The sequence below is a fragment of the Telopea speciosissima genome, chromosome 9 (assembly GCF_018873765.1).
Source record: "Telopea speciosissima isolate NSW1024214 ecotype Mountain lineage chromosome 9, Tspe_v1, whole genome shotgun sequence".
In the NCBI taxonomy this organism is placed as follows: Eukaryota; Viridiplantae; Streptophyta; class Magnoliopsida; order Proteales; family Proteaceae; genus Telopea; species Telopea speciosissima.
In genome coordinates, this window is record NC_057924.1 from 47,041,260 (window position 1) to 47,113,348 (window position 72,089).

Sequence of the window (72,089 nt, forward strand, 5' to 3'; positions counted from 1 at the left end):
TTGGTACAAATCCCACATTAATATATTTTTGTTGTTGGGTTTTGGGAATGAGATTCACAAATTCCTAATGCTAATGTATGATCTAAATTAAAGCTTCTGTATGATGATCCAATCCCTCTCTTGGCATGATATTTTCTGTTTTGCTCCAATGAGTCTCACGGCTTTAAAACGTGTCATATCCAATAAATTAAGGAGGTTACTCTTTATCTCTTCCTAACTCGTTGTAAGACTACATATAGTCCCAACAACCTACTCAAGTGATGCAACCCACCTGCACCTCATGAGCCTACTCATGGAACATTCCAAATGGATAATTCCATATGGAACAGAACAGTAGGGTGGATTAATACAACATAAGAAAGAAAGGGGTGGGAGAGTGTGAGTGTGTGAGTGTGTGTACGGGCAGCAAGAGGTGGGTGAGTTAGCCATAGCGAATGATCCATGAATTAAAAAAAAATTCTCAATATGTAAGGAACAAGGGAGAGTTTAAAGGACTTGGAATATTGAACTCTGGTTTGGAGATCCATGTACCTCTCATTTGGAAGCTTGTGACAAAGACATAAAATCCTGAAATGATTTCATATGTGCCCCAAATTCAGCCAGCATTTGTTCCTGCTTAGCCAACCTTGCATCCTGTTCAGCTGCTCTCTCTTTCCACTGAGATATTTCCTCTCCCTGTTGAGAGACAATCTCTTTCAACTGATCATTTTGCTTTCTTAGGTCTGCAATCTGAGATGCATTATGTTGGGTGCGCATTGCCTCTTTGCCTCACATCTTTGTTGGGGTTACTCCAGCACCCATCAAGCGGACTCTCGCATGAGAATCCTGTCCAGCAGCACCTTTGAAGATTTCTTCCCGGACTTCAGGGTTTTGTTGATCTTCTTCACTTCTCTTACTAAGCTCTATGTTTATGCTGTTCTGCAAGTTATAATGAACAAGAACACTTTAATTTAGGGAATATAGAAGAGGTCAACTGAAATAGCTAAGTTGGAATGCAAACCATTATCCTTTCTGATTCAGGGTCTATGAAATTTCCAGTCTTCGTCGATCTATGTGTCAAATCAAACATCTCAATACGAGAAGGAGATAAACGTTCTGGATGCTCATTTTTCTTAAAAAAAAAAAAGAATAGAAAGAAATATCGAGAAAATGTTGGGACTAAGAGATAGCCAACTTCAATAAAAGAAATGTTAATGTAAAACAAATCACTTACCTTCCTTTCACGTAATCTCGCAAAGGAAGTACTTCTGTCGTATGGCGCATTATTTGTTTGGCCTTAATATCTTTATTTATGTGAAAGTTCCTACCAAGAATATTGCATTCAATTAAAACTGCAAAGACAGTAAACGTAGTAAAAAGTATTTAAACTACATTCAGTTCTATAGAAAAGTATATTTACCAAATGGTTATTGTCCCCCCACATCTTGAACATAGCTTCCCATTATTCTTTAGACATACATTTTAGATCAATGTTTGCCATACGTTCTGAATCCGTCTCATACTTATTGAAATGTTCAGATTTCAGTAGAGATTTGTAATCCCTCCATCGAGCACAAAGTTTCTCTAGGATCCAACTCCGGCTAGATTCCGATATGTCAAATTTCTCCTAAAAGAAAAAAAAAGAAGATATTAGTGATCATATTATTATTATGTAAGCCATACAAATTATGGATCTGATATTAATAATACCATGACTTTGGCGCATGCATCATCTTTGTACACTTGCGGCACTTTTCGCCAATCAGGGTACGTTAATGGTAACAAGTCGGTGTTTTTTGCTAACAACCCAATCCAAGTAGCTATTTTGGCTGTCCTTGTAGAGTTTGCTTGGCCATACTTGTTTACACCAATACAAATTTTTTCCCCACTAGGCATGTTTACAATGTCTTTTGCCATTGTTTTGCCCCTCTTGCCTCTTCCCCTACGAACTGTAAATGGCCCAACATAAGAAGAAATTAATCATCTGTAACAATAATACTTGACATCAAATTTAAAGAGTAACATTACAATTGACTAACCCGGAGTAGTAGCGTCACTATCCTCCTGGGTCCAATCCTCCGACCCAGGAGGCTGGGTCGAATCATCCTGACTCATGATTCTTCCCTGTTTCACTCCAACAAAATCAATAAACTCAAATCATATATCAGATAAATTTTCTATATGACAATATCAATAGTGTAAACTGATGAAAGTAATTAATCCATAATTACATGACTTTTGGTGTGAAGTATACATTAATGTAAGCAACGGATATGACCCACTATCAAGTAAAAAAATCTGAAGTCTTTCTATGTCACTACAAGACTAAAAATCGATATAGAATTGGGAGATGATGATCCAATTGCTCAATCTATCTTTCCCTAATATAGAGAAATAAGACCTTTAAATTTCTCTCTAATTTGATGTCTCTCTACTGTAAAATTGTGTGGTTGCATTTGCTGAAGCCTGAAACATAAAATGTTGTGGCTGAGTGTTATGGTGATGTATCTACACATTCTCAGACCAGTTTGTTCTCAACTGAGCATGGTTTATAATTCAACCTGTATTCATTTTCTTTGGATGATTTGATTCCTTGCATTCCATAAAAATAAACAAGTAATAGAAAAAATAGAAAGAACGACTTATCCAAGTTGGAGAAAGAGGAACTTATGGTTGTGTTTATCAAATCAAAAAGAGAATAAGCTTAATCTATGTCACTAAAAGACTAAAAATCGATATAGAATTTATTGGATATTGGACTTTGAATGTTAGTGAAGGAATAAAGAACGCATTGCATTTAAGTCAATACATTTCCATTTATTTCTCAAAGGATATGCGACTTACTTGATTTTAATGTTCAATCAATTTGATATATCATCATCTGAACTTTCCATTGAATTGATCAATCCGATGGGGGTGTCAATTATAATACCTTCCACATCAGATCTTACCCAACTAAGACTGGCATCACCATCATCCCCTGAATGTTCTACATATTGTCTATATTGTAATGTACTCTGTGTATATGTCTGATCTAAATCATCACGATCCGGATCCTGCTGTCCCATATCAAAAATATCCCTACTTTTAGGCCTCATGGTAACTTGCCATTCAGGCCTATGAGAATCTATAATGTAAAACACTTGCTCTGCTTGTGATGGAAGTACAAATGGTTCGGCAAGCTGATCTCGGCTACTATACAATAAATGGTTAAAATTGACAAGTACAAACCCCAACTCATCTTCCTCTACTCCCTTTCTGTTATCAACCCAATCACAATGAAATAATATTACTTTGAGATCCTCTGCATATTCCAATTCAACTACTTTTTTCAACAAACCATAATACGTGATAATTCCTTCAATAGGATGTCTATCTCTTGAACTGGAGTAATCTTCTGAAATTGCCGTAATAAGGACCCCGCTATTTTGAGTTTTCCTATGCTTCTCATGTGACTTACTACGAAACTTGATGCCATTATAAATGCATTCATTATAACTTCTCACATCCAAATTAGGACCTCGAGCAAGCCATCTGATATGATGAGGCACCTCCTCCCCATTCTGGCGTAGATGCAAGATCTGATGACACAATATTAAGCCACATATAAGAAGATATAGGCTCTAACCTAGCTCCCAAACAATTGAAATGTGTTACACTTACATGCTCATTGAACCAAGTTGGAAACTCCTTAGCATGTCTTGTCGAAATAAGATGTGGGCGAGATTTACGACCCATTAATCTTTGCAACTTCTCTTTGTGGAGCCTAGAAGTATGTACATAATTTTCTTAAGAACTATTACTTTCTCATAAACATATAAAATATAAAGTTCAATCAAATATAAATATATTGTAAATAGAACATTGATATGTAATACTTACTTTCGGTATTCATTTAATCTATCATAGTTCTTTAGCACGTACCGATGAGCCTGGTCCCTTTCTTGAATGTCTAGTCGTAATATCTCACACTTCCCTACAGGCCTACCTGTTCTTGAGAAAATAGAGATTGGATGTTCTAGTTCTATTGAACCTGCATTTCTGATCGCTCTATTCGGCCTTGTTTCCACACCTTCAAAGTATCTAGAGCAGAAAGTCAAACACTCATCCCCTATGTATCCTTCTGCTATTGATCCCTCTGGCCGACTAAGATTGCGCACGTAGCCCTTAAGTTGTTTAAGGAACCTAAACACAAATAAATTTATGACATTATTTAATGATCATAATATGAAACCTACACTAGTAGCTTCACTTTTTAAGCCAAAAATTTCAAACTAACCTCTCTATTGGATACATCCAACGGTATTGTACTGGACCAGCCAAGCTAGCTTCATGGGCTAAATGAATAATCAAGTGAACCATAATATCAAAGAATGAAGGTGGGAAAAGCTTTTCCATATTGCTAAGTGTTATGCCAACACTTTCACCAAGCCTCTTAAAGTCCTCCTCTTTCCCAACTTTACTACACAAATCCCGAAAAAATGCACATAATTGTATTAATATAATGGTAACATTCTTAGGCAACACACCACGCAATGCTACCGGAAGAAGTTGTTGCATCATGATATGACAATCATGGCTCTTCATTTCTAATATGTTACGTTCTTGCACACACCGTGAGATATTACTGCAAAGGCCATCTGGAACTTTTACACCCCTTAAAACGGAACAAAACAAATCTTTGTCAGCAGTAGACATTGTGTAGCATGCTGGAGGTATGAATATTTTATCCTTCCCTTCAATAAACTTTGGGTGAAGAACTGATCGTATTTCGATCTCTCTCAGATCTAAACGTGCCTTCACGTTATCCTTTGTCTTTTTTTTAAGATCCAACAATGTGTCAATGATACTATCACATACGTTCTTCTCAATATGCATCACGTCTAAATTGTGACGGATTAGATTAGATCTCCAGTATGGCAATTCAAAGAATATACTCTTCTTCTTCCAATTAAATGGAAGCTTTGGCTGTTTTAACTTCCTTCGCCTCTTCTTCTTCTTCCCATGCTTGTCAATAATATCTTTCCCAAATAAAGGAAACTGAACACCTTCCAGCTCCTCCAAAATACCGTAACCCGATAGTGGCTTTGGTTGTAGTTCATGTTCCTCATAGCCATCAAAGCTCTTTTTATCACGTCGAAATCTATGTCCTTGGGGAAGGAATCGACGATGACCTAAATAACAGTGTTTCCTCCCATATTTAAGCCAACGAGAAGTAGTATTCTTGTTGCAGCATGGACAAGCGAAAACACCTTTAGTACTCCAACCCGATAATACCGCATAAGCCGGGAAATCATTAATGGTCCATAACAAACATGCATTTAGCTTAAACTTCTACTTCTTATATGCATTGTAAGTTACAACCCCAGTGTTCCATAATTCTTTCAACTCTTCTATCAATGGCTGTAAATATATATCTTTATCATTGCCAGGTTGTCGTGGTCCAGGAATAAGCAAAGTAAGCATGAGATACTCTGGCTTCATGCACATCCATGGTGGCAAATTGTAAGGCATCACAACAACAGGCCATATGCTATACTTTACGCTCATTGACTTGAACGGGTTGAATCCATCACTAGCTAATCCAAGTCTGATATTACGAGGCTCCTCACTAAAAGTAGGATGCAACTTATCAAACTCTTTCCACGCTTGCCCATCAGCTGGGTGTCGTAACCTTTGATCATTTGTACGACCCTCGTAGTGCCACCTCATGTTAAATGAGGTTTTAGACGACATGTATAACCTTTGCAACCTTGGGATCAATGGAAAATGGCGTAATGTCTTAGCGGGGATTTTCTTATCTACTGATGTATATCTTGAAGTACCACATTTGGAGCAAGTCGTGGCTTTCTCTTGTCCCTTCTAATACAACATACAATCATTTGGGCACGCATCAATCTTGTTGTAATTAAGCCCCAAGTCCTTGATGATCTTCTTTGTTTCGTACATATTTTTTGGTAAAGTATTCGGCTCGGGAAGTGCCTCTTGCAACAACTCTAACAGCATTGTGAATACTTTGTCGGTCATTTTGCAAAGGCATTTTATGTGATATATACGAAGAATGAAGGACAGTCTGGTAAACTTCACGCATCCTGGATACAACTCCTTCTTTGCATCTTCCATCAATCGATCAAATTTATCGCCGACGGTACTCCCACCCTCTGTACACTCACCGGTGACACCATCCTCTATTTCTTCATTTGTATTTATTCCACGCATCTCATTTAACATAGTATGTGTAACATCATATGTTTCACCTTCCTCATGTACCACTGTGTTAACATGGTGAATTGTATGTGAAGATGAACTTTCCCCATGGTAACTCCATTTCGTATAATTCCATACGATTCCATCAACTACCAAATGTTCTAACACTGTATCTCTAGTCATGCGTAGTTGATTTACGCAATTTACACATGGGCATAGTATCCGATTTCCTACTGCAATACTAGAAAATGCATACTCTATGAATTTATTGACTTCTAATTTATATTGTGAAGACAGTCGGAAATTTGGATCCCTTGACTTTCCAATCCAACTCCTGGGCATGGTTTATCAGTGGTCTGCAATCAAACTTGAGATAAGAAAACCAAAAACAAAGACTTAGATCGAAATCAATAGCTTTTTTGTAGGTTTAAAACAGATCTAAGATGAGGATAAGAACCAAGGTACACAGAATAGAAATAAAGGTAAAGTAAGGCTGAAACTGATTAGCAGAAAAGTATGATTTTTTTTTTGGATGAATGAAAAGTATGAAATTAAAGCAAGTAGAATCAAGATAAAAGGGAGAATTAACTTGCGCAATGTAGAGAAAATTTAAAGAAAACTAACTTGATCTACTTGATCAACGGAGAAAAAAGGATGAAGGCTATGAAACAGGAATCCCACCTGATCCTATCATAGCTGTCATGGGGGTTAGGGGACCCAAGGCGGTGGAGAGGGCCAAAGTTGAAGGTGACACCAAGTAGGCGAACAAGGCGTCCAAGGCGCCCGCCTAGGCGACCAAATCGCCTGGACACCTAGGCGATGCCTTCACAACTATGGATCCTATGCCAAATCCATAGCAGAACTATTATGCTGTTACATGTTACTTCATTCAGATATATTAGCAGTTGACCACCTTAATTAATCACCCTTTTATTAGCGAGGACCTAGCTTGATGGTTGAACCAAAGCTCTTCACAATGGCTCATTTATGTTGGATAATAATTTGGTAATTAAGACTGTCTCTATTATTCAGAAAAATAGATATCTTATTGATCTAGTAAATATGTTAATAATAGTAAGGGCCACATCTACTAGGACTGCAACTATATTTTGGACATCATCGTGAAACCAAGCTTATTAGCCTTTTCCGGTGACAGCAAAATCTTGTGTGAGCATCTGAATAAGATATCCATGAAAGGCCAATTAGCTAGATCTTCCATCTTGGTTTGTCTCAGACCTTCCTTCTTCACAGTCTCTTCCCATATACTTCCCTTATCAGTCATGAATTCCGAAAACCGTAAATCCGATGAAAACATTTCTTCTTCAATCAATTTCACTCCAAATTTTATTCCAAATGCAGGCCAGATATCCTTCCAAGTGAAGCTTGGACCATTCGTGACATTAAATGCTTGACCTTTAGTAGATGAGATATTTTCATTTGTTTATGCCCAAATATGTTGTTCAGCAACAAGCCTTGCATCTGCACCATCAATATAAACTTCTTCCCAACACTCTTTTGAACCTCCAAATAAGAAGGGAAGGTTAAGATATTTACATATTGAAGCATAGACACAAAGCCCACCTATGAAGTTATAATAAGTTCTATTACAAATCCCAATAAGCAATCCGGTCGTGGAACCGACCAAGCCACCTTCCCTTCTAGTTTCTCCATCAACAAATCCTCAAGAATGTAGTTGAAGATGTGACCTTCATCAACTCTTGGGCTATCTTCATAGTAAAGAATTGGTTTACTATTAGAAGGGCTAGGGCTAGTAAGAGAGAGATAGTGCTTACCTCCAGTTTGAAGAGAGACATGTTTTAATGCTTTGGCTTTAGGGAGAATAGCATTCAAAGCATTGGACATCATAGCTTTGTTCTGTTCACAACACTCAGGGGAATCCAATGGGTATTGGCTTGCCCAAGTGATCCAATACACATGAGTTACATCTTCAAGCAAAGAGACCTTCTCTGTAGTTTGAATTGGGTCTAAGAGGTCACATGAGATGAACTGATAGTTAGAACTTGGAATTTGGAGTTCACCAGCTTTACGAGCTGTGCCATACACCTTCCATCCAACTCTAATTCTCTCAAACACATCCTTAGAAATGGCAAAAGGGATCGACAGCAGGCCCCCCACCTAGAATCGATTTTTTAGAATAGAAACATTGCCATACAGAGCCTTATTGGCTTCGTTTCTAATTCTGTCCAGCTACTTTCTATTTACTATACTAATTTGTTCCTTAATTTCTATTTTAAGGCTTGCTATTTTTTCAGTTAAGTTGGTGTTTGCTACTGATTCTAACCTTATATTTCTAATTTTAGTCATCACAACCTCTTGATTTTTCCCAATCTAACTGTCGGATTCACTTGTAATTTTAGCAACCCATTCCTCACACGTAATATGCATTGTGATGAGAGTTGCAAACAGATCTTCTGATATTGCTCTTTTGGAGGGTTATTGAGACTGCTGTTCTAGACCATAGCAGGCTATTGGTTCACGACTTTGGGTGCATTTCTCAAGATTTTTTGACACGATTCTTATGGACTTGATTCTGGTCCTTTCGGTAATGTTGACTATGCAAATTTCAGGTAACATTGGAAACAAATTATTGGTGATGTAAGTAATTGGAAGTCAGATTTTTCCCCCTCTTGTAAGTATTCTTATTCTTCTCTTTCTTTTCTCTTTTTTATTTGTGGCTAGTCATTCCTGTACCACCATATCCTAGGTACTGAACCAAACCAACCCTGTCACCACTAAATTACAAACAAAAACTCATCACTGCCCCAATCCATCTCAATATAGGGTGTGGTGAGGCAAAGCGGGATCCTATAAAACCCCAACCATACATGAAGTACTAAATGTTTCTAATTTATATCAATTTTGAAATACTGAAAGAAATAATAGTTACTACATTCAATAAGACTATAGGAGTCTAATGAGACAACATGCATAGTTGGTATAACAAGGTAGACAAATTACATAGCCGTTTTTGTTAGGAAGCAATTAAGAGGTTCTTCAGAAAACATTCTAAAAGGGAGATATACATGAAATAAACATACTATGGTATCCGTCGTTGAAAATTATATTTGGCTACGGAACATATTTCTTACCGTCGTGAAAAATCATATTTCTTGTAGTGATGCTTAATCCCTACAACTGTTCCTTAACCTACTGGAGTTGTGTTGCTGATATATTGTGAGTTCTGACCTTTTCTTGGAGTTCTATTGCTGAAACTTCTCCTTCCTTATATTTCTCAATCTGCCCAGCAGATCTTTGAGATTATTTGGATAGTTCCTCCACCACTAGTATTCTTCCATTGACCAGAAGTTGAACCACATCCACTAGTTAGTTCTATTGAAAATTAGTCAGTTACTAATTCTGAACTTACTTACTAATTTCAGAACTATGTTTATATTTCCTAATTTAACCATTGGATCTCAATCACACTTAAAGGAGTTATTCATCCATCTTAGAGGCCTGTTCGACCTTGTTCCCCACCCCATCTGAGTTCTGATTTATCAGATATCAATAGTTTCCAATTCTGGTCCTGCAGTCCTACCTTGTGGGTGATTCTGTACTTTGTTGTTTTTGAACCTAGATTAAAAAGAATTATATTAAATAAATGAACCTGGAGATTTGACTTGTTTGGAGTTTTTTATGACTGAAGGAAGAGAGGAGATTTTGTGACTTGTTCAAAAGAGAAAAATTCTGAACTTTTCTATGGAGTTTTAGGTGGACTAGGGCAGTTTGGTATTATCGTAAGATTAAGGATCATATTAGAGATTGCACCTCCTATGGCGGGTGATCAGATATATATGATTAATACAAACTATATTGATATATTATTGTCCATTAATTGAATGCTTGTTACTTTGATCTCTATCTGCAGGTAAAACATATAAGATTGTACTACAATGATTTCAGTTTCTTTATTAGAGATCAGGAAATAGTGAACCCTTGGCTCATTTACTACTAAGTAACTAGCCTTCAAGCATCAATGATGCCGCTGCCGATTATATTATTGAAGTGGCACTGTTCTATAATGAGGCAACAGTTGTTCAAGAGGTTCTAAACAAGTTACAGTTAATTTCAGGGCTAAGGAAGAACAAATTTTCATTTAATTATTAGTAATATTATTTTTCAGGTTATGGATCAAGTATTTTCACAATTAAGCCTACTGCCATAATCAAGTATTGCACAGATTAATGATACCTCCTACTTTGATTTAACAACCGGGTGGAGCAAGAGGACAAAAAACTTAGAAATAGAGGACTTTGGGAAGTGCCTCATCCATGGCTTAATGTTTTTAAACCAAAATCACAAATAAAACCATGTAAAGACCTTCTGCTCAAAACCATCTCTGCCATTCCCCCTAATGGACCAATGCTAATCTACTCAATTCTTAGACACTAGTAAGAATTAAACCCAGAAATGCTTATAGCTTTAAACGATATACAAATGCTTTAAACCCAGAAAAAATTAAGCTGTACAAATACTTATATCTTTAAACATATACAGAGCTTTAAACCCCAAAAAAAAAAAAAAAAAAAATGCTCAACAAAACCGTGAAATGGAAACATTGCACTCAACCTTAAATAGAGAGAGAGAGAGAGAGAAAGAGACAAACCTTGCAGAGAGAACTCTGTTGCCACCGTAGGCAACTGCTCAGAGGGGGGGAGGCAGACAGTAGAGAAGGGAGTGGGAAGGTTGCAGAGATGGGGGAGGCGATAGTAGAGAAGGGGTTGCGGCTAGGGAATCAAAGAGGTGTGAGTCCGATTGGGGGTTTATGAGAGATGTGAGTCCGATTGGAGGTTAGGGTTTCACGATGAGAGAGGCTTTTGAAACACTGAAATTGTTGGTGGCAGGTTTGAGATCGGAAAATGTAAAACTCATCGGAAAAAGGAGGTACTCCAGCAGTAATGACAGCAGGCTAGAAATCAACAGAGGGAGGCCTTTCACTTCGATTTCGTGATGACGGTGAGGAATAGAACTCCGAGGAGCTAGTGCTTGACCGCTGATCTCTTCTCCGTAGTGCGAGAATGGGGTAGAGATGGTTGGCTAGAGAGAGAGAGAGAGAGAGAGAGAGATGTTTCATGAGGGAATGGGATAGAAGAACGCGGGAAGCTGGAAACTCAGGAGCCCGCTAAAAATTTAAGGCAATTGGGCGACGGTATCTTTAGTACTGTCGTTAAACATATCAGAAAATTGCGACGATAAGACTTATACCGTCGTTATACATGTGTAATCCATGACGAACTTTACATACCGTCATTATACATGTATAATCCACGACGGAAAAATATACACCGTCGCCTAATTTGAGTTTCTATGACAGATAATTTAGAGCCGTCGAGGAAAATAATATTTTGCTACGATATTTGGCTATGGACCATGTTTCTAACTGTCGAAAAAAATACAATTCCACGGGGGAAAATACACACAGTTGCCCAATTAGAGTTTCCACGACGGATAGTCACAAACCGTCGCGGAAAATAATATTCTGCTACGCTACTATATTAACCGTCGTAGAAAATTATATTTGGCTACGGACCATATTTCTTACCGTCGGAAAAAATAGGATTTCTTGTAGTGGGTTCTCTTGATTACTCACCTTAGGCGTTGAATGTATCGAACACACCAAGATTAATGCTTTTGGTTTTCCATAGGTCTTAACCTAAAATTGTTCATGACTAGAGACATAATTGAGCATTTCAGTTCATATAGTCATTACACTGTGTATTCGCAGAAATGTTGATTTTGATACATTAGTGTGATATACATACATGTGTACATTGAACTCGACCACATAGGATGTTGTCAGTTGTTTGTGGAACAAGATTCTCATTTAATCCATTTTCCTTGGTAGTGCAACCATCAGCCTCCCCCGTATGAATCGATTTCTTCTTGGAGCAAGATCACAAATTCTTCTAGCCAAGATCCGAGGAGTCCAGGTATGAACAGTCTCACCTATATGATAAAAGGAGGCGCCACTGCCCTCCACAAGCACCTTCAAAAGTTCAACATCCATAGGATAGCTAGAAATATTAGGAACATTTAATGGATTTAGAGCTATAGCCTCCGCCTGCATCAGTTGAGAGCTCGGAAACAAGGAAAGATTAGAAACATTAGTAGCTGAACCAGATGAGAAAAACCTACTAGGAGCCCTGCATGAAACTGGAATGTGAGGAATGGAAAGAGATTTATTGGCAGTTGTAATAATCTCAGGATACAGAGGCTAGCTTGTACATTTCTGGACCTAGTACTTCTAAGCCGGCGATGGTAGGGCTTCAAGGGTGCATGGAGGAAGACGAACCTTGAATCCACAAGTAGAGAAAATTGGAAGACTTCTTCTGTTCAAAATGTAGGCTGCTTACAATTGGAAAATTCGAAGTCCAGAGGCTTGCTTAAAGAAGAAGGAAACAAAAGTTCAAAATTTAAAAGGGGAAATTGCCTAGATCTACTAGATAAAAATATTAATTACAACCTAAGTATGTTTAAAATATATTTTACATCCATTAGTTTTGATTTTGAAAATATTTACTTAATCCCCAAGATTATTAATTGTTCATGAGTCCATGAAGAAAAAAAAATTGAACTTCCCAAAATACCCCACTATTTTTATATTCTCTATTTTATTTTTCAATTCTTTCATTTTTAATCACATGTGAGACTCACCCCCTCCTCTTCCTTCTTCCTCCTCCTCCTCCGCCGTAGAAGGCCGCACCATCCTCGCTGCTGCAACCTCGCACTCCAATCAGACCTGCAACACCCCACCTCTTGCTCTCACACTTCCCTCCCCTGCAACCCCGCCCAACTCTGATCTCATCAACCCAACTTGCAGACTATTGTAGAAGAAGTGGAGAAACCTTGTCTCCAGTCGCCTCTACCACCACCGAGGATTTGAAAACATCCAGTAATTTGGAATGTGATGTTTTGGGGATTTACTCTATTCTATTTTATCCTTCATCTCCTTGTTGAAGCAGTCTTTAAGATTCGTAGCTTTAAGATGAAACTAGGTTTTCTCAACTACACATGCAACCTAGAAACTCACAATGGGGATTTACAATCGAAGATTACCTCTTGTAGAGTAATCCAACAATCATGAAGCCTCTGACGCATAAAAATCGAGTCTGTGTATGCTCCACTACTCAAACCATCTTAAATACGGAGTCATCGAGCATAAACTACTGATATCGTCGATTTTCTGTGCTCAAACGATGCTGCAACTCCCAGAAATGCCATTAAACCTTCCAAAAATGACCTTAAAGTCACTGCCATTGCATGAACCTGTGAAATCACAACTTTAATAGAATGAAACCTTCATCTGCTGCTTCGCGCCTTTGCCAAACACTTTTTAGGGACCCAAAATACTGCCAATATACATTCTCCATGCTTGGATGCCATTATAACCTTGTCAAATTATCAAATTGCCCTTGACACTGTGTAGAAGCCTGTTTGACCATTTCAACTCTTCCAACTCACCAAAAACCATTGCCGCATCATCAAAATGTCTAGAAACATTGCCAACAATGACAACACAACTCCAAAATGCTCCAATTGCACAACAAAGATGAAAGGCAAATCCCATTCGAATCCACCTCTCTCTCATCTCCCTTCAATGTTGAACCTACCTCACTTCAGGTTCCTACTACAGAAACCAGATTTTTTATATGGACTTCGTTGATAATGAAATTTATGCCTATAAATTTTGATCTTTATCCCAGATTATATTAATTAAAGGTCTAAATTTCAGACCCATATGGCTGTTTCTGAATGGGTTGATTTAGAATCAAAGAGAAATTTGCAAGTTAAGAGGAAGAGGAATGAGGGTTTTTGAAAGGGGAGAGCACGTGCTAGTTAAGTAGGGGAAAAGACGAACTCACAAGCAAGGAACCTTTTTTTGTTCTAGCTTTTAATTTCTTAAGCATGAATCAAATCCATTTCCTTTCTTTTGAAGAAAATTAATCCCAACATATCGTTAATTATATTTCTTTGAAATTTCTCTGTGAAGCCCAAATCCCATTGTTTCTCCATGGCTGGAAGATGTCGAAAATGATGCACCAGTTCGAGAAACAGTTTGTGAAAAGGGAGGTGATCAGGTAGAGTTTCAGGGAGGGAGAGTTCCATGGCTGGAAGCACTTCTTTGTCGACTGCTGAAAGGGATGTCAATAGCTTGATGCAGTAGGTCGTTTATGATTTCAATTTGGAGGTCTCTGTTGGGCTTCCTCAGATGGAGGAGAACGTCGATGAGAGCGGGAGGAGAGATGTTGCTGGTGGGGGTGGAGTCGTGGACTGCAATAACAGGGATGGTGCGTCCTCCTACAGAGGAAGGAGGAGGAGGGGTGGGTCCCATGTATTTGATTAAAAAAAAAAAAAATAGAGTTCAATTTAATTTCCCATGAGCATTAAGTAACTTTGGGAATTAAGTAAATATTTTCAAAATAAAAAACAATAGATGTAAAATATTTTCAACCTACTTATGTTGTAATTAATTTTCTTATCTAGTAGATCTGGGCAATTCTTCAAACTGCAAATTTCAAAACTTCGACGGGCTCTTTTGCCTTCGAAACGCACGAAAACGGCCAAAAAGAGCATACTATAGAGCTCGATGAGATCTTCGATTTGATATATAATTCGTCCTATTTTGCTTAATGCCTCCAACAAGTCCGGCTCAAGAACTCATCCGATATCTCCTCTACATCATTTAAACTGGACCGAGTTTCCCTCCACCAATGGTGAATGGGATCGCAAGGCGTGAGAGGGCGGGAAAGGGTATCGGGAGGGTATTTTGGAACATAATAAAACCCTAGGAGGGGTTTGTGAACCTAGGATGGTGGATGAACCGTCCTCTAAATGGAGGGAAACTCAATCCTTAAACATATGTACTGTAATTATGAATCGATGGGGATTGTTAGCTTTCTGGTTCAAAAATCTAGGGTTGGTAATTGGGATTTTGGGTTGGATAAGGACATACTTAATTCTATAGTTTCTCTTTTAAACTAAGCTACTTAATTTATTTTCATAAAAAAAAAAATTGTAGAATTGTGTAAATATAACGAGGATAGTGAAGCATAACTTCACTAGCTACAGTGAGGTATAGTTTTTCCATAAGGGTCTCTTGGGCTTCACAACACATGATGAAGCGTAATTAAGCTTCACTATCTGCCACATAGCCCCACATATACTTCCATGTGGTAGATAGATACTAAAGAATTAGGGGGGTAAAACAGGGGTGGTACGTGGAATATTGAGGGATGGTACGTAGACTTATCAGAAGCTTAGAGGGTACGGGGAATATTGGGTGCATTATAGGGGGTACGTGTATTTTACCCTATATTTTATGATGGTGATGATACTTCCTTGCTAACGCACTTAAACTTTTGTAAAATGCCAGAGAGTAGAGTTTTTGTCAAAAGTGCCTAATTAAGTACTGAATAGTTTCAAGGAAACACGGCTGCAATTTGCACTTTTATATTTTGTAAAAGGAGGAGAGCCTTTTTACCTTTACCTATCGTTTTTGTCAAAAGTGCCTAATTAATTAAGTGTGCTTAAATTTTATAAAGAGAAAGAGAGTATTTATTTAGTAGCAATTATGATACAATTTTGCCACTAATTCTTTCGACCATTGGTTCAAATATAAATCTGAATTAAAGAGTAAGAAGAAAGCTGGAATCCAATGAAAAAAAAAATTGGAAATGAGCTCGAACGCACTATCCGGGTGGGGTCCACTCCCCATATTAGAGAATTGAGCTCGTCTCTAGGGAGGCGTGTGCCCAAGGTTCTACCAGGGGGTATCCAGCGGCTGAGCTGTGCCGCACACATCTCAATCCATGCCTAGGGATGTGTGCGGCACAACCCAATGGCTGGCAGCGCCTTAGGTATTCCCTGCTCCTTGGAGATGATCCTGATCCCGTATTAGAAGAATTGGAGGAAATGAAGGGGCAGATAATTAGAGACGATAATTTTCCTCCTTTGTTCTCACCCAATTTTCCTCTCTCCTATGTCGCTGTTCTTTTTCTTTCATATCCAAAAACAAAAGGTTGTAACTTGTGATTGTAAAACATAATTTATTTGTATCAATTTTGTAAATTTTTTTACTATCTAATAGATCTAGCAATTTATTTTACGGTGGTTTGTGTGGGATTGGTGTGTGGTTTGTGTGATCACACTTTGTTTCATCAAAAATTTATTTTACGGTGGTGATGATACTTCGTTGCTAAGTCACTTAACTTTTGTAACAGGCGAGAGAAAAGAGTGCCTGTGGTGGCTTTTGCCAAAAGTATTTTATCAAAAAAAGCTTTTGCCATAAGTACTGAGAAATTGTTATCCTCTCCTGTTACAGCACGGTGCTGTAACGCATCATGCAGTGCTGCAGAGGCCATGTGACACAGTGGGCCCCACATGATACACATGGCCTCTGCAGCTGCCGCACGATGCATTACAACATAGTGCTATAACAAGATAGAATAAAAATTCAACTGAATAGTTTCAAGGAAACACAGCTGTAATGCACTTTATCTTTTGTCAAGGGAGAGCCTTTTACATATCGCTTTGTCAAAAGTACCTAATTAAGTGCGTTTACTGGAATCCAATGAAAAAAAATGGAAATGTGGATTGAGAAAGTGGTACTGATGTTCCCCAGGACTATAGATGCCTCTTTACCGACCACTAACTTTTTTCTTGAATATACAAAATATTATATGAGCTTAATTAAAAATTGTGGAGGGTCTAATTCTAAAAACTAGTAAAAACTTTTCCGCGATTTACTTGCTAGTTAAGAAGTTGTTCTTGTTAGAGTGGGTAGCAATATCAAAGATTGAAAGATTATCTAATATCATTCATTCATATTATTTGAAAGACGTTCAAGCAATTTGAACTTTCTTTCTCTCTTACCAAATATGAGGAATGTTATCTGATCATGATTCAATTCTCAATAAAATCTTCCATATTAATTGTCAGTTATAATATAGAACTAAATTAAGGGGGTTAGTGAGAAAATGAATGAAAAGGGATAAGATCTAATTGGGATTCCACCTAGCATGTCAGGTCAATATCATTCTCAGTATTATTTATCAATAATACATACACAACCAAGTACGTGTAACCTAAAATTTTCGATTTAAATAGATAATTACACATCAATCCCTCTATATACAATACAATATTGCATGATAGAATACATGGCATTATAAAATTATCATCAAAGCCCTACTCTATCATAATTCCAATTTCAAAGATTCTATAATTTTGATTGGACCTTTAAAATATTTTCAAAATTAAATACAAATTATTAATTTTTGAAAATAATCAAACAATTTACTAAAATGCCAATAATACTTGATTTGTGTCCAATCAATTAGGGATTTTCTCTCTCCTTTACCGAATATATATATGTATATATATTTTTTGGTAAAATTTGTCTTCTTCAGTTATATCTCAACTACATTGGAATTCCACAGCATCATTTTTTCTTCTTTGTTTCTTTTTAAGTTTTCTCTCTCCTTCTCAGTCAAATATGTTGGATTGAAGATGGAGACAAACAACTTTTTCACCAAACCTTATTATGCATGGGTCCATTTAATTAGAGGAAAAAAATTACTCGCTTTGATATCTTTTTCCCAGTAAGGTACCATGTAACAATTCATAAAAATTAGGTGGTTATGTTTAGTCAGGTGTGCAGGTTCTTCTCATATGAGGACAAAAATGACAATCTCATCCCACCCGAAAAATGTATTTGAGCAGTAGGTCATCATTTTGGACCCACTTATGAGAGGAACCTGACACCTAACCGGACAGAGAACCTGAGAGGAAAACGATCCGATTATGTTTACCGTGTTATCTCAAAAATTCTGATTGAACGCACGCGCTCATCCAGAGAAACTGGCCGGGCTCCAATAAAAAAATGGAAATGTGGTCAGGAAAGTGGTAGGAACTTTCCCCAACAACTAAAGCCGGCACTTTACCATTCTTCACTTTTTCTTGAATGTTCATATGAACATAAACAGTAGTACTGCTCTGCAGTTAAAGTACTTGCTAAAAACTTGTTGCCGGTAGCAATATCAATGAAAGATTGAAGAAGTATTTACATAACATCATCCAACCACTTTTGAAAGCCATTCTTCAAGCAATTTGATAGATAGAATGGCGGCAGCTCATCATCGTCATCATCAGGCCTCTTCTTCTTCATCATCATCATCCTCCTCCTCTTTTACTGGTTCGAGTACTTACGAAGTGTTCTTGAGCTTTCATGGCAAAGACGTTCGCACCAATTTCGCAGACTGCCTCTACAATTCCTTGATTGATGCTGGAATTCGAACTTTCCGGGACTCAGAGGAACTCCACAAGGGAATCAAGATTGGGGCGGAGCTACTCACTGCAATCCAGGGGTCGACAATCTCGATTCCCATCTTCTCGAAAAACTATGCTTCAAGTAAGTGGTGTCTCAAAGAGCTAACCCACATATCTGAATGCAGAAGAACAATGAATCAGATCGTTTTCCCTATTTTCTACAAAGTTGAACCAAGGGATGTGCGAAACCAGACCGGGATATACGCCAAGGCCTTTGAGGAACACCAGATCAATATGGGCAGCTGCTTGGACCAGGTCACAATGTTGCAAAAGTGGAAGGAGGCCATGAGAGAGGTTGGAGAATTGGATGGATGGCATTCCATGGAGGATACGTAAGTACTCCCAACACTTTCTTTTTATTGGTTCCCATATATTATCTAAGGATTATTACTAATGTCTTCCAAGTTGGAACAACAAATGTGAACAAAATATGAGATCTTGCTAATTATCATTTTTCTTCAACCTACTTGCTACTCTATTTTCTCGTTTGTGAATAATTTTGGTGGAGAATAAATACTAAAATCTAAACAAAAAATGAGACGCAAACACATAGTAGGACTTGTATAATTTACTTGTGGTTTCTTCCATGTTGAATTTTTTGATTCGTTTCCTTATGTATATAATTTATCATCCAAAGTATTTATTTATTTTTGTTTGAATTATGCAGGTATGAAGGAACGTTAATAAAAACAGTTGTTAAAACAGTTGGGGGAACATTGAACAAGAGATCCTTGAGTGTTTCTAACAACCTAGTTGGAATCCAACTTCATATAAAAGAAATGTTGATGTTGTTAGATATTAAATCTAACGATCGAAAAATTGTGGGGATCCATGGCCTCGGTGGCATTGGAAAGACAACGATCGCTAGGGCTGTCTACAACACAGTCTTTCATAACTTTGAAGGATGTAGCTTTATTGCAAATGTTCGAGAAAGTGCTCGACATTATAATGGGCTTGTTCATTTGCAAAAGCAACTTATCTTGGATATCTTGAAACAAGAAAACAAAGATATTGCTAGTGTGGATGGTGGAATTAATGTGATCCAGCAAAGATTCCGTGCAACAAAAGTTCTAATTATTCTTGATGATGTGGATCAGGATATTCAAGTAAAATCTTTAGTTGGGGACCGCAAATGGTTTGGTGTTGGAAGTAAGATCATTATCACAAGCAGAGATAAGCAAATTTTATGTCTTCAAGATGCAGAAGAGATTTACGAGCCCAGAGTAATGGATAAAGATGACTCTCTTCAACTTTTCAGCCACCATGCATTTAGAAGGGACCACCCTCCAGAAGATTATTTGGATCTCTCAGAAGCTATGGTAAATACTACTGGAGGACTTCCCTTGGCTCTTCAAGTTATAGGTTCATCTTTATATTTAAAGGGAAAAATAATATGGGAAGACATGCTAAAGAAGTTGCAAAAAGTTCCCAATAATGCTGTCATGGAAAGGTTGAAAATAAGTTATGATGCATTAGATGATGAGCAGCAGCAAATGTTTCTTGATACCGCTTGTTTTTTCATCGGAATGCAAAAAGATATTGTATGTTACATATGGAATGGGTGTGGTTTCTTTTCTCAAGTAGGCCTTGATGCTCTTTGTGTAAGGTCTTTGGTAACGATTAGTGAAAAAGGAGAGTTAAGTATGCATGATCTACTTCGGGATCTTGGAAGGAATATTGTTCGTCAAGAGCACACAGATGAACCAGGGATGCGTACTCGAATATGGTCTCAAGAGGATGTCTTGGATGTACTGGATACACAAACGGTAGGTATTGAATATGCATAAGTTATTTTTTGTGAGGACCTTGTAAATTAAGTCTTCGATGGATTTTTCTTGGTTTATTACAAAAACCTTAGATGGTACTTAAATTAAGGTTCTCATTTTTCTTTTTTTTTTTGCAGGGAACAAGTACTGTGAAAGGACTCAGTATTGATTTTAGAAATGGATCAAGGAGCGAAGTTTTGATGAGCGAAGGATTTGTTGCAATGACAAAACTAAGGTTACTCCAAGTCGATTATGCAAGTTTTTCTGGGAACTTCACCCATTCTTTTTCAGAACTGAGGTGGCTTAGTTGGAAAGGATGCCTTGACCAATATGGACAAACCAATTTTCGTCCACGGAAACTAGCAGTTCTTGACCTATCATGTAGTGAGATCACAAACAACTGGATGGGGTGGAACTACATCAAGGTCTCGAAGAACTTCTCTCTTTTATTTAATTTGTTTATATTAAAAGTCTTTTTAAAAAATTCAAATTTCTTTTAGTCCTTCTTAAGCTAATTAGATAAGTTACAATATATTTTTTATTTTGCAGATGGCAAAAAATCTAAAAGTTCTAAATCTGAAATCTTGTCGTGGGCTATCTATTACTCCTGACGTTTCAGCAAATCAACTGTTGGAGGTATTGATTCTTACAAATTGTAGTAATTTGGAGGAGATAGATAAATCCATATGTTGTCTCACGAACTTAGTCATATTAGACATGAGTCGCTGCAGGAGACTAAAGGATCTCCCAAGTGAAATTTGTCAGTTGACATCTCTCCAAAAACTCGATGTAGGAATATGTCGAAGTCTAAAGAAGTTGCCGGAGAAAATGGGCTGCATGATATCCCTGACAGAACTTGATTTAGGATGGTGCGAGAAGCTAGTGGATCTCCCAAGTGAAATTTGTCAGTTGACTTCTCTCCAAAAACTCAATTTATATGAATGCAAAAGTATAAAGAAGTTGCCGGAGAAATTGAGCTGTATGATATCCTTGACAGAACTTGATTTAAGACGCTGTAAGAATCTAGTGGATTTCCCAAGTGAATTTTGTCACTTGACATCTCTCCAAAAACTCGATTTAAGTGGATGTCAAAATCTAAAGAAGTTGCCTGAGAAATTGGACCATATGATGTCCTTGACAGAACTTGATTTAGGATGGTGCAAGAATCTAGTGGATCTCCCAAAAGAAATTTGTCAGTTAACTTCTCTCCAAAAACTCAATTTTTACAAATGCGAAAGTCTAAAGAAGTTGCCGGAGAAATTGGGTCAATTGATATCCTTGACAGAACTTAAATTAGAAAGGTGCGAGAGTCTAGTGGATCCCCCAAGTGTAATTTTTCACTTGACATCTCTCCAAAAACTCTATTTAAGCCGATGCATAAATTTGACATACATCTCATGTCTTCCCTCAAGTTTGACCACAATTTCTGTTCAACATTGCCCTTCAATTCGATACATCTCTAGTCTTCCCCCAAGTTTGACCAGCCTAGATATTGTTTACTGTGAGTCAATGGTAAAACTATCAAGTACATCAAGAGGCTTGGGAAATTTAAAGACATTACGTCTCTGTGGTTGTTTCAGCCTAGAAGAAATTGAAGATGTTGACGAGAAATTAATGGAATCCCTGGAGGTCTTCAGCATTCAGCACTGCAAGTCCTTAAAAAAAATGCTAAAACTGAGGGGCTCGAAAAATCTAAGGATTTTATTGCTCGGTTTGAACGATGTCATATCCGATCTTGAAGGCGGTGAGGGGATGGAATCTCTGGAGGAGTTGGTGATATGGGAGTGCAAATCATTAAGAAAAATACCATATCTAAGAGATTCGAAAAGGCTGAGGATACTAAAAATCAAAGACTGTGAGGAATTATTAGAGATTGAGCGCCTTGAGGACTATGAATCCTTACAAGAATTATCAATTAATAGGGCCAGATCATTAAAAGCATTACCGGAGAATATCTTAACCCTGAAGAACCTGATCTATTTAGGTATTAATGAGTGCTGTTGCTCGATGGAAAGATTACCTGATCTTTCGAACTTTAAAGAGTTGAGGCAATTAGATATTGGAAATTGCGGGAAGGTATTCAACTATTCGTCGCAATTATTAGAGGAGGGGGATTGGAGGAGGTTATTAACCAAAATTCCAGGCCTTGACAGATTGGAGTCTTTGCGAAAATTGGGCATAGCAGGATGTATAGCCATTCAAGGATTACCGGATCTGTCAAATTTCAAAAAATTGAATGATCTGACGATTAAAGGTTGCAAGAATCTAATGGAGATTCATGGTATCGACAGATTGGAAAACTTAGAGATTTTGGTTATTAGTGGCTGTGAGTCATTGCAAAGATTACCGGATTTGTCAAACTTAAAAAAATTGAAGGATCTAAAGATTGAAGGCTGCAAGAATCTAATAGAGATTCATGGTGTTGACGGATTGGAGTTGCTAAAGGAATTGAATATTTATGGGTGCAAGTCTTTGGAAAGATTACCGGATCTGTCATACTTAAGAAACTTGAAGTGTCTAAAGATTGGTTGCAAGAATCTAACAGAGATTCATGGTGTTGACGGATTGGAGTTGTTAAAGAAATTCGAGATTATTGGATGCGACTCCTTGGAATTGCAATTGCCGGATCTGTCAAACTTAAAAAAATTGACGCATCTAAATATTGAAGGTGGGAAGAATCTAACCGAGATTCATGGTGTTGAAAGATTGGAGTTTTTATGGGATTTCGAGATTATTGGGTGCGAGTCCTTGGAAAGATTACCAGATCTGTCAAACTTAAGAGACTTGTATTCTCTAAAGATTGAAGGCTGCAAGAATCTAATCGAGATTCATGGCGTTGCCGGATTGGAATTCTTAAAGAAATTCAAAATTATTGGGTCCGAGACCTTGGAAAGATTACCGGATCTGTCAAACTTAAAAAAGTTGAATGATCTAATGATTGAAGGCTGCAAGAATCTAACCGAGATTCATGGTGTTTTAGGATTGGAATTCTTACAGTATTTCAAGATTATTGGGTGCGAGTCCTTGGAAAGATTAGCGGATCTATCAAAGTTAAAAAAATTGAAGAATCTAAGGATTAATGGCTGCAAGAATCTAACCGAGATTCATGGTGTTGATGGATTGGAATTCTTAAAGTATTTCGAGATTATTGGGTGCGAGTCCTTGGAAAGATTACCGGATCTGTCAAAAAACGTGGAAGATCTAAAGATTAAAGGCTGCAAGAATCTAACCAAGATTCATGGTGCTGACACATTGAAATCCTTAAGAGTATTAGATATAAGTGGGTGCGAATGCTTGGAAAGATTACCAGATCTGTCAAACTTGAAATGTTTATGGAATCTAACAGCTAAGGACTGCAAGAAGCTCACTGAGGTTCAAGCTGTTAATGGATTGGAATATTTGGGGTCCTTGGATGTTAGGGGGTGTTTATCCTTGGAAAAAATACCAGATCTGACTAAGTCAAAGAAATTGCACACTCTAAATGGTGTGTCCTGCTGGAAACTAACTGATATTGCTCTAGTAGAACTCTTGACTGATGGTGGTTGCACAAAATTACAACTACCAACAAACACAGTATCATTTCATTGTACATGACAAATATATTCAAGGTATGCCGCTCTGATACCATATTAGATCTTATAAATTATGGAACATGGAAGGAGAACAATATTAAACAGGACTTCATTATTATTGCATACCTTGCGATTACAAAGAAGGGGCCTCATATATATAGGCTTAAGAGAAATTACTTACCTAATATAAGAGATACTACTTACCTATAATAGTAGGTGTATATATGGGTGAAGAAATCCACATGTTGGAAAGTCAATCACCTATAATACACATTCCAAGTATAAAGGATTACAATATGATATTAAACTATTCATGGAAGATTGTGAGAGATACATTGTGGATTGCATAAGATTATGATACTGATTCCTAATATAACTGAACTACTTACCTAATGTGCTGTTGAGATAAGGATGGAAGATCCTTCTCTTATTCTAATACTAATATATTCCTAATATATCTCTAATACGCTTCTCTCTCTCTCTCTCTCTCTCTTTCTCTCTCTCTTCAAATGAATCTGATTTTTTTGCATTACGCTAGCACTTCGGTGAGTCTATCTCTCTCTTCCCCATATGACAAGACATCTCTGCCCCCTTGTTTTGAGGAGGAGAAGGATGGACACATGGGAGTACTAGCGTAGGACACACTCCCGGATAGAAAACTACTTCCCTTAAAATTAAGTCTATTTTCTTAGATGTGCTATTTTTTTTTTTTTTTCAAAACAATCAATTTTTTGCAATGTGGACAAGATTATTTGGTAGTCTCAGTGTTGAGTAGGTAGTAAATCTCCTTGATATGTTATATGTCAAATTTGGTGATCCACTCAATTGTATTACCCATCATATTATGTTATATGTCAAATTTGGTGATCCACTTAATTGTATTATCCATCATATTAGAGTTTATTCCCTTGGTCTTTTCTTTTTCAAATAGTCTCATCTTATACAAGTTTACAACGACCGATCCAAAAGTCAGATGACGTGGAATTTAATATATAATTAGGTTATGATGTTGATAATATGTCCAATAAATTCGAGCATTAGACTACTTGCAAACTAGCACATATAGTCGGTGTGTAGGAAGCCCACCCCATTTTTAAACTTTTCATTCATGCCCCTGCCTCAATATGTCCAGTGAAGTGGATGCTTGATGATGTGAAAATTGATAACCTAGTTTCTGGGACCTTTTGCTCAAAAAATTTAAGATGGGAGAAAGATCATCTTGAAATATTTGGTTAGGACAGAAAATTTCAAAATATATGAACAATGAACTTATCAGTACTTTTCCCATTAATTTTTTTTTATTTATAATTGAAGATTTAAGAAACTAATCATCAAAATGATGACAACTCTAATGGGAAGAAGATTAACTTTATAATCTTGTAATTTTTGTTTGGGGTTGATTGGGTCCTTTAGTTCTTCTTTGGGTTGTGTCCTTTCAGCTTGCCTTGGCTGTAGGTTGTGGAGTTTTTCTCCTTGTATTTTCTTTTCTTTCTCCTCCTTTTGGGGGGAAAGTTTCTCTCTTCTTTTATATAATTTCTTATTCATCCCAAAAAAAAAAAAAATGATGACAACTCCAATCTTGTCTCAAGAGGAGCTTCAATACTCTCTCTATGGCTTTTTTTTTTGCCCTTTTCTGTTTTTTGATGTTAAGGCTCCATTAACACCATAAAATTTTGAGCTACTCTCCTATTTTAATTTTGTGTGTGACTTATAGACTTTTTTATTTTATTTTCAATTTCAATAGTGCCTTTGTTTGCATGATATAGCTTCTTTTTCTTTTTTTTCTTCTTTGTTGTTTGTTGTTAAGGCTCCATTAACTCTGTAAAGTTTTGGGATTTTTGTCCCTTTGCTCTCCTGTCTTTTAACATTAATAAGTTCTTCTTTCCTAAAAAATTGATATTAACTAATCTTCTCAAAATCAAATCCGTGAAAGGTTTTGATTTGGAAAAAAGGACAATGAGAGGCCAGTCAATGCAAAGTTGTTGGGTCATGAGATCGCTTTCCTTTTGATTTGTTTCTCAAGTGGCAAGTGCCCTTCCCAAATGACACCCCCTGCCGATTAGTCCAAGGGGTAGCTTGCAAGTTAATCAAAGTAATTTCCAAGGTATGGACATTGTTTCACAGACCTCACTAGATTCAACTGTCAATCTAAATTCTATCTAAATTTTGCCCTCTATTCATAGATTTTTTCAATAAAATCCTTAGCATCAAAATTTTACTTCATTCTAGTTCCTGTTCATGTCAGAATAAATAAGGAGACCTAGAGCAACGCAAAACAGTTTTTTTTTTTTTTTGGCTAAAGGTCTGCAAAGTATGTATTAAGAAAAATAAGTGATGTTGCATAAGAGATTGGAAAAGTACTTAAAAAACCTTCTCAGAAGTCTAACCTTTCACCTTCAGCAATGCCATCAGCAAAAGGCCAAACTCTAGAGAACTAATCACCTAATACAAAAAAATTCCCAAAATCCCAAAAGAGAGTATTAAGGAAATCTATAGTAGGGTTGGCCAAGTGCTTCCCACGAGACAGCCTGATCAATGAAATTAGGAGTCACTTGCCAACTGCTTGAAGTTTTTCCTTTGGCCGCATAATTAGCTAAAGCATCTGGTGCTGAGTTTGCTTCTCTGTAACAAACCTACTTTATTAACTGAACTAGTTCATGTTGCATGTCTCTTGATCCATTAAGCATTTTGCATCTAATGCTTTAGCTCCTTGATCTGTTTTCATATTACAGCACTGATTGCATTATGTTTGTTGTTTAGACAGGAAATTACATGTTTTTACCTCCCATTATTTACATTCATGGTTATTGATATATTAAGGTTAATTGGAATTTTTTTCTTGGTTTGTACATTTATTGAGCTACCATATCTCTAGTGCAAATACACTTTAAGCTAATTTTGGGTAGTTTGGGGCTTGAATGAACTTGTGAATAAGCAGGGCAGTCATATTTTTATCAGCCAGAGCATTGTGTTTGGCTATATAAACATACTAACTGCTTTAATTGTTGGCCCATTCATATTTATACTTGCATCATTCTATTAAATGCATGTGCCCAAATCTAAACCCAGATATAGTTCTTTCTTTTGACTAATATGACTAAGATTATTAGTGAAGGAAAAATTAGATAGGCTATTTATTTTCCATAGTACCTTTCATACCCTGCTTTATTTAAGAGATACAGACAAAATGTTTTGTCGATTGGGTAAAATGTTTTGAAAATTTTGTAACCTATATCGTCTGCATCATGTTCCTTTACTTTGCTGCAACTGTCTTTGCTTCCAATTTCATTCTTGGTGCTTATGAAAGATATACAACACTGTTAGAGCTACCACAAAGCTACCTGTTTCTAGTAATAGCAGAATGAGGTTTCATGCTATGCTTCAAATTCCTCTTGATTCAACAAGTCTTTTGTGAGTATATACTAAGGTCATAACTTTATGTTTTAACTTTTTAATTGGGCTGACTGTTAGTATGTGAGGCTTCCATGTATTTGTCTAAACTTGTATGCATTTCAAATATGTTAGGCCATATACAAGCATAATAAGGAGAATACGTACAATCAGAAAATGGGCCACATTTTAGGGAAGAGAAGTTTGGTACAAAAAAGAGAGAGGAAGGTAATATAAAGAAGAGTAGAAGCATATAATAGTCTATACATAAATCTTGTTTTTATAGTTTTTGACCACTCAAATACCCCCTTTCCAATGTTGAATATATATTTTTTGTTTAGCATAAGGAGAACCCAGATGGAGTGCCTCCCTCTTGGTTAGGGGTTTTCATATATACAAATACTAAGAAGGAAGAAGGATGGACTTCCTATAAGAAACACATTAGGGGAGAGAATGGTATGATTATTAAACCAATAGTTATCCTATGATTTTCTAAGTCGATCTGTGAATTCCATAGAATTTTTTTTTCTTTTCATTTTTACCTTCTATGAAAGTATTATCATCCCATTTCCCATTCCAGTTCCTCTCCTTTTTGGTGCTAAGTATTTGGTAGAGGGGATGAAATCCAGAATTTGGGATCCACATGAGAGGTAACACATTTTGCTATGCAGTGAGATTTTACTCTTGGGAGTTGTAGCCGAGAATTCTAAATTTCACCGCATTCTCGCCTATAGATTGGGACTCGTGGACTGAAAATCAGAGCAAGTTTATTTGATTAGGTGGGCACATGATAAAACACCAAAATTTCAATGAGAGAACTGTGAATTATTGCCTTCAATGCTACCTAGGAAACCCAGCCCTTACTGACCCGAATGACAATAAGAATCAGTTGCAAGAGCCAAAAAAGTTCTTCTGTGAAGAACCACTGTAGGAAACCAGAAGTACACAGTAGCTTTAGATTTGAATAGCATTGCCATGATTTATAATTTTTTATTCAACTTCAGACTAGTTAAAGAATTTTGATTTGTCAATTTCCATTGGTGGTGCAAACAAGTATTTTTAGCTTTTTGCCTGCTATCAAGGTTTTGGCACCCTCGAGTAACTAATGTTAGGTCAGTTACCCACGGTTTTTATATATTATTTAACTGGAATTACGGATAAGGAGGTAACTTCGCAAGTTGGAATTGTTGAAAACTAAAGGTAGCAAAGTTTTTTAATCAATGCAATTTAAATTAGAGTTATTAGTCTTTCTACACATTTTTTAGTTCCAATACAGAGCTGGATTTTCTTAGTCGGGTCGTGGTCAAATCAAATTAGTAATATGCCATGTTTCCTTAATTCTCAACATAAGATCACACTCTAGCTAGAGAAAATGGCGGAGACCAACTTGTTGGGATAAAGCCTAGATGAGTAGCTGAGCCATGGAATCCATTTCTAGATGAAACACAGATAAAACTGACAGTAGAAAAGAACGTAAAACTTAACACTATTATGAATCACATCTATGGCACTAAATGCAATTCTTGGTAGCCATTCAACAATACGTTCAATGCTTTTTTTTGTTCCAGCCTAAATTTTTTTTGACAGACAACCTAGTGTTCTATGCAACAGCATGATGATAGATTTCTCTGCTGAGCCTTGGTATATTCTCGTGATCTCACTTTCATTTTTTGTCTTCACATCCCTCTAGTGCAAACTGTGAAGCAAAATATATCTTCTCCTCTGCCAAGAAACAATCCTGATCTAAGTGGAAACCCTACCTAGGTTTTTATGTGCAAATTAGGCTGGCTCAACTTGGAATGCATTTGGGTTAAGTGGGTTGGATTTGAGAGGCTAAACCAAGTACAAGGCCTTGCCAAATCTTAAAAACCAATGATATCTTTGTCTATCTACAGTAAGTCTAGTGGTTAAGATGTCTCTTTACTCTGTTTTTTAGCATAGGATTTTCTTTGCTTTATCATGGAACCCTGCAAAGTATACAATACTAAAAATAAGAGAAAAAATAGAAGCTGAATGATGAATGGATGGAGAGATTTCCCCCAAGTTTTCTTCCCATAAACTAGCCCCTTCCATTGCTGGTGTTACAGTTTCAAGCCATTCCTAATCCACTTCAAGAGTTGTTGCTCTACAGGGCAATTATTGTACACTCCATTGCAGAATAACATGAAGAAGAGAAGTAGTCAATGGAGTAAGAATGTAGCTTGAGCTTTCCTGCTATACTAAAGGCTTCCTACTTACCCTTTGAAATCAACCGTCAAGACAGGAGCTGTCAAAAGTCCCACCATTGTAGACAGAGACTGTCTATTATACCTGTTGTTTGTTTGTTATTTCTTCTCTGTTGGCCATGCCAATGGGCAAGGTATCTTGGCAAATGAGTCCAATTACTTAATCCTTATATACTTAGGTGGTAATGATCATGAAATTTAATGACAACTATCTTCTTAGTTCTTTAGGTCTCAAGTTATAATGGATTCATTTGCCAATCTTCATATATATATATATATATATATATATATATATATATATATCATGGTAATCTGTCTCAGATTTCACTAAGCATTCAGGTTCAGCAATTAATATGTATAATAATGCTTCAGATAGAAGGTGACATGGTGTGAATTGAGGAAAGAGAGATACCACAAAGTGACCATTTTAGATATTTGGAGTCAATCATAAATAAGAAAGGTGACATAGAAGTTGATGTCTCATAGAGAATTAAAGTGGGATGGTTGAAGTGGAGAGGTGCATCTGGAGTGCTTTGTGATCGACGTATTCCTTTAAAACTTAAAAGGAAAGTTCTATAGGACCGTTGTTCGCCTGGCTATAATGTATGGGGCAGAATGTTGGGCAGTTAAGAAGTGTCATATGGATAAACTTTGTGTGGAAGAGATGCGGATGTTAAGATGGATGTGTAGAAAAACAATGAAGGATAAAGTAAGGAATGATCATATCAATGCTGACTTGGAAGTTGCTCCGATCAATGACAAGCTCCGTGAGAGTCGTTTGAGGTGGTTTGGTCATGTTCATCGGAGGTCTATGGACGCCCCAGTAAGCATGAGTGATATGATTCCGATTAATGGAGTTAAAAGAGTGAGGGGCAGGACTAAAATGACCATAGGAGAAGTTGTGAGAAAGTACATGCTTAGCTGAGATTGGATAGAGCCTATTGGAGGGCAAGGATTCATGTAGTAGACCCTATTTAGCTGAGATTCTCCTGACTTGATGGGCTGTGCCTCTTTCCTCTTTCACTTTTCTTGTATTTTCCTTTGTTCATTTCTCATTTTTCTTTTTTCACTTCTCATATCATTTTCTCATTCTTCTCTCTCACTTCGTAGTTTTTACCTACTTTCTTCGATTTGATCCATGTAGTTGACCCCCATTTGGGATAAGGTTGAGTTTGTTGTTGTTGTTGTTGTTGTAATAATGCTTCAGATAGATTTTGTTTACATGTTTGCTTCTCTGCCACTCTATAAGAAAAGGATCTAGCCTAATTTGGTTAGAAGTGGAGCGATTTCAAATCTGCATTGGTAAAATGAAGTCAAATGAAAAAAACATGTTGAGATGTGTTACCCAATATTATAAGGGTACTTTTGGTATTTTATTTATGCTTTATTTATGTACTTTTGAACAAGGGTAGAGTTGTAATTTGGGCTATGACACTGTTCACGTGAACAGTGTCGTGAACAGTGCCATGAACAGTGTTTCCCTTAGTAATCTCTTTTATTATTATTATTATAAATAGAGAGCTTGACTGATCTCATTGATCAATCAAGCCATTCACAAAATTCCTCCACATTCTTCCACCACTTTTATAGATCGATGGAGGCTGCAGGACTGCCTGCTATTTGACGAAGTTCCTGCGATTTGAAGAAGTTCTGTTTTTTTTTGAAGATCAGGCCTCCCTACCAATTTTGGCTGCTTCTTCCCTTGGAGAACCTTCTTCAGTTACTGCTCTCAGCCTCCATTCTCTTCATCTACAGGTTTGACGACCCCTCCCCCTTATCGATCTCTCTTTTCAGGGTTTTTTCAAAACCCTGACACTAATCGATATTGGGGTTTGGGCTGCTGGTTCTTGCTGCCTCTGATTGGCACCTTTGCTGCTCTTATTCATCATCATTCCCTGCCTCAAATTTGGGAATATTGGCTTCCATACAGCCTCTATCCTGCAATTGATTTATGCCTATATCGATTCCAGGGTTTTTTTGGGTTTTTTGTGGAAGGTTGCTACTTATTGAAGACTCTGGTTCCTGGCTACCATGACTGGTTCTGATTCTTCTTCAGCCTCTTCTGGCATTGATGGACAACCCAGGACTGATTTCTTGCCACTTGTTGCCCCTATCAAACTTGATGGCTCCAACTACCTGAAGTGGTCTCGGTCAACCTATTTGACAATAGCTGGCCGTGGCCTTACTGGCCATCTTCTCGGGACAGTTTCAAAACCTGCAGAAGAAGGTGCTCCACTCAACAAGTGGTTATCTAATGATGCAATGGTGATGTCCTACCTGATTCACTCTATGTAGGGGGATATCTCCGATAATTTTCTGCTACTGGAAACAGCCTAGGCTATATGGAGTGGTGCTAAAGAGACTTATGGTTGCACTGGGAATGATGCACAGGTCTATGAGATTAGAAAAAAGGCTAATGGGACTGCCCAATAGGACCTCTCTGTTTCGAAGTACTATGCTGCCCTCAAGAACTTATGGCAGCAATTGGACCACTGCTCCAACTATCAGCCCTCCACTGCTGCAGATCTGGCTGCCTATCACAAACACGTCGACAAAATACGTGTTTATGATTTTTTGGCTGGCCTAAATATGGAGTTTGATCCTATTCGGGTTCAGGTACTTGGCCAGTCTCCGTTTCCCACTCTGGAGCAAGCCTTTGCCATGGTTCATAATGAGGAATCTCGTCGGACTGCCATGTTGCATTCCTCTATTGTTGATCAATCTGCCTTGCAAGTTGCTTCCAATGTTTCCTCTTCTACCACTACTGATGGTGGTACTGCTGCCCAGAAAGGCCCAGTCAAGTGTGAACACTGCCACAAGCTCTACCATACTAAAGCTCAATGCTGGAAGCTCCATGGGAAGCCTGCTGGTTATGAAGAAAAAAGAGGCCGTGGGAAGTCCAAACCCAAGGCTCATATTGCTGATTCTGTACCTACTGCTGCTGCTGCCCCTTCTTCTGATATTGGGCTTACTCAGGATGAACTTCTAGCTTTCCGTCGCATGCTTCAAGCCTCTTCTACTGCTCCTACTACCCCACCTGCACCTGCTGCCAATCCTGGTTCTCACTTTGCCTCAGGTATTCCAGTCAATAGTCTGTGTGCATCGGCTGTATCCACTCCTTGGATTATTGATTTCGGTGCTACAGACCATATGACTGGCTCATCCCATGTGTTTCATTTTTATTCTCCTTCTTCTGGCCAAGACAGTGTTCGAGTCGCTAATGGCTCCCTTTCTTCTATTAATGGGAAGGGTTCCATACGCTGCTCTCCTACCCTTTCCTTAAAATCTGTTTTGCATGTTCCTTCATTTTCTACCAACCTTATCTCTATTAGTAGCCTTACTAGAGATCTGAACTGCAAATTGACATTTTTCCCTTCTCATTGTGTTATACAGGATCTGGAAATGGGGCGCACGATTGGGGCTGGTAAGATGCAAGGTGGTCTCTATGTCCTCGACACGGGTCAGCCTTCTCCATTGCATTCGGCTTCCTCTACCGCTCATCATTTACAGTCCACCTCGTCACCGGACCTTCATCTCTGGCACTGTCGGCTTGGTCACCCATCTATTAGTACCTTAGCTTTTTTGTTTCCCAACTTACTAAAAAATTCTAATCAGAATGAGTTTTTATGTGAGGCTTGTGTTTTGGCCAAACAGACTCGTTCTAGTTATTCTTCATTAAATAAAAGAAGTGAGTTTCCATTTGCTTTGGTTCATTCTGATGTGTGGGGCCTTGCCCGTTGTAATTCCATTTCGGGTCATAGATGGTTCGTCTCCTTTATAGACTGTTATACTCGTACCACTTGGGTTTACTTGATGAGTCATAAAAGTGAGGTCTTTCACTGTTTTCAGTTGTTTCATCGTATGGTTTAGACCCAATTCAATGCCACATTGTGGATTTTGCGCAGTGATAATGGCAGAGAATACATGGAGGGTCAGTTCCAACAGTATTTGGCTGCCCATGGTATTGTCCATCAGACCAGCTGTGTTGACACACCTGCCCAAAATGAGGTTGCTGAAAGGAAAAATCGACATCTCCTTGAAGTAGCCCGGGCCATTATGTTTGCACGGCAGGTCCCTTCTCAATACTGGAGTGATGCCATTCTTACAGCTGCTTACCTCATAAACCGTGTGCCTACCCGTGTCCTTGATGGTCGTTCCCTCGTTGCTCTCCTTCAGGGTTCGTCATTCTTTGTGGTTCCTCCCAAAATATTTGGTTGTGTCTGCTATGTCCGCAATCATCATCCTCATGGGAAATTTGATCCACGGAGCATTCGGTGTATTTTTCTGGGCTATTTTGCAACCCAGAAAGGATACAAGTGTTATCATCCCCCTACTCGCCATACATTTGTCTCCATGGATATTGTCTTCCATGAATCCTTACCATACTATTCCCAGACACCTCTTCAGGGGGAGCAGGATCAGGTTTTTGAAGACGTGTCTGCTATTCTTCCGGCTCCTATTCAGGGGGAGCCCTCGTAACTTCAGCTCCTACAGTGGTTTCTCGTCAGGGGGGGCGTAGACTAGTCAGTCAAATCCCAGTTGATAAAGTATATACCCGGGAGCGCACAGGATAGGTTGAGACTGCCACCACCACCATACCACCTCTACAATCGTCTACACCTAATCCAGATTCAGACCCTTCTACTTCACCTGGTAAGGATCCTTCTCTTGATTTACCTATCGCTGTCCGTAAAGGCGTTAGGTCATGCACCCAACACCCCATCTCCAATGTTGTTTCCTATGATGTTTTATCTCCTTCCTATCATGCATTTGTTTCTTCTCTTTCCTCTGTTTCTATTCCTCAGAATTGGCAGGAGGCGATTGTAGGTCCAAAGTGGAAAGCAGCCATGATGGAAGAAATGGCAGCCTTACTTAAAAATGAGACATGGGAGCTAGTTGTTCTTCCTTCGGGTAAGAGACCAGTTGGGTGCAAGTGGGTATTTGTTGTCAAGCAGAAGCCAGATGGAACAGTGGATAGATATAAAGCCAGGCTTGTGGCCAAAGGCTTTATTCAGACTTATGGGATCGACTACCAGAAAACATTTGCCCCTGTTGCAAAGTTGAACACTGTCAGAGTTTTACTGTCTTGTGCTGTAAATCTTGGTTGGGATCTACAACAATTGGATGTAAAAAATGCATTCCTACATGGAGAGCTGGAAGAGGAGGTGTATATGGAAGTTCCTCCAGGTTTTTCCTCTGACAAGAATCATGGGAAAATTTGCAGATTAAAGCGGGCATTTTATGGATTGAAGCAATCACCACGGGCATGGTTTGGTAGGTTTCATAAAGCCATGGTCTCCTATGGATATAGACAGAGTAATGCTGATCACACTTTGTTTATCAAGAGAAAGGGAGAAAAAGTCACTCTGCTTATAGTTTATGTTGATTACATAGTTGTGGCTGGTAATGATGCAGATGAAGTTTCTCACCTGGAGGCTTCCTTGGGACGGGAATTTGACATAAAGATCTAGGACAGCTAAGATATTTTCTTGGGATTGAAGTTGCCCGGTCTCCAAAGGGCATCTTTCTCTCCCAAAGAAAGTATGTTCTAGATTTACTATCAGAAACTGGTTTGCTTGGCTGTCACCCTTGTGACACTCCTTTGGAAGCTAATACCCATCTACAAGAGAAGGATGGTGTGCCTGTTGATAAGGGCAGATATCAACGATTGGTGGGAAAACTGATTTACCTCTCCCACACCAGACCAGATATTGCCATTGCTGTGAGCCTAGTGAGTCAGTTCATGCATGATCCCTATTCCACTCATATGGCTGCTGTTCTTCGTATTCTCCATTACTTGAAATCAGCCCCAGGAAAAGGGATCCTTTTGTCTCCTCATGACCATCTTCGCGTTGAGGCTTATACAGATGCTGATTGGGGTGGTAACCCAGACAGGAAGTCAACCTCTGGCTACTGTATTTTTGTTGGAGGGAACTTGGTAACATGGCGGAGTAAAAAAACAAAATGTGGTGGCAAGATCAAGTGCTGAAGCTGTATTTCGTGCCATGGCCCAGGGCATATGTGAGTTATTGTGGCTTCAGAGTTTACTCCTAGATGTTCGTGGGTCTGTTCATCTTTCAATGATGTTGTACTGCGACAACAAAGCAGCGATTAGCATTGCCCATAATCCAGTACAGCATGACCGTACCAAGCATGTGGAGATTGACAGACACTTCATCAAGGAGAAGTTAGAGAGTGGGCAAATTTATATCCCTTTTGTGAAGTCTGGAGATCAACTAGCTGATGTCTTCACCAAAGGGTTGAGTGGAAAGTTGTTTTATCCTAGCTTAGTCAAGTTGGGTATGTGTGATATCTATGCCCCAACTTGAGGGGGAGTGTTGAGATGTGTTACCCAATATTATAAGGGTACTTTTGGCATTTTATTTATGCTTTATTTATGTACTTTTGAACAAGGGTAGAGTTGTAATTTGGGCTATGACACTGTTCACGTGAATAGTATCGTGAACAGTGCCGTGAACAGTGTTTTCCTTAGTAATCTCTTTTATTATTATTATTATAAATAGAGAGCTTGACTGATCTCATTGATCAATCAAGCCATTCACAAAATTCCTGTTTTGTTAACAAAACATAAGCAACCTCTCAATAAGGGAGATTTGGTTGGAAGTAAAGAGGAAAAATGAAAGGGATTTTCTTTCATTTTTGACTTTTTCACTCACTTCCCTTGAATCACTTCTAACCAAATAGATCTGTAGGTTACCAATCAATTCTCTCAGGGCAAATCCTCTTGCTGATGAAATATTGAAACATGAAAGGATATTTAGTCCTTTGTGCCCCTGCCCCAGTAGCACCACAAATTCACTTTTTTATTTTGCTAGGAATCGACAATGAATTTTATTAGAAAAGAATGAATGAAATGCATCAACTGAAAACTAAAAACTAAAAACTAAAAAATTGGATTACTTAACCACCTTCGACATTGCCATCAGCAGAAAAGAAATTCGACAGACAAAGAACCAACAAACTAATTAGTCAAAACGAAACTAAGGCCTTTGTTTAGCATATCATCCTTTGGTAAGGTGGCATTGTTAAGAATAGTAGTTAGGGGTATATTTGTATATAACCACATCTTTAATATGTTCTTTATGTCATTTGTGTAAGGCCAGGGGCCTCCATGTAATTATCTATTCTTTTCAATATAAACTAGTTTGTCTCTAGTTTGAGATAGAACTCAACAACCCAGAATCGTGTTTGCTCTCTTTGAGCTTTTCTCTCTTCTTCTTCTACTTTAAACATAACATGGTATCAGAGCCGGGGCATGGAAATTCTCGTTTGGCCGAGGGTTCTTGGGGTTTGATCTCAGGCTCCACGTCAGCTCCCGCATGGAGGGGGAGATTGTTGGGATCCACGCATATAGCAAAAAGAATAGTCCTACATCGGATATGAAAGGGGATGTGGGTGGGTTAATAGGTACTTGGGTACCCTCTCCTTAAAGGCTAGCTTTTGAGGATGAGACCCTAGTTTCTAACAACATGGTATCAGAGCATATTGTTCCTGGAGTTTAAAGGTGATAGAAGGTTGTTTGGAAGGCTAAGAGTTAGTTTCTTCTCTTGGTTCTTGTTGCTGTTTGATAAAAACCCTAGGGTATCTTCACAGATCTGTTTCTCCCTTGTTTGGAAGTCATCTTTCTTTCCATTGTATCCTCTTAAGTCTTTTGGAAGCATCAAAAGGCCAAAACTATATTTTGGCGAGGCTGTTCTATCTGTTTTGCCCGCCAGCTAGGGTACTGTAGACACTGAATTTTATCACCCCCCGACAATGATGACAACAGGACACCGACAGACATCGGTATCTCTCTCAAGAAGGACTCTTGTCCCTATATTTAAGCCGAATCTCCCTAATATCCCTAAAATGACATATAAGACTCTTTTACCGAATGCTGAAGGAAGTACTGCTCACCTTCACCAAAGGGAGAAAAAAACCCAAAAAGACCAAGCCCATGGGCCCAGACACACCCTAGAACATAAAAATGGCCTATTCGGCCTCATAAAGTGAGATGAGGGGGACCACACTGTCCACGGCACCGTGGACAGTGTCCCACAGCACCGTGGAGGTCCACCACGACGATGGTGTACGAAACCAAGCCACGCTGACGTCATCCACGACGTCGTGGAAAAATCCCCCATGGTGCCGTGGTTGCCCCCACGGCGCCGTGGAGGACCTATCCAGCCCTATAAATAGGAGGGTCCCCCTCCCCTTAGTTCATGGATTCCAGGCCTAGGGAGACCCTCCCAGTCCAATTTTTGCCATCTTTCAAGCCTTTGTGAGTGGGTTTTGAGTAGTATTTCGAGCTGTGGGTAGATCCATCGATTACCTGCTTGAGTGAAGAGCGCTCACCTCGTAGTCAAGATGTTATTCTGTTCGCCTACGAATAACTAAAGCCTCCTTTTATAGCTGTTATTTTGTCTGTATACAGATAACGAGAATCCTTTATACAGCGATTGCTCTGCCCAAAGTCTGAGTAACGAAACCCATCTCATATAGTCCTTACTTTGTCTGACAAAAGAGAGGTAAGCCGATCGTCCGTCTCCACCTGAGCCGTGGGACATCACATATTTCGTATTTGGTACATTTTCATTTATTTCTTATATTTTTCGATTGATATCTGTCTCTTTCCTTCTTCCTATTTTTGGCATAATGTAGACAATTAAAATAACTCGCTTTAGTGTATATAGTAAATGATTTTTCTTTCTTTGGCATGATTAGTGCTTCATAACTTAGCCTTGCATGTTGGTATAGGATATATCATTAAGGGAGAATATTCAAAAACAAGCATCTAGTAGAAAGACCGATTTATTCGAGCGAGGTGGGTGCCTAACACTTTCCCACTCTCGTAACATGACTACTGACCCTGAATCTCTTACCCGACCATATGGAATCACGTAGCCCCTTCCGTCAATCCCGAATGGGGCTACACCCATTGGGTCCTAGGCCCTAATCCTAGGTGGCAACTCTATTTCTTTATGAAGTATGATCCCAATCCCCATGATGATATGTCAGAATAATATGCCGTTATTCATCGAAGCCAATCCTTGTCGCCATAAGGCTGAGGAACCCTCGTCCCGAGGACTACGGTACTTACAGGTACTTGGTTAAAAAAAGCTCTTTAATAGAGCTTTGTTTGGAGGATTTTTTTTGGCTACTCCATACCATTTTTGGGTAAAGAAGGTTTCTCCTTTTTACTCCGCTGCTGTTTGATGATCATGTGAGGTTCTACAAGTTTTTTCAAGTGTTTTATCCTTGTTTGTTCTTATTTTGGCTACTGGTTGTTGAGAAGAAGTTGTTTTGCTTGAGGTGCTGTTGTTTAGGTCTTCCAAGTGTTTGATTTAAGGTCAAGATGGGTAAAAAAAATGTTGAAACAACCTTGCCTCAACAGGCCTTGCCTCCATCTCTGTCATATGATACCCCAAATGTTCAACTCCCCATTGTCAAGCTTGACAATCAAAATTACTTGGATTGGTCACGGTCTATGAAGCTGATTCTTCGGAGTCGAGGGAAGTTGGGGTACATATCTGGGAGCATTAAGACTCCCCTCTCTACTGATCTAGAGTACTCCAAATGGGAAACCGAAAACTCCCTTGGGATGACTTGGCTTATTTTTTCGATGAAGCCGGAGATTGGAAGAAGGTTTATGAGCAAGGAGACTGCTAAAGACATTTGGGATAGTGTTGCTCGTATTTTTGATAGGGTGGGAGGCTCTACAAAGGTTTATCAACTCCTCCAACAGATTGTTAGCTTGCGACAAGGTGATAAAAGTATCTTTGAATACTATAGTCTTGTTGTGGGACTCTGGGAGGAGTATGATCACTACAGAGATCTCCAGTTGTGTCCTGATGATGAGCCCAAAGTGCATCAGCTGTTTGAGAAGGAGAGGGTCTTGTTCCTTCTTGGAGGTCTTAACCCTGAGTTTGAACCTTTAAGGATGCAGATTATTGGCCGACCAAGTCTTCCCTCACTGGAGGAGGTGTGTGGTTATCTACAAAGTGAGGAGACCCGTAGGGGTGCTATGGAGACTATTCCCCCTATTGAGCGCTCTGCTCTTGTTTCTTCCATTCCTCAAGACTGTACTCCCTCTACTAAGGGAGCTGGCAAGGGGAGATTCTCCTGTGACTATTGTGGTAAGCCTGGGCACAAAAATGAGTTTTGCTGGGATCTTCATAGGAAGCCACCCTCTGTTTCATCTGGAGGACAGAAAGGACAGAAGAAGAATGGGCCAAGGGCCAATGTTGGAGTTCATGAGTCTGATCCATCCTCTCTCTCCGAGGAGGACATAATTGCATTTCGCCGGATTGTAGCTCACATGGATGGTTCTTCCTCTACTACTACCACTACTTCCACTGCTCTACAGATCTCTACCTCCTCTGGCACCACTTCTTGGGTCATTGACTCAGGTGCCACTGATCATATGACTGGTAGGTCTCAGCTTTATGATTCCTATTCTGTTTGTTCTGGGAAAGATAAGGTAAAAATTGCTGATAGTTCCCTCTCTTCCATTTCTGGTAAGGGAGATGTCCAGGTTACTCTATTTATACCTTTGAAGTCTATCTTTCATGTTCCAAACTTTGCTACTAATCTCCTTTCAGTTAGCCAATTGACTAAATCTTGGAACTGCTTTATCACTTTCTTTCCTACCCATTGTTTCTTTCAAGATTTGGTGATGAAGATGGTAATTGGCAGTGGACATCAAGCAGATGGCTTATATGTTTTGGACACCTATGTATCCCTTGTTGCGAAAGCTCAATCTTATGTATGTGGGTAAGATGGCGGACGTACACAGGAAGATATTTTGCTTTGGCATCGTTGTTTAGGACACCCTTCCTTTTCTATTATGAGGAAACTGTTGTCACATTTATTTACCTCTTTTCCTGTTAATCATGTTTTTCATTGTGAACCTTGTTTTTTTGCAAAAAGTTATAAGATAGTTTATCCATGTACTAGTAATAGATCTATTTCACCTTTTCACATTGTTCACACTGATGTTTGGGGACGTTCCCCTATTACTTCCTGGCTTCCGCTACTTTCTCTTTCATTGATGACTTTTTTCGAGTTACTTGGATTTACCTATTGAAACAAAATGTGTTGTTTATGTTGCGTTTAAAATTTTTTATGAGTTAGTGTACACCCAGTTTCAAACTCGTATTCAAATTGTCCGTTTTGATAAAGGTGTGGAGTATATGTATGGTGGTTTGGAAACCTTTTTTTCAGACAATGGCATTATCCATCAGGTGGCCTGTGTTGATACCCCACCACAAAGCGGGGTTACTGAAAGAAAAAACCGCCACCTTCTGGAAGTGGCTTGGTCTCTTTGGTTTACAATGCATGTTCCAAAAACTTTTTGGTCCGATGCCTTACTCACTGTTGTATTTTTTATTAATCGTATGCCCTCCAGTGTCTTGAACTTCAAGGTTCCTCTTGATATCTTACCCTTACTTTCTTCTTCTTTCTCTCTTCCACCAAGGGTGTTTGGATGCATTTGCTATGTACATATTAGCAAATCTGCCCGCACTAAATTGGATCCTAAGGCCTTGAAGTGCCTCTTTCTTGGGTATTCCTCTACCTCCAAAGGATACAAATGTTATCATCTTCCTACCTGTCGGTGGCTTCTATCAAAAGATGTCCATTTTTTTGAACCCATACCGTATTTTCAGTCACCTCTTCAGGGGGAGTGTTCATCTCTTGGTGATGAGGTTGAAGAGGTTCCTGAGTTTGTTCTCTTTCCTTCCTCTCTTGTTCCTGAGTTTGTTCCCTTTCCTTCCTCCTCTCTTGTTTCTATTCCTCCTTTTCAGATTGACAAGGGAAAGAAAAGTTCTGTGGATACTGTTGTTGAGGGAGAGCCTCCTAGTGTATAGGTGAACGAAGAACAAGGGGAGCTGCTGGTGTATACAAAGAAGACCAGCCAAAATCCTTCTTCATGGCTTCCCATAAAGAATACCTGCCAAAATTCTCCTTCGTCTCCTCATCCTGAGTCTCCATCCATTGAGACAGGTATACCTTCCTCTACTTCTCCATCCTCAGACTTAGATCTTCCCATTACTCTTCGCAAAGGGAGACAGGTAGGTACTAATCCCATTGCCAATTTTGTTCCCTATGATTCTATCTCATCTACAGGTGTTGCCTTCACTGTGGCTATCTCCTCCAAATATACTCCTAAGAATGTAGCGGAGGCTATGGCTGACCCAAAATGGAAAGAAGCAATGACTACAAAGATGGTGGCTCTTGAGAAGAATCACACTTGGGATCTTGTTGAACTCCCAAAGGGGAGAATTCCTGTTGGATGTCAAGTTCAAATCTGATGGTACTGTGGAGAGGTATAAGGCAAGACTTGTTGCTAAGGGTTATACACAGGTGTATGGCATTGATTATCAGGAGACCTTTACTCTAGTGGCCAAGCATAATTCCATTCGTGTACTTCTCTCAGTGGCTGCAAATCTTGATTGGCCATTGTACCGGTTTGATGTAAAGAATGCATTCTTACATGGGGACTTAGAAGAAGAGGTCTATATGCACTCTCCTCCTGGGTTCAAGCATCCTAGTGGCAATGGAAAAGTGTGTCTTCTTAGGAAGGCTCTTTATGGACTCAAACAGTCTTCTAAGGCTTGGTTTGAGAGATTTAGACAAACTATCTTACAGAATGGATACACTTAAAGTCAAGCCGATCATACCTTGTTTATACAAAGGAGGGATAACACTATTACAACTCTCATTGTATACATTGATGACATTGTTGTCAGGGGAAACAATGAGGCTAAAATCTCAAAGCTTAAACTTTACTTGGCTCGACAGTTTGAGATCAAAGATCTCGGTCCATTGAAGTATCTTCTGGGGATTGAAGTTTCAAGACCCAAGCAAGGAATCAATGTTTGTCAAAGGAAGTTTATCCTTGATCTGCTCACAGAGACAAGCTACTTAGAGTGCAAACCAGTCTCCTCCCCTATTGATCAGAATCACAAACTAGGGGAAGAACCTCTTGTGGATGCTGAAAAATATTAGAGATTGGTAGGCAAACTAATCTATCTTTCCCTTACCCGACCTGACATAGCCTATGTTGTTGGAGTGGTAAGTCAGTTTATGCATGCACCTAAGATGGGACATCTTGATTCAGTTTACAGGATCCTTAGATATTTGAAGTCATGCCCTGGAAAAGGTCTTCTCTTCTCTAGAAATGGTCACTTAAGGATTGAAGCATATACTGACGTTGATTGGGCTGGATCTATTTCTAATAGAAGATCCACCTCTGCATACTGTACCTTTGTTAGTGGAAATTTGGTCGCCTGGAGAAGTAAGAAGCAACTTGTGGTAGCTAGGTTGAGTGCAGAGGCAGAGTTTAGAGCCATGGCTCACGAAGTGTGTGAAATCTTGTGGTTGAAGAAACTTGTTCAAGAATTGGGATTTGAGACTGTTAAACCAATGAGCTTATATTGTGATAACAAGGCAACCATAAATATTGCCCACAACCCAGTTCAACATGACAGGACAAAGCATGTTGAGGTTGACAGACATTTTATCAAGGAGAAGATAGAATCAAAAACCATTTGCACTCCTTTTGTGAAGACAAATGAACAAGTGGCCGACATCTTCACCAAAGGACTTAGCTCTTACCACTTTGGTTGTTTGTTGGACAGCGGCGCATGTATGACATATACCACCCAGCTTAAGGGGGAGTATTAGAATAATAGTCAGGGGTATATTTGTATATAACCACATCTTTTATATGTTCTTTATGTCATTTGTATAAGGCCAGGGGCCTCTGTGTAAGTATCTATTCTTTTCAATATAAACTAGTTTGTCTCTAGTTTGAAACAGAACTCAACAACCCAACATCATTTTTGCTCTCTTGGAGCTTTTCTCTCTTCTTCTTCTACTCTAAAACATAACAGGCTTGGGCCTTGGAGTGGTAGTGAGAGGAATGATTAGCTTTGACATTTAGGATCTTCCCTCAAATGTAGTTAATGATCCAAGAGAAATCAACATTGGGATTGAACTTATATGGTTTTGTATCTTTGCATATGTTGAATTAATAGAAGAAATTTAGAATTAAGTCCAAGAATACCATGGTAACTGATGCAAGACTGTATTTCTCTTAATTTTCATTTTTCTTATATTTTCAGATTAGGTAATTTGGAACTGAGTTCAGGAATCTGTAATCTTTCCTACACACTCACTCACTATCTTTAATATGACTTGCAAACATAGATGTTAACCTCCTCAATAAGAAACCTGAGGAAACACAAAGGGATAAGGCAGTGCATGTGGAGATCTTTACCCAAGTAATAGGAGATGATACTTATACCAAGTGTCCTTGGCAGGAATTGGAGTACGTCCAAAGGATTTAAATGGGGCATTAAGTAGAAAATGTGTTGCTTTTATGTGGGAGAATGCCGAGTTGGAGAGTGAGGTAAGAGCTTTGAGAAAGAGTCTTGAAGAACAAAACGAAGAAATATCTTTAATGCACTCCCTACTTATTATGTTAATGCAATTTGTGGTAGGAAACAATTCAGCAGGCACACATATCACAGATCTTTGTACTTTCACACTGATTCTCTATATCTTATAGAGAGCTATCCAGTGTATGAGTCTTCTGCTCTTGTAGGGTTTGGGAGGGGCAAATGTACTCAGCCTTACCCCTACTAAAGCAGGAGAGGTTGTTTCCAAATTCTTTTTTTTTTTTATAGAACTTGGGCTATTCATTCATGCCCGCCCAACGCCAAGCAAACGAAAATGAAGTACATGATAGAGGACATGATAAACGCAAGGTATGGATATATGGTATCCAAAACCAAGGAGTAGAAGTTTACCTGGTCTCACATGCCATTGACTGGGTCATCCAAACTAGGGGTTGGGTCACAACCATTTCCTTATATAAAAGGCTGTAGCCTCTGCTAATTTTAAGCGCATGCACATACGTGCCAATAGAAGGAGCCCCATTTGTGTCGTACAGTTCAACGCCACATTGCCCACACATGTCGACACACTGCCACAGTCTAGTTTCAAACAAACTTGTCGGATTGGCAAAGGTCTGCTAGATCGACGAGTGGAGCTTCGATTGACGGTAAAAATACCGCCAGAATTGCTGCCACAGCCTACTTTCGAACAGATCTGTAAGGATCTGTTGGATTGGCGAGTGGTGCTTCGTTCGGCAACAGGCGAGGGATAGTGAAAACTGTACTACGGCTAGAGCTTCGGAGCCAACGATAACGTCGGCATCACCTACAAACACACCGACAAAGAAAAAAGAAAAACCAAAAGCAAACGAGGGGGTGTTAGTAAAGATGTTGAGATGGTGGATGTCCCCAGTGACAATGAGAATCCAAAAGTGAAAGGCAGGGGTCGATGGCACAAACTGTAATGAGGGAATGGATACAATGATTCACAATGATAACAATGAAGTACAAAGGCTTGAGGTCATCCGCATCTGTAACGGCAAAACCCACAACAGCCTCCATTCCATCCCTCTTTCCTATGGAACCACCAGCTTCACCCACCGAGGAAAATCTTCCAAAGATCGACATCCGTTACCCAGAACTTAACAGAGATGGGAAAGGTAAAGGCAAAAAAAAACACTAGTTTGGGCAAGAGCCGATGCCTAAATCTGAACAGAACGGGACAGGGAAAGGAAAAAAAAGAGGGAAAAAACATTGGTTTGGGCAAGATCTGGGTTGGGGCGAAAGAGAGAAGGAGAGAACGGGAAAGGGAAAGAGAAAAGAGGGATAAAGAGAAGAGTAGAAGAACGGGAGAGGGAAAATGAAGAGCAGGGTTCAGTCACTGGTTTGGACCAGAACTGGGATGAGGCGCAAGAGAGAAGGAAAGGAACAGGAGAGGGAAAGAGAAAACCAAAAGAAGAATACATGCCACTTGGGCGGAGATATTCACACCACTGTGGTGGAGAACGTTCACGCCGCAGAGGCGGAGGAGAGACTACTTTTTGGGCCAAAATTCATACAATCGGATGAGGATTTGCAACTGTGAAACCCTCTGGTTTGCAGCAGCGTCCCTTCCATATTCTTTACATCTTATAATGTCATTAATATAGTCTATTTATCTATAAAATTAATAGAAATTCCATTGTTTTAGGTAGGCCTGTAAATGGATCGGATTCGGCTCGGATACGGATCGGATGTAATCAGATTCGGATATTTCCTGGTCGAATATGGATACCTCTAAACGGATTCGGGTGGATTCGGATGCGAATCGAATTCGGATTTTCGGCCATCCGTTTACCCTTATGCCTTGTGTAACCCGAACCTTCCTCCCCCTAGTGGATACAATTCACTCTCAATCCATAGTTTTAGATCATTATTCTCTTTTCCTCATATTCTAGAACCTGTTGAATCTTCAAAAATCCCAAAAATCATTATTTACTTAATTTTTTATAATTAAGTATTCGGATTCGGATTTTTATCGGAGTATCCAGATTTTTGTCCAGATATCTCTAAACGAATACGGATGCCCCTAAACGGATACGGATGCGGATCGAATTTGGATTTTCGGTTACCCATTTACAGCCCTAGTTTTAGGCTTCAAATCATGAAGATCGTCCATCCCATACATATTATCCATGTGATCATTTTGATCTAAAGCTCGAGGTGAATGGAATTTTATTTATGTCTCTAATTAATTATCATTAACACTACAAAAAAAAGTGGCCTTTGGGCTGCACTTTTTTGGAGGTTTTATCGGCGGTATAAAAATACTGCCACGAATACTACCTTTTAGTAGCAGTATTTTTTCACAAAACAGTAAAAGTCCATTAAATAATGTAACTTATACAAGTTGGAGGGAGTATTGTCCCCTTGGTTCTTTGGCTGGATGTAGTATTTTTTATCATATTTTTGTTAGGGTTTAGGGTTTAAGTACAAGGTTGCTGCCTCCAGCTAGTATTTATAGGAAAGACTAGGGTTTTTAGGTTAGATGGGTTTTATCCAGTGGGGCCCACCACACCCTGATTCCTTATTCAAGTAGACTTATATTAGAACATATATTAGGGTTATATAATATACCCAACAATCTCCTCTTATATTCTACATATAGTCAACACCAAGAATAGATAAACATTGTTCAAATGAAATATTGAATCAAATAAACAGAATGTTTAAAACTTTAACGGATCATAAAGTAAACTTCAAGAAATAAAACGTTTGAGTTTTAGATCGAAACTAAACCCAAAAAACAAGAAGTTCCACATGCAAGGGAAAAATTAAAGAAAAAGGTCCTTGCAATCCTTAATGACTTTAATAATCAAGTAAGTCATCATCATCGAGATCCAGATTTAAACGTTCTCCTCCATCTTCGTCATCCTCTATAATTTATCAAATATGAATTTCATTAGAAAAATGAATTCAATCATTTGCATAAAGATATAAGAGTATCTAGTTCAACAAGAAGAACTTAGTATAATTCATATAATGGTTGAAAATGAATCAAAATTCAACAATAAACATCGTCAAGTTTCTATACAAGGACAAGACCCTATATAGTCTCTTTCAGAAGGACCATATCATGTTTCCGTTTGAAATATTATAATCGTCATAACAATCACAGATGTTATATCATTAAGTTTGGAATGACACATCATACTATAAAGGGTTGAAAGACAAACATAATATCAAACATATCAAAACAAATTTTTCAAATTTCTTTGTGGAATAACAAAATAAGGAAACATCATACAGAAATTTGCTACACCATCAGATTTGGAATGGTTTCACAAACCTCCATACTTGGTAATCTTACCAGATTATCTAAAATATGTAAATTGTCACAAGTGCTTATTATGGCTAGATGAGATTTGAATAATTCAAAATAACATAGGATTAGATTAAGACATGCCTAAAAGGTTTTTAATCTAATCTCCCTCGCAGTTTTGAATGTTCGATCTTTGTTCAGTCTCTTTGTAGGGACATCTGCCATATTATCCTTCGATCGCACATCGATCAAAGTGATGATTTCATGTTCTATCAGATAATTCCTCATGGCCTGTTTCATCCTGATATGCCTCCTCTTTCCATTAAAAAATGAGTTATTAACTATCGTTTTCGTAGCTTGATTATCACAAAAAATAGATAGAGAGTTTAACTTCAAACTTTTCAATGGAATATCCATAATCAGGTCTTTAATCTACTTTGCTTCACCTCCTGCAGAAGCTAGAGCAACAAATTCCGATTCCATAGATGACAGAGCAATATAAGTTTGTCTCTTGGATTTTCATGCAACAGCTATTCCACCCAGTGTAAATACATATCCACTGGTAGATTTACTATTTCCCAAATCTGAGCACCACGATGCATCAGAATATTCTTCCAAAATTGGAGGATGTCCAGTATACTGTAATGCACATCTTAGAGTACCCTTAAGGTATCTCATGAACCTTGTCAGAGCATCCCAATGCTCTTTGCCAAGATTACTAGTGAATCGACTCAACATGTCTACCATGAAGGCTATGTTTGGTCTAGTACAACTCATTGCATACATGACACTACCAATCAGTTTAGAATAATCCAACTGATTCACAGTTTCACCTGTATTAGGTTTCAGCCGTTGGTTATAGTTATAAGGTGTCTCAATCGATTTCTAATCACTGTATCCCCATTTAGAAAGTATTTTCTTAATGTAATGAGTTTAGCTAAGAGCGACCCCTTGCCTATCAAAACTTATTTTCATACCAAGAATGGTGTCTACCACACCAAGATCTTTCATGTTGAATTTTTTGGATAAGGTTGTTTTAATGTCGCGCACTACAGAATGATCAGAACCAAGAATTAACATGTCGTCTACATACAAGCAAATAATCATAACCTTATTTGATACAAACCGAAAGTAAAGGCATTTATCCGAGTTATTGGTATGAAACTCAAAGCTCTTTACTATTTTATTAAACTTTTCATGCTACAATTTAGGTGCTTGTTTAAGACCATATAGAGATATGTTCAACTTACAAACTCTCTTTTCAAAACCTTCCATGACAAACCCTTTAGGTTGGTTCATTTAGATTTCTTCCATTAGGTCTCCATTAAGGAAGACTGTTTTCATATCCATTTGATGCACAATATAGTGCTCAATAGTTGTCAAAGTAAGAAGAATCCTTATCGTAGCCAAGTAACAGACCGGTGAGTAGATATCAAAATAATCTATCCCACTAACTTGAGTATAACATTTAGCTACTAAGCGTCTTTATATCGGGCTATAGATCCGCCAGGATTAAGTTTCATCTTCAAAATCCATTTATAGCCTATCGTTTTAACCCCTTTAGGCAAATCAACGAGCTGTTAGGTCTTATTATGCATTAAAGAGCTCATTTCTTCATCAATGGCTTCTTTCTATAATAATGACTCCCTAGATCTCATCGCTTCCTTAAAGTTGGATGGATCAGCCTCTAAATGGTAAGTCATAAAATCCTCACCAAAATTCTTGGGTACTCGATCCCTAGTAGAAATTCGTTTAGACTCTGATTTAGGGAGCATTGTGGGAGTAGTGTCAGAAATAATTGGTTTAGATTCCAAAAGTGATTCTATAACCATTCCTGTCAGACCTAATAAGGTCATGCCTTTGTCTTTAAGAAATTTATCCTAAAAAAACACAGCATCCCGAGATTCTATCACCACATTGGTTGAGAGATCCAAAAATCGGTCTGCAACAATGTCTTCTGTACATCCTAGATACATGCAAGTGTTGGTTCTAGTTCCCACCTTAGGTCTTCTAGGGTCTTGTATCCTTACATAAGTTATATAGCCCCAAGTTTTAAGAGTGTCCAATCTACAGGGATGGTTATGTCAAATTTCATAAGGAGTAGAAGTCAACTTAAAGTGCGGTAATCTATTCAGAATGTGATTAACAGTCAACACTGTTTCTCCCCAATAACAAGCAGGCATGCTAGCTGTCAATAACATGGAGTTTAACATTTCTGTTAACGTCTTGTTCTTAAATTCAACTGTGCCGTTCGGTTGAGGTGAGTAAGGATAAGTAGTTTCAAGTATTATGCCCTGAGAGGCACAAAATTTCTTGAACTCTGACAATTTATATTCTCCTTCTCTATCACTTCTAAGTCTTTTAATCTTTAAGTTCAACTGATTTTCTAGTCGGTTCTTGAAATTTTTTAATTTTTCAAAAGCTTCATTATTCGATTTTAACAGATAAATATGACAATACCTAGAAAAATCGTCTATAAAAGTAATTAAATACTTTCGACCATCTCTAGTAGTGAAACTTTTAAAATAAAAAAAGTCAGAATGTATTAATTCAAGAAGTTATGTACTCCTAGAAATCGAACGGAAAGGTTTTCTAGTAATTTTGGTTTCAGCGCACACTTCACATCTGTTAAATTTAATCGAAGTGTCTAACGGCAAATTATGAGTTTTAGTTAGTTTGAACAATTTCCTATAATTCACATGTCCTAATCTGTAATGTAATATTTTAGAATCAAGCAATTTTGAGCTAACTTGATTAATTGCCTCATTTGCTAAACTTAATCTATACGTGTCATGGACTAAATAAGCATAACCAAAATAAGGAGAGTCAACAGACAAAGTTACTCTACCACCATGAAAAGAAACACACATACCAACATCACATAATAGGCTAAGTGAAAGTAAATTATTTTCAAAATTAGAAATTACTTTAATATCTTTCAAAATTAGTGTCTTACCTGAAGACAATATCAGATTGCAGTTCCTTTCTGAGTCACCTCTACTGATGCTCCATTAGCAATTGTAACCGTCTCTGCTACTTTAGCTTTCTCAGTCAGCAAATGTTATTGCACACATGACAGGTTGCTCCAGAATTCAACCACCAATCTGAAGAAGATCTGGCCTCACCCTTTTCAACCATGGCAATAAAATTGGTAGGCTCAGTCTTATCTACCATCATGTAGACTTCCTTCTTTGGAGTGTCAGAATCCCCCTTTTAGGGTATCTACACTCAGATGCATAGTAATCCCACTTAGCACAGTTGTGACACTTGTCCTTTTTTTTTAAAGTAGTCTTTTTGGCCTCCAACTACTTTGGTTCACTTTTAGGTGGCTTAAATTTCTTAGGAAATTTCTTGGGATGTGTAACTATGTTGGCAGTTGACTGCTGTTGTTTAACCATCTCCAAGTTTTTCTTAGTCCTGTTCTCATCTTCAAACTTGCACTTTCTTTCCACTTCTCAATTTTAAAAGAATATCAAGTCGAAGGTAATTTAAAAATAATAGCACCAACTAGGAATGCATCACAAGCAGGTATTTTTTCTAGGTTTAATTTAGACCGTAAATTCTTAAGATCAGTTACTTGAGGGAGGATTGCCTTATCTTCCTGAAATTTGAAGTCCATTAACTTATCCACCAGGTGAGTTTAAAATAGTTCCTCCTTCTTAAATTGAGTGTCTAAATTATCTCAGATCTCTTTTGCAATTTCAAATTTACTATAAGTCTCTTCAAGTCTATCTAACAAGCAATTCAGCAAATAATATTTGCAAAAATCTTCATCATTAACCGATTGAGATTCCTCAATATCAATACGGTCGTTGAAAGTATTCATTACGGTATAAAAAACATTTAGATATTTTAGACCAAACTGAGTTTTCCGTTTTCATGCATTGAACTCAGATCCACTAATGGTTTCCAATTTGATCATCTCAAACGGAACGGCATGTTTCTCCATCTCAATGATTGTTATATTTTTTTTATTTAAATTTTTTTTTAAAATAGAACAATCGCACCTGGTGAGAGGAGAGGGGAAAGATATGACGGATCAGACACAGTCAGCAGGAATCCGGTGGATCGTGTTGGTCGATGGCGCTAGCGCTAGTGCAGGCGCTGGCGCGGGTGCTGGCGTTGTCGCTAGGTGCTAGGTGCTAGCTGAAGGTGGCTTTGATTGGTTATGAATATCCGAAATCCAAGAAAAAAGGTCTTCAAACGATACTAATAATGCTTTGACAATGCTTTTGTTTTTTTTAATCAAAGCACCCAAAAGCTGGTCGCATGCAGCCCACTTTCTCTTGTTTTTTTAAAAAAAAAAACAAGTAATCAATGCTTGTCAAAAGCATTCTGTCAAACGTACATACCGAAATCTCTTTCTCCTTTTTGTTTTATATATCTATCACTTTTTGATTGCCAAAGCCGATTAAAAATAAGTAATCAATGCTTGTCAAAAGCATTCTGTCATTATTATTTTTCTTGGCGACTCCTCTCTCTCTCTCTCATTGCATTGTGCAATATATAGCTATTTCTTCCCCAAAAAAAAAGTCAATTCTTACTATTCTTGTCCTTGCTTGCGTATAGTAACAAAAAGCAAAGAAGAGAGAAATAAATTAATCCAGAAATGTTCATCGTCCAAGCCAAGTATGTCCACCCAACTAATCTTCTTAATTAGGTCATTCTTCTTTTTGTTTTCTTACCTTCCATCCCTTCGAAGGTAACAAATTCCAAGTTAATATCTTATGTGTCTTTGCTCGATTCATTAAATTTAAGGAGCATTTTTCTTTAATTCATGCATATCATTTGGTCATGGCCGCTGAATTATCTCTTCTTTTGCTTATATGTTGTGCATGGTTTAGTTATGAATGATCACAGAAATATATGTTTATGGTGATGCATGTCATGTCATTTGTGTCCATTTAGCATAAAATCTCAAGTCCACAACAGTCTTGAAGTAGCTTTAAATTTATGTTTTGATTTTTATTGGTAGGAGATCCAAGCAAGAATATAATCTTTTATTTGTCCCAGGCTTTCCTTTTTGAAATAGAATTTACCAAGCCATAATTTGAATTAGATTATGAACGAATTGATTATTTATTTAAATCAAACTTGTAAGGAGAGATGGTCTACTTCTATTCTTCATATGGTCTCAGCTGTTTGAAGCCCATGCTATTATCATCTACTTTATCTTTCACTGTTGTTGATATTCAATTGCAAAAATCTAGCAGAAAATAAATTATCAAGTCTTATTGTTATTAAGTATTTAATTGATACTTTTACAAAATATAAGGCCATGAAATTGGGTTACTTTGGTCAGTTATTGTTGTTTGGAAATTTATTCTAGAAAATATTAATTCTGAGCAGCAATATCAATAAAATTAGAATCCATACCTCAGCCTCTTTATTTTTGTTGGATATTTTACAGACCTTGATGCTCTAGGAAACCTATCGTATGAAGTTTAAGATTATGTATATTTCTATTGACATGTCAAGGAAAGTTGAGTGATCTATTGTTGGGTTTAATCTATAGACCATATAATAGAATCAACTTGTCTTGAAGTTGGAAAGTGTAACGTCCCCAAAACTACCCTAGCGGTTTATGGACATTTATGGTCCACAAGATCTCAAGTTAAAGATTATGAACCGGAGCAGAACCAAAGACAGATACATTAATGTAAAATGTTTAAACTACAAATGTCCCATTAATATTAAAGCTACTGAAATAAAAATTACATCCTTGAAAATTTAAACCATAATTAAAAGTCTAATTTCAAATTATATTAAACCTCAAGAATAACTTAAGTCTTAAAACATAAAAGTCTTAATCCAAAGTCTAAAGCCAAAGATAGCTAATATAAAGGTTCATCCTCCTCATCTTGAGTAAAGTCTTCAACGCCCTCATATGCATAGTCATCTCCAAACTCCGTCATATCTGAAATGTGGTGAGGGTAAACTTCAAGAAAAGCTTAGCAAGTACAATGCATGTTTCCACAGGTGTAAAAATAATCATGCAAGCAAGTTCAATATAATGTAAGATATCTAGTATCCTATCAGAAAAAACATACATCACCATAATCATAGGGTATTATCAAATAGATAAGCCAATATGGCAATGCTCATCGAAACAACGATAAAGACAGTAAATAAATAAATGCTGAAAGTAAAGGCAGAAAAAAATAATTACATCTCTCATGTAAAATCGACTAATAGAGTGATCGTAATCATGCGCAAATCATGGCCCTTTTGATAGCAGCACATGCAACAACAATGAACTATATCATTCTACCGTCCCGCTTAGTCAAACAGAAACGATTGACACTACCAGTGACGTATAGTAACAGTAGCTTCGCAATAACCCTAAAGGTATTACCAGCACGCTTCTCAAACCCGAATACTATGGTATGGAAGTACAATGTTTCAACAAGGAAAGTCGTCTTACCTTATCCCCACACGTAAGCCCATGCAGGTAAGACAAAGCAAGTCAATAAAAATATCTATAACATATAAACAATTTTCGGAATAAAGGCTAGCTACATCTCCACTCCACCCTATGATGTACTAACGGTAAAACGAACTAAACATATGGAAACAGAATTTTTCAAGGAACGAAATTAATATGTGAAAACAGAATTTTTAAAGGACCAATAAGTATCCAAGACATGCACTTATAATCGTGAAGATCAAACGATAATCTTCAATCAAACGGTAAACAATTTCTCCAATTCTCTTGGAACGTAATTACAAGTGTTAATTCAAAATAACAAAACAGAATTTTTATGCACAACAAAATGCATGAATTTATCAATTAGGAAACACCATTCAAAGTACTTCGTCATACCATCACAATCATGTATAAATTTTATCTTAAGCGTGCATACTTAAAAAAAAAATATTCAGCAGCACCTATCTTGAATTAATAGTGAAGAATAAAATACTCTTCTTAAACACTTAAGTACATGCATCAATTAAACAATATAAAAATCTGATATGAGCATGAAATAGTTAACTAAACAAGCGACCCGAAAATAAAATTCTGCTTTGACATATATAAAAATATAAAGTAAAATCATGTACAGTACTCACCTCTTCAAGAAAATCCAATTAGACAAAAATACTAAAAATTGTTGGAATCACAAGCTTGCTAAGTGCTCTAATGGTGATGATCTTCCTCTTCTAGGGTTGAGAAGCTTTAATAGAGTTCAAGGAATAAGATAATGATGAAATTAGCTTCAAGGTATTGTTTAAATTTGGATTTGGAAAACACATATTTTTGACAGAAAAACATACCTTTAGTAAATACGTTATATCTCTCTGCTCCAATCTTCGATTGGGGTGGTTCTTGTTGAGTTGCGAAGTTAAGAGACGAGACTACGTTTTATTGTGAAATAGAATTTTCTCAATTCGACTCCAAAAAAGGTTGAAAGTTGGCCGTCAAGTGACTGGTCCTGCACAGTCCGAATCCCTCTCTTCTCCTTCCTTCTTCTTCTCTTTTCTTCTTCCTTTTCTTTCTCTTCCTCCCTTCTTCGAATTTTCCAGTCCTTCTCTCTCCTTGAACGATTTATTTTTTTGAATGAGGGAATGAGGGAATAAGAGAATGAGTAGAATCATGGCTTCCTTCTAGTCTAGCCACAATGACTTATTTTCTTCCAACTTGGACTCTCTCTCTCTCTCCCTTGCTTCTAGCCCAAGAAATTCTAATCCGAAGGTCTTAAACACTCCAATCCTATCACCACATCACTCAGCCACTGGGATGCTATTTATGTTAAATTAGATTTTATTTATAAGAATAATCTTATTTAGTGCAATATCCTTCAAATTTTATTATGGTGACACCTAACCAATAGGAAAGAAGAGATTGGAATCTTTTACTTAATTAGATCTTTTAATAAAGAAATAGTTCACAATAAGAATCCCTAATTATAGTAACTTCTATTTTCTAATTTAAATCAAAGAAGGTCAGCTTCCTATTTTTTAATATTTTTTATTTTTTATTCAATAGTGAAGCAGAATCCTAGAACTCCCAAGCTAGAACTGTGGAAGCCCCCTTTTAAACCCAATAAAAATTATAAAAAAAACATTAACTCTACCACTCAAGAATGGAACCTTAGACCTCTATCCATTTGAATTAAATATCAAACCATAAGGCTAGGTTACTATTTATTATATAAACATACAAAAATCAAATATTTATCCTAATTAGCCCTAATTACATATTAGGCAAAATAATAATATAATTCAAAATAAAGAGGCACACTAGGGTTCACTACTTACCAAGCTTATGTAAGTGCAACTCACAACCAACCCAAATTTCTCACACTCCAACTTGCCCTAACCCTAAAATAGGTGAAAAGACAAAAATACCCTTTGGTAAAATTTAGGGTTTTACAAAAAGCAACCAGGGACAGACAGATTTGGTTGAGATTGTACATAATAATTTGGAGTGCATGATTGTTGGGAATACTTAACTTACTCATATATGGTGTGATTGGGATATTGCTTATTGAATCTGTTGTAGTCACGCGCATTTCTCTCCTATCCTGAATCATTTGTGATGATGTGACAGAGTGTCTGGTGTATGTTACATTTTTCAGGTAAAACTATCCTTGTCAGCGTCCTATTTAGCAGGAGTTGTGTAGTGAGTTTTCTGCTCAACCTGCCTTTCTGCAAGTTCGTGCCTTGCTAATTGTTCACCTTACTGTGTAATAGGTAGACTCCCTTCAGCATAATTCGATGTTGAATTTAAGATCTGCAACTACATAAATCACAACATGCTCAGATTTTGAATGTGTAGGTTTCATACATACTAAAAGCATAGGATTTATCTCCATAGCATGCTTTGAGAAAGTTTGAGATTATGGACACAAATGATATATGAATACTTCCTCAACGTTCACATAGGAGTTGAATCAGCTGCCCAAGGAAATAAGAAATGACTAAGCACTCAAAGAAGCCATCTTTACCAAGGTAAGGGGTAATGATACCCATGGTTGAGTGAACCTATATACTCAAAGTTCGAGTAACCCCAAAGGCCTTTATGCTAACAAAAAAGTGCCATAACACAAAGTTTCAGTGTCAAGTGGCAGAGTTGAAGAAAGAGGATGAAGGAAGAGTTTCAGAAGAAAGAAACCAAATGAAGGAAGAGTTGGCAGAAGGAAAAAACCGGATGAAGCCAGAGATGGAAGAAGAATGCAACAGTTGTTTCCAGTATGCAATCACTATTGAACAATCTTACACAACTCGTGATGAATAGAAGCTCACATGATTCAATTAATTTTGTTAATGATGAACTATAATAATGTACCTGTCTCTATAACTATTTAATTACAATTTTCTGTAACTATTTGTGATCGATGATTCATTTGACCAACAGGTTAATGAGGCGATTACACAAGTTGTCGTGTACTTATTCTACAGGTAATGAGTTTCTTGAATTTCACAAGCTGAAATGTATTAATCTCTCGCTCTCTCTCTCTCTCTCTCTCTGGCACCATTCAATTGTATGTGATGAATAAATATTGGAGTAGTTCCACAGTTTCATCATATCCTATTTATCTATGAAATTATCTATTCAATTGGTTAAGAGATGTGATAAAATTATGTGATACTTGAATTGTCTATCATTTGTCGGAAGTTATGTTCTCTTGATACAATGTTGCGCAGGTTTGTGACCCCAAGTAGCTAGAACTTGAGGTGACATTGGTGTTCAATGCTATATTTTTGTTCTTATACTGACTTACGTTTGATTCTTTGGATTGATTGTCTGTAGGCATCTGTTCCAGTTGTTGTTTTTAGTGTGCCGATAGAGTGGGGTCTGGTAGCAGCAAACAGGAACAGAAAGGCTTTTCTTTGGTGTGTGGTTTGAACAAATGATGGAGCAGGCTCTGCTAAACAATCTTATGTTCTCACATTTGAGTCTCTCTATATTTTATCTTGATGGCTATCCAAATATATTACTGGTTAGAATTTTCATTTGCTCAATCTTTCTTTTCCTGAACAGTACATTGTGGTTGGTTGCGAAATTCTGAGTTACAGAGCAAGTACACTACCAGAGAAACTTATATGAAAAAGATGAGATGACAAATTTGAAATGCTTAAGACCATCGTGATGTAGGATCTTGATATATTCTACTGCAATGTTGCTCTCCTGAAGCCTGTCTCAGCTTCCCCCTTCAGCAGAGGCTGAATTATACATCTTGGATATGATTTTGATGAATTATAGTGGCTATTGTAACTCTGTTCATTCTTCAGATTTCATATTCCCAAGACATCAAAATCTATAAGATTCATTTTTCTAAGGTACCTATGTGTTAAGTGGATCTGAATTAGAACTCTATGCTTGGATGATTAATTCATCCCAAGCACCTTCTTATTTATAAGAATAATAGAATAGTAAAATATGTACATGAGCAATGTGGGACTAAACCACATAATACAAAACTAATTAAATAACAAAGAAAAGGTCCAGAATACCCCCACGGTATTCTGGCCATATATCTAACACTCCCCCTCAAGTTGGAGCATATATATCATGCATGTCCAACTTGACTAAGATAGGATGAAACACTTGCTACTCGGTCCCTTAGTGAACACATCAGCCGAGTTGATCAGTAGACTTCACAAAAGGAACACAAATGAGGCCGGCCTCAAGCTTCTCCTTGATGAAATGTCGGTCAACCTCCACGTGTTTAGTATGATCATGCTGGACAGGATTATGAGCAATGCTAATGGCTGACAATAAAGCATCATGGGAAGATGGACAGCAACACCGATATCCCGTAATAATCCTCTAAGCCACGAAGTTCACAAATTCCTTGGGCCATCGCACGAAACTCGGCTTCAAGACCTTGGACCTGGCACAACATTCGCTTCTTGCTACGCCATGTGACAAGGTTCCCACCAACAAAGGAACAAGAACAGAGATAGATTTCTGTCGGAGAACCACCCAATCGGCATCGTATAGGCTTCAATCTTAAGGTGACCCATGGGAGATAGAAGGATTCCCTTTCCTGGAGCGGACTTCAAATACCTCAAAATACGACGGACTGCATCCATATGAGAGGAATAGGGATCATGCATGAACTGGCTCACCAAACTCACAGCAACTGCAATGTCAGGTCGTGTGTGAGAAAGGTAGATTAACTTGCCCAGCGGTAAATACCCTTGTCAACAGGCTCACCCTCTTTCTCCCTAAGTTTTGTAGTAGCTTCCATAGGAGTATCTGAAGGATGACAGCCTAGCAGCCCTGTGTCAGTCAATAGATCAAGGACATATTTTCTTTGAGAAAGAAAGATGCCCTTTGAAGAGCGAGCAACTTCTGTCCCTAGAAAATATTTCAAAGGACCAAGATCTTTGACCTCAAACTCACGGCCAAGGAGGAGCTTCAAATCCCCGATAGCATCACCATCATTACCAGTGACCACAATATCATCCATATAGACTATGAGAAGAGTTACCTTGTCACCAACTCGTCGATAAACAAAGTGTGATCGCATTACTCTGTCTATAACTGCTGAAATCATAGCCTTGTGAAATCGCCAAACCATGCCCTAGGTGATCTGTTTCAGCCCATAAAGTGTACGCTTGAGTCTGAGACCTTGCCCTTGGTCCTGTCATCGAGAATCCTGGTGGAATGTTCATATAGACCTCCTCCTCAAGCTCCCCATGGAGGAAGGCATTCTTGACATCTAAGCTGTTGAAGATCCCACCCAAGATTTATAGCACAAGATAATAGCACCCGGACAGTGTTGAGCTTCGCCACCAGTGCAAAGGTCTCCTGATAGTCAACTCCATAAGTTTGAGTGAACCCCTTTGCAACCAGATGTGCCTTATATCGATCCACAGAACCATCAGCCTTCTGTTTGACCACGAAGACCCATCTACATCCAACTGGTTTCTTTCCCGGAGGAAGAGTCACAAGCTCCCATGTATTATTTTTATGTAGTGCTCTCATTTCTTCCAACATTGCTGCCTTCCACTTTCCATCTGTAAATGCTTCCCGCCAAGTTTTAGGAATCGAAACGAAGAAAGAGAAGATACAAAAGCTCGAAAAGATGGAGAAAGAGAGCTATAACAAACAACACGAGATATGGGATGTAAAGTACAAGTCCTAGTACCTTTGCGGTGAGCAATAGGTAGGTCGGAAGAAGAGGGATTACCGGAGATGGAGGATCGGATCTGGAGCCGGCAATTCGATGGGTATTGGTGCTAAAGGGGATTGCAACGCCCTCTGTTGGTTCCGCCCCTTGTGTAGGTGAGTATGTTGGAATTGTCAATTCTCTTGAAATGCACCAATAGTTCGGATGAGTCGCCCCCCGAATAGGAACATTAACAACACTATTTTCTATGGTCTCTCCCTGTAAAGGATTCCCATTAGGTGAGGGAGGAACATCGGAGGAGGTTGGACATCATCCAAAGGAGGTTGGGCATCAGCAAAGGAGGCGGACAGCAGCCGTGGGTGCCTCAAAGGAGGCGCGACAGCAGCGAGGAACCTCTAGTGGAGGAATCTCAAAGGGCACATCTTCACTAGAACTCTCCCTTGAAGAGGTGGTGAAGGATAATAAGAAAGGGCCTCATGGAAAACAACATCCATACTCACCAAGGTACGACGGGAAGGGGGATGGTAACACTTATAACCTTCTCGGGTTGGAGAATAACCCAAAAAAATACAACGGAGCCCACGAGGCTCAAGCTTGCTGGAGATCCGGTATCCCTAGCATAACACACACACCCAAATACTTTGGGAGGGACAATAAAGGAGGAATGGCCCAAGAAAATATCGAGGGGTACGGGAATTAAGAACCCGAGAAGGGAGCCTATTGATGAGATAGGCGGCAGTGAGAACCGCATCCCCCAATATTGAGAAGGAACATTCCTCCCAAACATCAAAGCCCGGGCCATTTCCAACAAATGGCGTTTTTCCTTTCGCCACACCATTGGCGGGGTATCAACACAACTAGTTTGGTGAATGATGCCATGATCAGCCAAATATTTTTGAAATTGTGATTGAAGAACTCGGTTCCATTATCACTTCTCAATATTTGGAGAGTAGCCTGGAATTGAGTTTGAATCATCTTATGAAAATGCTGAAAACATGAGAAAACCTGATTTTTAGTGTGCAAAAGATATACCCAAGTGTTCCGAGAATGACAATCAATAAAAGAGACAAACCAGATGACCAGAAATAGAGGGCTTGCGACTAGGGCCCCAAACATCGAATGTACCAAATTAAAACAAGAAGAACTCCTTTTATTTGAAATAGGATAATTTGAACGTGTCTGTTTGGCGAACACAAGCCTCACAAAAAAGTCATCCTTAGTATGTAGGGTGACCAAACGAGGAAATAAATGAGCTAAAATTCCTAAAGGGGGTGACCTAACCGAGAGTGCCACTGGTAAAGTTCGAAGAGACCAAGGAGTTCTCGATACGGAGAAGGCAATGGTGGTGGAGAGAAGCGACCGTCATCAAGCGTGTACAAGCCACCATGCACTTTACCCAATCCAATCGTCTTCCCGAGGCCGATCCTCGAAACACACAATGAGATGGAAAAAAGTGACTTTGCGATTAAGATCACGAGTAATACTACTAATGGAAAGAAGGTTAGTAGTAAAATTAGGAATATGTAAAAAGAAGACAAGGGAAGAGAGGAAGTGCAGTTGATGAGTCCTTTTCCGGATATTGAAGAAAGGGACCCATCACCACTTTGACCTTATCTTTCCCGGAAGTGGGAGAATATCGTGAAACAGACTAGAGGAACCGGTCATATGATCTCGTAGCTCCGAATCTATGATCCAAGGATGGGAAGCCACAGAGGCACAATGACCTACAAATGGAATACCGACCGGGCAAAGTGTGAACTCGAAGGAGCGAGGAATTGGCGGGAGCCGATGTAGTAGAGGGCAGCAGTGAAGTCCTGAGCATACGTAGGAGGGCCTCTGTAGATCATCCCGGGATAGACCAAGTGTCGTGAGTGAGTTGCGAATGCCTCGACCGATGGGCCTTGGTCTTTGTCTTTATCTTTGTCTTGGCAGCCCTTTTAGCTTCAAAATCAGCCGGTTTCCCATGAAGTTTCCAGACTTCTCCTTGGTGTGGTAAGGTTTGTGACAAGACTCACAAACAACAGACCTGTAGTAGAATCACCAAGAGAAGCAATGCCACTAGGTGCAGGAGTGGCAGGGGGCACGGAGAGCGATCGCATGAATAGGAGGGTGCAACATGGCAGCCCTACGGTTTTCTTCGAGGAGACTAGGGCATATGACTATTCAAGTGTGGGAAAAGGCTTGTGACCCAACACTTGAACCCGAATCTGATCATACTCCACATTTAATCCTCGCCAAGAAATCATAAACCCCGATTTTGTCCATGTGTTGCTTATAAGAAGTAATATCTGCACTGCATTTGGGTGAAAATCGAAAAATGGTCCAATTGTCGCCAAAGGCTGCGCAAGGTAGCATAGTATTTGGAGACTGTCAATTCTCCCCGAGTAGTGTGAAGGACCTTCTTCCCGATTTCATATACCTGGGCATCATTGCCAAGTGTCCATAAGTCTCCTTGCAAGCAACCCAAATTTCCGAGGTCTGTATCAAGGAGAAGAAAATTGTGTTGTAGATCCGTAACCATAGAACCAATCAAGTAGGACATAAGAACTCCATTGTTGGCAAGCCACTTGTCTTGAGCAGCCCCAACCTCAGGGGCATAGGAGTGGATCCCCTAATATGACCAAGAAGGCCACGGCCAGCAATGGCAAAGGAGGCGACCTAGACCAAAGTAGGCAATTGGTGCCATCCAACTTGATTGGATTTGAGAGAAAGTATGATACTCTTGTTTGCTGTTTCCATCACCAACATAAGTAGCGATCGAATCCACGAGTCACCCATGGAGACAGTGAAGAATCCCAAATCGGAGAAGAGGGTTATGAAGAGAAAACCAAGAACACCTCCAAGTTAAGGGCTGAAACAAGGATGAAAGCCTTCTAATAATGAAGGAATAAGTGTCTCCAAGAATCAGCAAAAGACAGAGAAAACCTTGAGATCGATATTTTCGGGGTTTTGAAAAAACCCGAAATTGCTGAAATCGATAAGATGATGTGAGGCCTGAAAAATGACCGTATGAGGCTGAAATTGCAGGCGAAGGACACTTGAACAGATGTGAAGCACTCCTCAAAAAATCAGAATTAATCGATAAGTGGAACCCCAAGATCGACAATTGTTAGGGTTTTGAAAAAAACCCGAAAGTGTGAAGAGATATCGATCTTGAGAACTTGATGTAGCTTGATGTAGGTGCTGGAATACGATCCGCCGCAGTCGAAGCTCCAATATAGTGAACAAAATCCTTGTAATATAATGTGAATCTGTCCAATGAAGGTTGAAGTCTTCAATATTCGCAAGAAAGGAGGGCAGCACCTTATCGATCAATTCTTCATATCATGAAGTGAGGTAACAAGGGAGGGCAGCATGGATCAATAGATCACCTCATCAGTGCTGCCCTATGGGACAAAGAAGAACAATGCAAAACAGAGGAAAGAAGAGGAGAGAAGAGAACAGGAGAGAGATCGAGAATTAGAGCAGGGGAGGGAATCGTGGATGGTTCTAATTCATAACCAGCTCTGATACCATGTTAAGTGGATCTGAATTAGAACTCTATGCTTGGATGATTAATTCATCCCAAGCACCTTCTTATTTATAAGAATAATAGAATAGTAAAATATGTACATGAGCAATGTGGGACTAAACCACATAATACAAAACTAATTAAATAACAAAGAAAAGGTCCAGAATACCCCCACGGTATTCTGGCCATATATCTAACACTATGATCAATGCAAAGGGCACTTGATTCCCAATACATGTGATTCATGATTTTCAGTTTGCATAAATTGACTTGTGCTCCATCTTTTGATGAGTTACTAATTTGTTTTACGATTTGTAGGCAGGTGGCCAAACATGGAAAGTCCTTTGTGAGGGATGACAGAGGGAGGTTTGAATTGCAAGACTTCCTTAGAGCCTCAGCTAAAGTGTAGGGTAGTGGATCTTTTTGGATCTTCTTATAAGGCTGTTTTGACTATTGGGAAAGCCATGTTGTGAAGAGGTTCATGCATATGAACAAAGTGGGCAAGGAAAGTTTTCAAGAGAACATGAGAAGGCTTGGGAGATTGAGAAAAAACTTGGGCTCTGGTCTTTTGATACTGCAGGTAATGGGGAAAGTCTCAGAGCTTGATGATGGTTTTGATCCCAAGCAACTTCTACTGGTGGTTGTTATCACTCTTACACTCATAGTCTTCAGTATCCCATCACCACAGTAAAGAGTAGTTGCTATAAATCACCTATCTTGATATGTGTCTCCTCTTCCATCCTCCTCATCTTCTTTCCTTTCAGGTATTCTGGTTTTTGCTTTCATTTCATTGTGAAAAAGCTTTTAGAAGAACCTCTAGTTCCGTTCCTCTCCAAGGCCCAACCCTCTCTGCTTCTTTTTCTTTGAGACTCATTACAAGTTAAGAGTGATGAGCTCCTTTGCCATGGCACTTGGTTTTCAGTAATGGAAATCTTATTTCCTCTAGTTATTAAAGTTTGTCAGAGATAACAAATTTGAAGTTTATTGTAACAGTTTTTATGCGTGGCGTGATCATTGGGAAATCACAGATTCTGTCAATACCATCAATACTATTCTTCCTCAGGCATTAGTTTGAATTATTCACTGGCTGGACATCAATTGAAACTGGTTTTGTTGCTACCATGGAAGTATTTTACAAAGTTTTTGTTGCAAATTTGATTGATGTGCTGTCTTCCTTCACTGTTTGGGGCTGACACATAATTCACATTTTGTCAGTAATCCCTAACATCATTGTTGATCATATGGCATATTTTCTATTTTGGGTGTAAAGAAAAGGATGGGACAAAGTTTACATTTACTTAGGCAGCTCATATTATGTGAAGAAGTGAATTGTCATGTCTGTAAAAGGCCGTACCCAGTGCACAAGGCTCCCATGTTTAGTAGGGTTTGGGGAGGGTCAAATGTATGCAGCCTCACCCCTGTTTCCAGAGAGGCTGTTTCCAGGACTTGAACCCGTGATCAAGCGTTCAGCATGTGAGCACTTGACCAACGCGCCAAGCACGACCTTCTGAACTATCAAGCCTGTAAGTATGGCAATACACTTTTAACCATATCATTGAGATCGTGGCTGTATGGTTTGAAGAATTATCTCATCGACAATTTTTTTGCTTATTATTATATATTCTTAGATTGAGGTGGTTCTTATTAGATTTGATGAAGGCAATCATAAATTGGTTTGATTATTTATTTGATACAACTGGTAGGATATCAATGGACTTAACTTGTCTCATCTTTTATTTTTCCCCAACTGCTTACCAATTTTACTGCATTGCTTTTGAAATTTCTCATTGTAAATATGTAATTAATATAAGTAGTTCCCCTTTGTCCTCTAGTTTCCTAGGCTCATAGAGTTTTTCTTTTTTTTTTTCTTTTTTTTTTAACAATTGCACATTCTTCATATGAAAATCTACATGTGAATGTATATGAATTAAAAAAATTAAATATATAAATAAAATGTTTAGCAGGGTATTCTTACCACCGCTAAATGTAAAACACAAAACATTTGGTGGTATTAAAAATACCGGAAATAAATATAGAGTGTACTTAAACATTTAAGAGTGTACTGGTGCACGTGGCTCCCATATGTATTCAGCCTTACCCTTGCAAAGAAGTTGTTCTTAATTTGAAACCTCAACCACCAGGTTGCAATATTCTGAGGATATTTTGGACACTTCATAAACAAGGGAGTAACTATTTAATTTACATGGTCTATGACTCTAGACCATAAATTCTTTTATCTAGTAGACTAATGGTTTTTTTTAAAAAAATAAAATTAAAAAAAAAATCATGGAAAAAGTTCACGAATATTCAATCAATACGAAAAATATGCAAATTTCTCAACATATCCCGCTTGAATGAAAAAATTTTAGTGATTCCAAATCCATAACCCGAATATATCTATTTGACCTCAATAATACATAGTAAGCATGCACAGGATTTTAGACATGTTTGCCAATCTGTTCTTGCTTCCACTCCTGCTTATTTGATGAACTGCTTCCATTTTCCCCTAAAATTTGTCGCAGCATTGACTCTTTACGTCTCAATTTCTGGTTGGGGAATTCAGGCAGAAAGAAAAAATCTACTCTAATTGCTTGGGATAGAATGGTGTTCCAAAATCAATTGGGGGGGGGGGTTGGGGATTAGAAAGGCGGAGGTGCATAACAAAGCTCTGTTGATGAAATTAGGGTGGAGATTATTGACGGAATCTTCTTACCTTTGGCCTCGTATTCTTAAAGCCAAATACTTTCCTACATCGTCATTTTTTTATCTTAAAATCCACAAAAAGGGGTTCTTGGACTTGGAATAGTATAACCCATATTATTCCATGTTTACAGGAAATTGTGATTAGGAAAATTGGCAATGGTATATCAACTTTCTTTTGGACTGACCCTTGGATCCCCTCGATTCGAGGTTGTCTCCTTCCTAATTTTTCTGATCATGGTAGACAAATTTGTAAGTAATTCGGGGTGGAACACTATTTTATTGAATGAATCAATCCCTATGCATCTCTCCTCTCATATTTACAGGATCAATTTGTCTTAGATGGAGGATAGTTGGTGGTGTACTATGGCCAAATCTGGTAGATTTAGTACTAAACTAGCAGCTAGATCTTTAAATTCCACTGCTGCTCATCATAATTCATTTCGATCCTATTGGTGGAAAGTTTTTTGGAAGATGAAGATTCATCCTAAGTTTAAAATCTTTTTCTGGCAACTGTTAAATGTAGGTCTTCCAACCAAGGCGATCCTATCCAAATGGCTTCCGATTGATCTCACTTGTGCTTTCTGTGAAAATTTTGTCGAATCCTATTGGCACTTATTCCTTTCTTGTGATTGGACTAAAGACATTTGGGCTGCTGGTCCGCTTGGGCTAAGAACGGAATTGTTATCACATTCCTCTTTGGAAAATTTCTGCATGGATACTTTGTTTAATCGAAAATTAGATAAGCTCTCTTTAATTTTATTTTTGAGGTTTTTATTATTAAATGTTATTTCATTTGGATTGTGAGACACAAAGTTGTGATCGGTTTAGAAAAACCTGATCCAACTTGGGTTTTGAAGCAGACAAATATATGGTTGTCTAATTTGGATATATCCCCACCCCCTGTCACATCCCATTATGTAAATATGGGTCTGGCTGAGGAGGTTTTATTTTCTACTTTTACTTGTCTTCCAAAATTCAAATATCCTATGTTAATCTGTACAAGATACCAGGAACTAGGTGTAAACTCTGTGGGATGGTCCTGCATCTTTTTGATAGATCGTTATCGCGTCAAATACTTGACGCGGTCAAGTGTGCATCGTGCGGCCGGGCACCGCCCATGTGCGTACGGTGGGGCCCACTGTGCGCACATGGGCGATGCCCAGCCGCACTATGCGCACTTGACCGCGTCAAATACTTGACAAGATAATTTTCGCTTTTTGATGGATGGTAGATTCACGTTATTTGCTGCAGGTTATATTAAAGCCACCAGTGACTTAGAACTTGGAACTGTTCAGTATTAGAACAGGTTTTGACCTTTCCATGAGTTTAGGGTGGAAGATTTCAGAAGTGTGGTGCTCAAATCTTCTAATCCTAGGCCTTGAACTCTTCGAAAAGATTTATTGTATATACATATTGACCAATATAGCCGTTACCATTCCAGTAATGCGCTATATTGGGTATCCTCAGTTTCCATATGTGATCATATCTCTTCACAGTATTCACCACATGCGATAATAAGAACCTTCCATCATTATCGTATGTGGAATATATCATCTTCCTTTATTATCACATGTATATCTTTTCATAGAATCCCAACACTATGGGGTTACCTTGTACATTTTATATATATATATAATCATGAATACAAATCATACTTACCATCACAACATGGTAATCAGAGCCAAGTAAGCTCACACGAGCATCCTCTTTTTTTTTTCTTTGATCGTTCTCTACCCTCTACACCACTATAACCATGCCAGATGACGGCACCATTGATGACACCTCCTCTGGCAGCACTTTGCCTATTCTTTCTCCCACCACCATTGGTGCGCCCTCCCTTCACCATGTGCATCACTACATCTCTGTGAAATTGACCTCAAAGAATTATTTATTTTGGTGCACACAACTCGAACCATTCCTCGATGGCCAAGGATTATTTGGCTATATGGATGGCACTCACCCTTGTCCCTCGGACTCTGATGGTGCTCTACAATGGCACCGTCGGGATTCCCTGATACGAAGTCTTCTCATCGCATCTCTGTCTGAAGAAGTATTTCCCCAAGTTCTCGGCAAGCGCAGTAGCAAGGAAATCTGGGACTCTCTCCACGCCGCCTACTCTTCTCCTTCTGAGAATCGACTAATGTCCCTGACCATGGCTATGCAAGATCTCCAACAGCAGGCCGATGAATCTGTCTCGGCCTTTCTCAGTCGTGCCAAATCAATCTCTAAAGAGTTGAGTGCGGTTGGGCAGCCTCTTCGACCCAGTGCATTCAACATGCATGTGTTTCGCGGCTTAAAACAGGAATTCTCTGATATTGTCTCTTCACTACTCACCCGCACCACACCAATTACATATGATCATTTACACGCAATGTTGTTAAGTCACGAGTTTCTCCAAGGCTCCATACTATCAAAGCTATCCATCACTGAATCGCCAAAGTCTGCACCTTTGCCATCTGCAAACAATGTCCAAAGAGCTTCTCCTACCCAGGACTCACGGTCTGCTCGTGGGGGTGGGTCACAAACCCCTGGCCGTGGGGGTCGTGGGCGTTTCAGCCGTGGTGGCACGAGGTCCTATGGTAATAGGTAGTGGTGTCACTGGTGTAACCGTGATACACACGACACGGCCCAGTGTTACTCCAAGCCTAGAAACCCTAATCAGCAAGCCTACCGTCCCCCCTTTCATTACCAGCCACCATTTACCCCAACCGCCAACTACATGCACTATCCTTCTCCTTCCCAACCCCCATTACTACCCACTCCACCTTACCCACACACGTCCCATCTCACTTGATACCCGGACATTGGAGCAACTCATCACATGACCCCAGATCTACAATCAATGTCTTCTTATGACCCCTATACAGGTTCAGATACTTTACAGGTTGAGAATGGTAAGGGCATTCCTATTTCTCATGTTGGTTATGGTTCTCTTAAGTCTCCTGCTTCTCATCATCAATTACTTTTATCTGATGTTCTTCATGTACCTTCAATCACAAAACCATTACTCTTTGTGCATCGTTTTGTTACTGATAATGATGTTTATTTCGAATTTCACCCTCCTGTTTCTTTGTGAAGGATCGGATCGGAGAACCAAGTCCACCATTCTGTCCGGTCCGAGTAGTGGAGGTCTCTACACACTACCTCCACCATTGTCGTCCACTCCAACTGCACTGACCGCCACTCGCACATCCCTTGATGGCTGGCATTACCGTCTTGGGCACCCTCACTCTCAATTATTGAATCGTCTTGTTCAGGAATTTAATCTACCATGTCAACCCACCAAGCTGAGTTTGTTGTGCTCTACATGTCAACTTGGAAAGTCCTGTCGCCAGTCCTTACCAGAAACATTTTCTTGCAGTTTATTTCCATTAGATTTAGTCCACAGTGATGTTTGGGGTCCATCCCCCTCCCTCTCTCCCAGTGGTCATCGTTATTTTGTAATATTTGTGGATGATTATTCCAAATTTATATGGCTTTATCCTTTGATTAGAAAGTTTGATGTCTTCTCTGTGTTTAAAGAATTTCAATCTTTAGTTGAATGGCTGTTTTCTAGAAAAATTAAATCGGTCTAGACTGATTGGGGAGAGGAATTTCGTTCTCTTTTCTCTTATTTTAAATCCATTGGAATCTCCCACCGTGTCTCTGCCCCTCACATACATGAACAGCAAGGCGCAGTGGAACGTTGTCATCGACATATTGTCGAGACTGGACTCTCCTTACTTGCTCACAGTACGGTTCCTCGTACTTATTGGCATTTTGCTTTTGAGTCTGCCGTCTTTTTAATCAACAGGTTACCTTCCCGTGTTTCTAATTATGTGTCACCCTATCAAGTTCTTTTTCATCGCCAGCTAAACTATTCGTTCTTGAGGGTGTTTGGGTGCCTGTGTTTTCCCTATATTCGACCATACAATACCCACAAGATGGACTACAGGTCAGCACCGTGTGTCTTTTTGGGTTATAGTCCCACTCAACTCGCTTATCGCTGCCTCGATCGATCCACAAATCAGATCAGGTTGGCTCGCCATGTTTAGTTCTTTGAAGATGTTTTCCCATTTGCAAGTCTCTCTACTCCTTTATCGCCATGTCCTCCTCCCTTGCCCAGCCCTTGGGCTAGTGCCCCTACCGTGGCTTCCCAGCGTGCTCTAGTGCCCAATCAGGCCCACTTACCCACTTCACCACAACCTGCTACACCACAACCTGCGGGGCCACCATAACCGGCCCCCTCCCCTTTCCCATCACCATCGTCATCCCCATTACCGCTACTACTCGCTCCATCTGGGTCACCATCTTCACCTCCACATCGTACCCAAACCCTTGAAGACATTTATAGGGCCACCCAATCTATCCCTCACCATCATGCCACTGCTTTGGCTACTTCTCCCCATCCCCCCACTAACCCAACATGTTTTTCTCAGGCTGTGAAATTTCAGGAATGACAGGCAGCAATGGCGGATGAATTTAATGCTCTTCTTCGCAATGGCACCTGGTCCTTGGTACCACATAATCCATCCATGAACCTTGTAGGGTGCAAATGGGTGTATCGGGTGAAGCGCAAGGCTGAAGGGTCCCTAGAGCGCTATAAGGTGCGCTTGGTTGCAAAAGGCTTCCATCAGCAGGAGGGTGTTGACTGCAGTGAAACGTTTAGTCCTGTCGTCAAACAACCCACAATACGGACAGTCATTGCCTATGCGGTGTCCAATGGGTGGCCCATCAGACAATTGGACGTACAGAATGCGTTTCTGCATGGTGAACTGACTGAGGAGGTTTACATGGTACAGCCACCAAGATTTGAAGATAAGACCAAGCCCAATCATGTCTGTCTACTTCATAGATCCTTATATGGCCTTAAACAGGCCCATCAGGCCTGGTTTCAACGATTGATCACTTTTCTATTGGGTCTTGGGTTCACTGCTTCCAAGACTGATACGTCATTGTTTATCTTTCGTCAGGGTGGATCTGTGATGTATGTACTAATTTATGTGGATGATATTTTGGTAATAGGGAACTCTGGTTCAAAGGTGCAGGCATTGCTATCAAGCCTAGCTGCAGAATTTTCCATCGAGGACCTTGGGCCTTTACACTTTTTCATAGGTGTTAAAGCCACAACCACAGAAATGGACTTCTCCTCACCCAAACCAGGTATATCAATGATCTATTACAGTGGGCTCGAATGTCGGACTACAAGCCTATTTTGACACCAATTGGCACAAGCTCCAAGCTGTTCCAGTCAGGAGGTGCAGTGTTTGCTAATCCCAGTCATTATCGTTTGATCGTGGGAGCACTCCAGTATGTGACATTGACCCGTCTTGACGTCGCCTTCGCAGTTAATAAGGCCTGTCAGACAATTCATGCTCCCACAGATGATGATTGGAGTTTGGCTAAATGGATTCTAAGGTATCTCAAAGGCACATCCAATTGTGGTCTTTATTTTGAGTGGTCCAGCTCATTGACACTTCAGGCCTTTTTTTATGCTGACTGGGCTGGGAGCACTAGTGATAGACGGTCTACAGGGGGCTATGCGATTTTTCTTGGCCAAAATCTGGTTTCATGGCACTCCAAGAAGCAGAAAACAGTATCTCGGTCATCCACTGAGTCGGAATACAAGGCACTTGCAGATGCTGCAGCCGAACTAATATGGCTCCAGTCGTTATTTACAGAACTTGGTCTTCCTCAAAAGGCTGCGCCAATGCTCTGGTCCGACAACATTGGCACAACCTATTTGTCGGCAAACCCTGTCTTCCATGCTCGCACAAAGCATGTGGAAATAGACTTCCACTTTGTTCGAGAACGAGTCGCTCAGAAACAACTCCAGGTTCAGTTCACCTCGACAACGGACCAAATAGCCGATGTTTTGACCAAGGTGCTACCCAAAGCTGTTACCATTCCAGTAACGCGCTATATTGGGTATCCTCAATTTCCATATGTGATCATATCTCTTCACAGTATTCACCACATGCGATAATAAGAACCTTCCATCATTATCGTATGTGGAATATATCATCTTCCTTTATTATCACATGTATATCTTTTCATAGATTCCCAACACTATTGGGTTACCTTGTACATTATATATAAATCTCTTGTAATCTCTATTGAATCACGAATACGAATCATACTTACCATCACAACAATAAATAATATAGGACCTGATAGCTACTTTGTTCCTAAGGGAGATCCTTTTTGTTTGGCAATAGCTGTTACCTTGGCTAAGTCAGCCAACTCTTCAAAATCAATTTATATGTTTTCCAAGTAGTTTTTAATATATTTTCTTTCTCATAAAAAAATAAAAAAAAAAGAAAGTAACCAAGAGGTAGACTCACAAAACCTTAATAATTCTCAGACCCAACTCGCTTGAAAGACATCTCCTGTCAAGTCACCAACCAGATGTAAACCCAACGACCTCACAAAAGATAAGTTTGTGGACATGCAGACCCATCAGACTCTTAAATATGTAGAAACAGAGTGGGTCAAGATACATCATGCCAGCCACACACATACTACAACAGGGATTGTGTTTGGCACAACCAAAGTTATTTCAGATTTTCATGGTTCTATTTTCAATTGGTTTGAGTACATAGATATTGTGCCAAAATAAAAAGTGAGGA

At 38.8% G+C, this 72,089-nt stretch overlaps 2 protein-coding genes, 1 long non-coding RNA gene and 1 pseudogene across 3 annotated transcripts; 2 read left to right on the plus strand and 2 right to left on the minus strand.

Moving 5' to 3' along the window:
* Positions 1-7,288: 7,288 nt before the first annotated feature.
* LOC122638970 lies at positions 7,289-16,568 on the minus strand (annotated as a pseudogene).
* A 2,269-nt stretch (positions 16,569-18,837) lies between these two features.
* Positions 18,838-20,330, plus strand: LOC122639630 (disease resistance protein L6-like). The gene is made up of 2 exons (XM_043832503.1): positions 18,838-18,866; positions 19,202-20,330. The coding sequence occupies exons 1-2, from the start codon at positions 18,856-18,858 to the stop codon at positions 20,319-20,321; spliced, it is 1,131 nt and encodes a 376-aa protein (XP_043688438.1). The 5' UTR covers positions 18,838-18,855; the 3' UTR covers positions 20,322-20,330.
* A 687-nt stretch (positions 20,331-21,017) lies between these two features.
* Positions 21,018-23,894, plus strand: LOC122638971 (protein SUPPRESSOR OF npr1-1, CONSTITUTIVE 1-like). The gene has a single exon (XM_043831818.1). It carries the CDS (start codon positions 21,018-21,020, stop codon positions 23,892-23,894), a length of 2,877 nt encoding a protein of 958 aa, XP_043687753.1.
* Positions 23,895-36,149: 12,255 nt separating this feature from the next.
* On the minus strand, positions 36,150-47,646 carry LOC122640828. The gene is made up of 3 exons (XR_006329763.1): positions 47,634-47,646; positions 41,828-41,833; positions 36,150-36,281 (listed from the first exon to the last, which is right to left on the minus strand). It is a non-coding gene; the product is annotated as an uncharacterized LOC122640828 (long non-coding RNA).
* Between the last annotated feature and the right edge of the window lie 24,443 nt (positions 47,647-72,089).

Coding starts and splice junctions, on each gene's coding strand:
- LOC122638971 (XM_043831818.1), top strand. CDS start 21,018: ATGAGTCGCTGCAGGAGACTAAAGGATCTCCCAAGTGAAATTTGTCAG.